Source organism: Ictalurus furcatus, chromosome 29 (genome assembly GCF_023375685.1).
Source record: "Ictalurus furcatus strain D&B chromosome 29, Billie_1.0, whole genome shotgun sequence".
Lineage (NCBI taxonomy): Eukaryota > Metazoa > Chordata > Actinopteri > Siluriformes > Ictaluridae > Ictalurus > Ictalurus furcatus.
In genome coordinates this window covers 9,508,391-9,580,090 of record NC_071283.1, presented here as the reverse complement: position 1 = coordinate 9,580,090, position 71,700 = coordinate 9,508,391, and the positions used below count along the sequence as shown (strand labels likewise).

At 38.2% G+C, this 71,700-nt stretch overlaps 4 protein-coding genes across 7 annotated transcripts; all 4 read left to right on the top strand.

Moving 5' to 3' along the window:
- The first annotated feature begins 3,396 nt into the window (after positions 1 to 3,396).
- Positions 3,397 to 9,831, top strand: khnyn (KH and NYN domain containing). The gene is made up of 9 exons (XM_053619469.1): positions 3,397 to 3,681; positions 4,233 to 4,509; positions 4,656 to 4,790; positions 4,887 to 6,454; positions 7,009 to 7,139; positions 7,224 to 7,320; positions 7,857 to 7,964; positions 8,744 to 8,845; positions 8,998 to 9,831. The coding sequence occupies exons 2-9, from the start codon at positions 4,273 to 4,275 to the stop codon at positions 9,329 to 9,331; spliced, it is 2,712 nt and encodes a 903-aa protein (XP_053475444.1). The 5' UTR covers positions 3,397 to 3,681; positions 4,233 to 4,272; the 3' UTR covers positions 9,332 to 9,831.
- Positions 9,832 to 15,081: 5,250 nt separating this feature from the next.
- Positions 15,082 to 41,145, top strand: LOC128604191 (adenylate cyclase type 4). Of its 4 annotated transcripts, none has more exons than XM_053619094.1 (26): positions 15,082 to 15,166; positions 19,415 to 20,222; positions 22,102 to 22,299; positions 23,088 to 23,249; positions 23,651 to 23,800; positions 24,054 to 24,199; positions 24,315 to 24,426; positions 24,563 to 24,690; positions 25,997 to 26,155; positions 26,619 to 26,775; positions 26,877 to 27,050; positions 28,652 to 28,695; positions 28,805 to 28,864; positions 28,960 to 29,023; positions 29,121 to 29,218; positions 29,372 to 29,456; positions 30,188 to 30,325; positions 30,453 to 30,533; positions 30,766 to 30,941; positions 31,909 to 31,993; positions 32,096 to 32,254; positions 35,104 to 35,250; positions 35,875 to 36,012; positions 37,084 to 37,198; positions 39,151 to 39,275; positions 40,668 to 41,145. In XM_053619094.1, exons 2-26 carry the CDS (start codon positions 19,602 to 19,604, stop codon positions 40,800 to 40,802), a joined length of 3,657 nt encoding a protein of 1,218 aa, XP_053475069.1. In that variant the 5' UTR covers positions 15,082 to 15,166; positions 19,415 to 19,601; the 3' UTR covers positions 40,803 to 41,145. The 4 variants fall into 4 exon arrangements, with proteins under 4 accessions (XP_053475069.1, XP_053475071.1, XP_053475072.1 ...); XM_053619096.1 differs by having other exon boundaries at positions 15,092 to 15,137; XM_053619097.1 differs by lacking the exon at positions 15,082 to 15,166 and adding an exon at positions 15,510 to 16,668 and having other exon boundaries at positions 35,875 to 35,982.
- Positions 41,146 to 43,029: 1,884 nt separating this feature from the next.
- On the top strand, positions 43,030 to 60,287 carry si:cabz01101003.1 (ubiquitin carboxyl-terminal hydrolase CYLD). Its single transcript, XM_053619098.1, has 16 exons — positions 43,030 to 43,129; positions 43,495 to 43,689; positions 43,781 to 44,056; positions 44,213 to 44,596; positions 46,668 to 46,773; positions 46,891 to 47,384; positions 47,893 to 48,058; positions 50,251 to 50,392; positions 50,877 to 50,996; positions 52,330 to 52,421; positions 52,510 to 52,573; positions 52,693 to 52,912; positions 55,525 to 55,633; positions 55,943 to 56,061; positions 56,148 to 56,355; positions 59,453 to 60,287. The coding sequence occupies exons 2-16, from the start codon at positions 43,510 to 43,512 to the stop codon at positions 59,635 to 59,637; spliced, it is 2,865 nt and encodes a 954-aa protein (XP_053475073.1). The 5' UTR covers positions 43,030 to 43,129; positions 43,495 to 43,509; the 3' UTR covers positions 59,638 to 60,287.
- Positions 60,288 to 61,650: 1,363 nt separating this feature from the next.
- On the top strand, positions 61,651 to 69,650 carry emc4 (ER membrane protein complex subunit 4). Its single transcript, XM_053619535.1, has 6 exons — positions 61,651 to 61,814; positions 64,988 to 65,096; positions 65,423 to 65,537; positions 67,164 to 67,317; positions 69,123 to 69,283; positions 69,432 to 69,650. The coding sequence occupies exons 2-6, from the start codon at positions 64,999 to 65,001 to the stop codon at positions 69,465 to 69,467; spliced, it is 564 nt and encodes a 187-aa protein (XP_053475510.1). The 5' UTR covers positions 61,651 to 61,814; positions 64,988 to 64,998; the 3' UTR covers positions 69,468 to 69,650.
- The last annotated feature ends 2,050 nt before the right edge of the window (positions 69,651 to 71,700 follow it).

Genomic DNA, 71,700 nt, shown 5'->3' with positions numbered 1-71,700 from the left:
ACATATGCTTTCTCACTGAAGACGTTATCGTCCTTGTAATCGTCGTGTAGTTACATCTTGGGCCAACTGTAAGAGTCTCAAAATATCAACGGTAGCTTCATGAAGACATCACTCGGGTTACTTCATGTTACTGATAGGAAGTTCGGGTCTTTTTAGTGAGCCAGTTCATGTGGCTCAGTTCAGCAATAAGAGTCGGTTCTTTCGGCTCCCAAACGACTCTTCATTTAGTACAACTTCTGGCTTTTATAATTCAGCCAAATGTATCAATATTTTTGACCTATGATTAGTAGTGATTGGAAGTTCGGATCATTTTACTGACACGGATCTTTGAATCTTGTTCAGCAAAATGAACGAATCGTTTTTCGAGTCATTTCGTTCATTTCATCAGAATATAATTAAAATGTTACATGTTACATTCCCCAACACATCTAGTACTTAATAAACTATGTATTAAAAATAATAATAATAATAATAATAATAATAATAATAATAATAATAATAAACTATAGACTAATGCAGCCAAGGTTGAATTATGAGAAACAGAAATGATTAATTCATATTTTAGCATTAGGTCTTCAGGCTATGCAGTGTGTTAGTTCAGGGGTTCCCAAACTTTTCCAGGGCAAGGCCCCCCAAATGGCATTAACATTTGACCAAGGCCCCCCTTTGCAAGATATCTTTAACAAACACATTAAAAATACAGACTTCTGAATATATCCCCCTTTTTTAATTAATAATTACCTCTTTCATCTTAACATTACATTACATTTGGAAATGATTGTGTGTGTGTGTGTGTTTGTGGTTGTCTGAGAGTGAGAATCATGTATTTATTTATTTTTCACACCAAATTGTTGAGGTCCCCGGGCGCCCCCTGGCGGCCCCCACTTTGAAAACCACTGTATTAGTTCACCTCACCTCCCGATCCGAGTCGTTCTTTTTTTCTTTTTTTGGCACGTCACATTTGTCACATTTGTCACATTTGCCAGAAGAATGAGGGATCATCAGGGGATGCTGATCACAGACTACTACCACACGATCCTGCAATAGGTCTATCTGAGTTCCCAACAGATCGCTCTAACTGCAATAGCTAATCAACTCTGGAAATGCCATAGGGATGTTTAAAAACAGATAAGAAAATTCCTAAAAAGCACAAGGTGTTAAAACAACAAGGGTTTGAAATGCTTGCTTATTTTAAACCCGTATCTTTAAAACACAGTTATTTAAATGTCACTGAGGCCTAATGAAAGGATATTGTGGGTTAGCCTAACATCTTGTGCTCATTGACTTACAGGGTTTGAAATGCTCTCGAAGGTATATTGTATGCTATTTTGAAAAATGAACTTGTAACCTCTGATTCATATACTGAATTGATGTGATGACAGTTCACACCAAATGTATTTTTATTTACTATTTATAAAAATCGTGGTCCAATGTGCCTGCTGAAATGTATATAATATGTCTGAATATGTTCGTTCTTCACCAAGATTTCTGTGGTGATGATCTACACCAATGGATATTGTTAACTACTGTATTGTTAACTGTTATCCTGCTGGAAACTACTCTATAATAAAACAAATCCACTTAGGTGGAGATTTGTAAACTCTAGAAATGACTAGTGAGTCCTCTTTTTCTATGATAGGCTAAGAACAGAGTTTCTTATTTTCTTCATCTGGTGAGCAATGAGTAATCCTGAGGCATAAGGCCGCTCCTGCCCCAGAAGCTCGGACCTCAACCTGAGTAAGTAACAAAGCTTCTCATTGTGATGTAGACCCTAACAATATAGCAGGGCCTGGTATGTCATTTTCAACTATCCCTAAGGAATGTATTGTATATTAGCCCAGACTACATCACGGGGCACAATCACATTCATGCACCCATTCATACACTATAGACACTTTTTTGGACATGCCAATCAGCCTACCATGCATGTCTTTGGACTGGGGGAGGAAACCCAGAGGAACACGCACAGCTCGGGGAGAACATGTAAACTCAGACCACACAGGCCAGCGGCAGGAATCGAAACCCCAACCCTTGAGGTGTGAGGCTAACCACTAACCACGTGCGCCACATGTTTAGTAAAAACATCAAACACTATTACACACATGTATTGAAAGTTTTATTTATATTGAACTATCCAAAACACAAACCATTCCAAACAAATCACACTCACTGCACTGTACAATTCTAGTAGGGTCAGTAGACCCTGCTCCATATGATATTTTTACTAGAGATGCACCAATGTATTGGCCAATAATCGGTATCGGCTGGTAAAGGCTATTTTTCACGCTACTGGCCATCGGCCGATAGTTTAAAAACGTCTGATGATCAGGGCCGGTTATATCATGTCAATCTTAAGAGGGCAGGAAAACACATCGATGTTGTGCTGTGTGTAAAGAAGATGTCTCTTGTGTGGAATTATGACAAAACTGCAGTTTGTAATCTCTGTAATCTCTGCACTGCTAAAATTTTACGCCTGACGCTGCTGCAGTAAAACGGGAGTTTCGGCGTGCTCGAGCTGAATTAAAGCGCCAGTACACCGTTGAATGATTTAAATGAAGATGAGTTGACAAAAAAGTATATATTGCACAGAAAAATATATTTGTAGAGTAGTATATTTCATATCCAGTTAATGTTAATATGAGTTAATATTATCAAAAAAAAAAAATTTAAGGCCTATATATTACCAGTTTGATGTTCAATGATGAAGTAGAAATGCTTGTGTTTGTGGTGAGTGAATGTGATACTATCAGGAGGTTTTGTAGAATTCAATCAGTGTTAATATGAATTAATAACATTCAATAAGTTAAGAAATCTTACTTTAATCTTCAGAATTTAGTTCATGTGTTAATGTTTTTGAGACCAGTTACTGTGAAACAACTTGTTGAAATGGAGAGAATAAAGTTTTCATTTGCATTTTTTCAGAATTGTGGAATTAATTATTATTAATTTAAAAGAAGGCATAAAAGGCAGAACTATCAGTACCGGCTGATATCACTCTGAATAATCGGTTATCGGTATCGGCTGAGAAATTTAGTATTGGTGCTTCTCTAATTTTTACCTCACAAATTCTACATTCTGTCTTTATGTTTTGTTTTATGTCGGTGTTATTATGCATGTATTAAATGTATCAAAATTTAGAATGTTATCACACGTGATTTGTCACACGCACATATACGTCAATGCGTGTGGCCGAGCAGTGTGGCGAAAAGATCATCCTATTATTCTGTTTTGTATTCATTTACCAAAAAATAAAACTAAATCGGCTCTCTCAGACACGAATCGGCTCACATAGTTCACTTAAAGGAGCCGGCTCATAGAGCCGACTCTTTCGCGAACGACATATCATTACATCACATACATGTATTACGGTAGTTACTCTATTGCACGCCTACTCCGTGTTTCCCCAAGTTTCACTTTATCAACAACAAGAAGCTTTGCTCACAGTGAGGACGAGGGGTTTTTTTAACGCAAGCAATCAGATAATTGTCCAAAAAACCTTCAGTATCAACAATGTTTATGACTGATCACAAACACGACAGCTTCGGTGCGAATTAGACGCTGAACTTTGGACCCATATCGCCTTTTAAATAATTCCGGAAGACAAATATTGCATATATGTTGCAATCGAAACTTGGAAACCAAAAGGTGAAGGGTGCGGTTTAAAGTCATGAAGTGGCCATGGTAAAAAATTCTTAACTCACATTGAATACTAAAAATTGTTTTACTAGTATACTTTCCTGTAACGTTATTGGTTAGATTGTGTACCTGTACATTTGTAACATTTCCTTTTGGCAGTGTCACATTAAAAATAATAATAATAAACTGTAAGTAAAAATCATATTATTATATACATATGTATAATGTATGTCTAAACAGAAATCAGCATATATGTTTATATTTTTCATAATGTGTTGTCCACATGCCATTTCAACAGACATCATATGCCTGAGAAAATTCTTTATGTATTTTTCTAATCAACTGATCAGATATTCTTGTACAAAGACCATCAATACAATGGTAATTAACATGTTACAACTGCATAGCAGAAGGCTATCCATAGTTAGTGTAATTAGTGTAGTTTGTGTAGTTAGTGTTGGGATTCAGGCCACAAATTATTAATTATCTCTGCTATTGTTATTGTTATAAAGTTATTCTGCAACTGTACTTTTTTGGCATATGGTTGTGATATCTGTCTGTTTCTCTCTCCCCTATACTGACAAACACACATACAGATAAGTAAATCTTGATTATTACGTACACTTCAACCTTATCATGGCTGTCTCAGCCATCCCAGAATGGAGGGATAAGATGGCAGGAGAGCAGCAAGTGGAGGATGAGTTTACCTGCCCAGGTGTGTTGCAGGGCTCTCTGCTATCCCTGAAACCCACAGTGGAGCGAGTGTTTGGTGTGACTTTGAGAATTGGTGGGGAAGACAGCGCATATGCCTCTCAGGATGGACAAATTTGGCTCCAATTGAAGGGAAGAAAACGAGAAGTTGAGGCAGCAAAGGTGGGGTTTTTTTTATTTTATGACACAGACCAGTGTGGTTTTCATTCTTAAAATGTTCCTTCACCAAGCAGCTTTGCAATTGTCCACGGCTTAATGTAGATAAATCTGTCTCATTCGATGTCTTGTTGGATTTCTCTTCTTGTCAGCTTTTTATAAAAGGTGTTGTGAACCAGGAGGCTCAGAAGGAAGTTCAATATCCACATGTCCTTCAGTGTGTGTTTTGTGGTGCCAAGGGGTTATTTATCGACTGCCTGGTTAGAAATACCTCAGCGCATATAGTGGTAAGTAGGGTTAGAATGGTGACGGTCTACTTTGTCTTCTTACTATTAGTATTTACTATTATTGTATGCATTTACCTTTGGGTTAACTTTCCCCAGGTGGGCTCAGTAGGTTGTCTCCTCATCTCCGGGTTGGCCGAGCCTGTTGTGAAGGCCTACTCCCTTGTTATAGACCTGGTAGACAAGTACAATTCTAGCCAAGCACAACACTCTGAAGCAAGAAGTGAGTCCATGGATTCTCGTCGGGTCTTCAAATCTCTGGTGGAGAGACTGGAGGACAGTCACTCTCTAGAACTGCTGGTCTTGCCAGTGATGGTTAAAGAAGTTCTTCTGGACTTAGTTAAGCAGTCAGGACTAGATCCAAACACTTTGGACAGTGGTGTAGTTTCAGCCGGAGCCACAAAACCTCTAAAACTTCAGGAGCGCATGGATAGACTGATGCTAAGAGAATCTAATGAGGACCAGAACCTTGATATTTTAAAGAGTGCCACCATTTCTCCCAGAGCAAATGGAACACCTTTTTCTAATTTAGCAGATTATACAGGAAGTCGCCTCTTCCGCTCTTTGGTAGCAGGCACAGATCCAAGGCCTGGTGCTACAAGTGCAGATATAAATAAACAAGACAGAGAAGTGCAGAAGTGGTCTGAAGGTGTATCCTGTGATATAGAGGAGGAAAGAGAGTCAAATCAGGAGGATCAACATGGAGAATGCCTGTTGTCTACAGCGAGCAAACAAGAAAATGAGCACCTACTTAAATTTTTCACTGCAATGGGCTTCAATGATGAAGTAGTATGCAGGGTTTTAGCCCGTACTGGACCCAGAGAACCCTCCCAGGTTCTTGACCTGATCCAGCAAGAGCAAGATAAAACAGTGATTCAGATCATAAAGCAGGAGGTGAATGGGGCTCCAGGGGCCAAAGATGAGGATTTTGTCCTTGGTGTGATGAAGAAAGCAGCAGCCAGCTGTGGGTACACAGAGGACAAGGTGGCTGAGATTTACAGCAACCTCCCTGAATTGAAACCACATGAGCTGATCCTGGAACTACAGAGAAAGGGCATGAGAGAACCCATTGGCAGGAATGACAGCAAGAGAAAGACAGCAGAAGAAATAGAGGAGCAGAGGAGAAATGCACCCATTCTTCAAAGAGCTGAAGAAAGTCCTTTAAAGGAAGAGAAGAAAACTGAGAGAATTAATGGGAAGAGTGGAATGACAAATATAGAAAAGACTGAGAATGACAGAAGAGTAAGTTTAGAAGGAGTGACTAAAAAGAAGCAGGATGGGAGAGGGAGGTCAAGTGTAGGACCGAGGACGCCAGAACAATTAACTGAGCCAAACAAGATGGACTTGCCAGGCACTAAACCAGATATTTTTTCATCTTCTCAAAATCAGCCCCCATTCCATACTATTCCTCATTCTGTATGTGGCCCTCCTCAGCCAACTTACCCATCTCCACTGCACTCCATCTCAGAAGAAAAAATTGCCCCAGTAGAGCCCACTTTCCACAGGCCTAAGCACAAACCTCTACCAAGCAAAGCAGGTGCAGTCATCACCGGACAACAGCGCTTCTTGGAAGGCTTAGAGACACCATTTGTCCTCAAGCTGAAGGATGACCATGGTGACCCAGGGCTGCGGCAGATCATCATTGATGGGAGCAATGTTGCCATGACGTAAGAAAAGAATTAAACCAGATTAGCAAAAAAAGAGAGATTGATGACTTTGGTCAATTCACTGTCAGATAACCTTCAATTTGGATAAGAGTAGACTGCATATAACAGTAATACTGGTAAAAGTAATGTAAAATACCTGAATTTGAATATTACTAGATAGTTTAACCTGCTGACCAGCTTCAGAGTCCAAGAAGGGAATTAGCAAGCAAACGTTTATCTAAGCTTCACTTTGTAGCTGTATAAGTGTTCAGATATTATCCAACACAAAATTTTACCCAAGACATATACCAGTTTTTGGTTACTGTTTTTAATTACCTTGTACATCATAACATATGACATGCCAGTTCTTAGGGCAAATGTCTCCTATAGTTATTACATCCATATGCCACTAGCAACATTCTGTCACTACCCAGAAAATGGCATCAAGCCAGTCATTTGATATGGAGTCATTTGAGAGACATATAAAAGGAGAAGATATATTATGCAGATTATATTGTACTGCGTCATGTGTGGTATCATTATCAATATTGCTTCTCTATTGTACTTGTCCCAAGGCATGGTTTGGGAATATTTTTCTCTTGTCGAGGCATTGCTCTGGCTGTGGAGTACTTCTGGAACCAAGGTCATCGTAAAATCACAGCACTTGTTCCTCAGTGGAGACAGAAGAAAGACCCAAAGATAAAAGGTAATTACTATGTAACTTATGTGTTTTTCTGTTGAGAATTTAAACGTTAGTTTGTCTATATTCATAGCGTATTCTATTTTAAAGAGCAGCACTTTATGGCACAACTGCAGGATCTTGGTCTCCTCTCGTTTACCCCATCTAGAGAATTTAAAGGACAGAGGATAAATTCCTACGATGACAGGTACGTCCACACATCACATTTTTTCCGCCTCTTTCTAAATTATGTTCAGCTTGTCATCTTGCTGTTGTTAGTATATTGTTTTGTTATAAAATATTCGCTGTGCATTTTTAAAGCTTACCCAAAAGGTTCATAGGGCATCTGGTTGAGATTAGAAGTGCACATTGGGACTGTGATCCCACAACAAAAAAGCATGCCAGTGGGAGTTTTTAACTTTTAAGCGGTCAGATGTGAAACTTGGAACTATGTACAGTATGTTCGAAAACATTGCAGGCAGGTACAAGCAAAATTCTTGAGTAATTTTAAAAAATCTCTAGTTGAGACCAGTTGTAAGCTCAAGTCATGTACGGTAGCGGAGGCTGAGAAACTGTCAGAGCCAGAATTCACAGAACATGCTGACAGTTTTTTGCCAGTGTTCAAGAGCATTGTGTCATTAAATACAGATACCGATAGTGGCACTTTTCAACATTATCATACAAAGCACCACTTTAGCCATGTTGCTGATAACCCATTAATCTATCCATATAACATGCTTTTAGATTTATGCTGCAGCTTGCAAGGCAGACAGATGGAGTGATTGTAACGAATGACAACATGAGAGACCTTGTGGATGAGTCTGTTGGATGGAAAGAAATCATCAAGAGAAGGTGAACTAGAACTTTTAAGAGACAAAACATTGAAAGAGAGATTGGTACTAGGGGTAGGTATTATGAGGATATGGGGATATAGGATGATATATTTTACTGTTTTAAATGGTATTATATAATGTGCAGTCAGTAAGCTTTACTCAGAGAATCGTGGGTATTGCACTTCTGCAGTATTTTCCAGACTCAACATAAAAATGTGTGAATATCAGTTATTTGATTATTTTTCTTACTTGTTCATTTTTATTTTACTTTTGGACTTCTTTCATATTTTGGAGTTCTTATAGTGTGCAACTGCTGTAAGTTCCAACTCCATCTCATCAAATCAAAATATATGTAAATATTGTGATATGGATACACATTAAAATATGGATACACTATTACTTTTTATCGATTCAATATTTCAGCTTCTTACACTTATTTTTGTACTTATAAATTTATTTCATCTTTTATTTCATCCTGTGCAGTTTACTACATTATTTTTATCATTTAATTTGTAGTACTTGAATGTACGGCACTTTGAGCTACCACACATATGAAAAGTGCTCACTGAATAAAATGTGTTATTATTATTATTAGTAGTAGTAGTAGTATTACTGGGCAGGAATTTGTAATGTCATTTACATGCCAGAATGTATATACACCATGTTCACCAGCAAAAAAAAAAAAAAATGAAGGTAATAATGTTGTAATTTCTACTATAAAGGTTCAATAATGACTGTGTGAAATACAGACATTATTTGCATTATTTCTTACATAGATATTCAACAATGTCTCTGCAGGCTGCTGCAGTACGTGTTTGCAGGGGACCTCTTTATGGTGCCAGATGATCCTCTAGGCCGAAGTGGACCCCACATTAAGGACTTCTTACGGACACAGAACAGGTTCGTTCGTGGATCGATGCACATTTGCATGGGAACAAAAGTAGAAAAACACACATACTTATAACCATATACTAAATGATTACTGGAAGCCTGACACACACATACACTCTGTCTCTCTCTCTCTCTCCCTCTCTCTCTCTGTCTTTATCCAGCTCCCCTATTCCAAGCAGTCACACATTTGCTGGTATGGCCTCAAATTTCCCCCAACACTCCTCTCCACCCAGAGCTCAGACGGAAGTGCTGAAGTACCGTGAACGGACACCTGGGGGCATCAGCAGAACTCACGGGTCAGTCAGTGGTCATTCCCAGGGCGGAAAAGAGATGGAGAGGTCAGCAGAGGAGACCGTCAGGCTGAAACAGGATTTACTGCAGATTTTTCCAGAGCAGGAGAGTGTGGTTACAATGACCCTACAGTGCTACCCAACTCTTACAGACATCAACCAATTGTCTTATTTCATTCTGGATCAAGTAGATACCGAGGATTAGAAGACCATGAATGTAAGTTTGAAGTGAGAGAGACTGGCTCAATAATATAACAATCTGTGAACTGTTAGTTAATTGCAGTGCTAAATTAGCAAATAGAGTATTCAGTGGCTAGGATTTGAATGTCTCCTTAATGTCTACAATCCCAATTCCAAAAAAGTTGGGACGCTGTTTAAAATGTCAATAGAAACAGTACCATGATTTGCAAATCTCATGAACCCATATGTTATTCACAATAGAACATAGAAAACATATCAAATGTTTAAACTGAAGAAATGTACCATTTTAAGAAAAAAATAAGGTAATTTTGAATTTGATGGCTGCAACACATCTCAAAAAAGTTGGGACGGCGCCAACAAATGGCTTGAAAAGTAAGTATTACTAAAAAGATACAGCTGGAGGTTAATTGGGAACAGGTCAGTAACATGATTGGGTATGAAAAGAGCATCTTAGCGAGGCAGAATCTTTCAGAAGTAAAGATGGGGAGAGGTTCATCAATCTGCAAAAAACTGCGTCTACAATTTGTGGAACAATTTCAGAATAATGTTCCTCAACGTAAAATTGCGAAGACTATGAATATCTCATATTCATAATAATATGAATAATAATAATATGAATAATAATGCCTCTCTAAGACACTCTTTTTATATCCAATCATGTTACTGACCTGTTGCCAATTAACCTAATTAGTCACAAAATGTTCCTCCAGCTGTTTCTTTTTAGTAGCATTTACTTTTCCAGCCTTTTGTTGCCCCGTCCCAACTTTTTTGAGATGTGTTGCTGCCATCAACTTAAAAATTACCTTAGGTTTTCCTTAAAATGGTACATTTCCACAGTTTAAACATTTGATATGTTTTCTATGTTCTATTGCATTCGGTTTTTATTTACATTTTACACAGCATCCCAGTTTTTTTGGAATTGGGGTTGTACTTGGCAATAAAAAGTTTAGAAAATACACTGTGCGTATTTTAGATCAGCTTTGTGTAAACTTGTATTATTTTGTCTCTATTTGCATTTGTATTCCTATTTTGATTAATTAATATTTCATCATATATGTTGCATAAAATAAGTATTCTTTTGATTGTGTAATGCTGCATATTGTGGTGATTTTAATTCAATAAAGGTCATTCTTTTGAAATAATGTTTTGGAATATCTGTGTACCAAATGTGTAGTGACTATTAAATTGTCAGGTATCCAAAGCACCATGGACCAAGTAGTCATGATCTGTGCTCTCTTACAGTACATCTATTATAACGATAATGTTGTTAATGCTATAATGCAGAATGTAATTCAAGAAGAAAATTACAGTTACATGTGTAAAACACTGAAGTCATAATAGCCCAAAGCTGTATTTGCTATACACAGTCTTATAAGCAGTGTTAGAGCTTGTGCATTACATTTACAGCATTTGGCAGATGCCCTTATCCAGAGTGATTTCATCTCATTTATACCACTGGACAGTTGAGGATTAAGGGCCTTGCTCAAGGGCCCAGCAGTGGCAGCTTGGCAGTGCTGGGAATTGAATTCACAACCTTCTGAGCAGAAGTCCAACATCTTAACCACTGAGTCACCACTACTCCATTAATTAGCAGGATGGTGTAAGGTGGCAAGGTAGTGGAGAAGGTAGCGTTGCTGTCTCACAGCTTCAATCCTGAGCTCGGGTTTCTGTCTGTGTGGAGTGTCTCATGTTTCTCATGCCTCATGTTTCCCCGTGTCCATGTGGGTTTCCACTGGGTTCTCTCGTTTCCTCCCATGCTAGTAGCTGGATTGTCTGTGCTAAATTGCCTCTAGGTGTGAATGTGTATGATCCTGCGATGGACTGGCATCCCATCCAAGAAGCATTCTCACCTAAAATGATTGGCGTGATGAAACCACACCTCAATAGCAAAGCGAACACCAGACACTAGATGTGAGAGGTTTAAATAGCAGGTTCTAATCACTAGCACCCAATCTTGAACACCTGATTCTAATTTTATGGATTTGAAGGTGTGATAAATGTAGGGGTGTACTTACTTTTTCCATGTGACCATGTGTTTTTTGTTCATTTACATTGTGAAAATTACTACAAAATGTCAATTTGATGCGTCACTGATAGAGTGTATAGAGTATATGATTAAACATTTAGATACATTCCACTCACATGCTCATTGTGAGCCCATCCAAGTCACAAAAAATCATTATGCACACTCTCACTGTCAGGTCAAGTCTTGCGTCCATCGAGAACTCAGTTCCCCAGAACACACCGCGGGTCTACAAACATGGCCTCCCTGGACTACACTTCCCAAAATATAGGAACACTGACACACTCACCATTACCTGACTTTTAATCACTCACACCTGTGCACAATTACACCTGCACCTATATAAACAGACCATGAACATTGCTAGTTGTGGAGTAATGTTTAGTATGTGTTTATACCGGACTGTACCAAGTTGTTTATAGTGTGTCGGTTAGCTGTATTTTTCATCTTATTCTCTTCCTGGTTTTTGGATTTGCATTGTTTGAGTGTTTTGCACATCGCCTGATCTTTTCCTGTTTTTTGGATTATGACTTGTATTTGTTTGCCTGTGTTTTTAAAATAAACTCTCACTGCAACTGCATTCATTTCCACCTACCTCCATCTGTCTGAGGATGATGAAGTCAACTTAATCAAATGTTTGTACCTTTCAGATCAGAAGTCAAAATATGTTACACTTCTCACAGTATAGAATATAAAGTGTAATCAATGTGTGTAACTACAAAGTTTACTAATGTTTGGATATGTTAATAAAGTATAATCTAATATGTATAACCAACATTTAGAATTATTACTTAGAAGCATAATCTAAATCCATAGTGCACTTGTTGATCAAGTTATATTCTAAGTGTGTATTAAGTTAGATGAATTCTGTGTCTTACTGAACAGTAATTGTTTTTCTGTGTCAGCCCGTACCTTTCTGCACAGCAGGCATAATCTAAAACTATAAAACACTTTCTAACAAGTGACATTCTAAGTGTATAAAATAAGAACCTTGTGTTTTGTCTACAGCAGCATTACTCTATGGCAATAAATTAGCAGTTAGACATTCACCAGAAATGTGTTTCCAACCAAAGCCCTTTAAGCTTGAAAATCAGTGTCAAAATAACAGATAAGCCTTCCAGGAGGCAGGGTACCAGGCTGGGACTTGAGCCAGAAAATAATTATGGTATAAGGGTGAATTATGGGACAAAGTTAAAACCCTGTCCTGATAAAACATTTAATAAAATACAACTGACAACACGTGCGCCACATATATAAGGTATCATATGGATATGAATAATTAATTAAGGCAGTGGAGATTGGTTTGTTTCTAGAAATAAAAGGTGAATGCCCTGCCTAGGGATAATTTTACTGCTTCAGAAAAGTATATAAAGACATGTTTGTGTATTCAGACTTTCTGCAGACTGTCTCACTTTATTGTTTCAATAAAGTTTAATTACATTTTGACATCTACTAACCCTCTGTCTCTGAAGTTTTTTGTTAGTCTGGAAAGATTGTTCACCAGGACAACAGCGTATAATGAAAAGACAGTAAACAAAAACGTAATTTTTCAAGCTTGTAAACAAAACATGGGTAAACTTTGGTCTCCCAGCCAGTTTACCTGGACTTTCCTGCCAAAGATTAATACAATACTCACCAATATCTACCTTGTTAGAAACAGTTTGCTTTATATTTTATTGGTCTTACCACTAGATGGCGGACGAACAAAATATTAATTTTATTCACCTGACAGGATCAATGGGTCAACCTCCCAGTGAATGCAGAGTGTTTAACAAATGAACTGCAAATCACTTTTCCACAGAGGTTGGAACAACATGTATAGATTTAACCTGTGGGTAAAGTGTTGTAAAGAATATTTAACATTTCAATTGGCATTTTTCTTCTAGATGTGCTGGAAGACATTCCAGATATATTGTATTTCCTCATTTGTAAGTCGCTTTGGATAAAAGCGTCTGCTAAATGAATAGATGTAAATGTAATATATAAATATATATAAATATAAATATATAAGGGGCGCTCTAATAGAATGGCTGTTGTAGTTTACACGCTCCGCTACATATTCATTTCTCCCGTTTTCCATCCAAGACGCTATTCACCACAACAATGTAGTGTTAGCAAGCTGAGGTGTTTTGGAAAGACTGTAGAAACTGCATATTCTTAGTACAATGATGAAGACTTTCTCTGTAATGACTGAATGATGGCCCACTTACCACCATGGAATAATGGTGCTGAACGCAGCCACACCTCTACCTCATTGAGCTACATTTAAATGCCACTTAATTAAATGCTACTTAAGCCATTTGTGTCATTGGTATTCTAAATTCCAATTGCTGTTGAAAAAATGACATGTGGCTTTTTACTATTGGCCCCTTTTTGGCACATAATTCACTTATTTTTTGGCCTGGATTTCTCCTGTGTTTTTATGACACATAAGTTGTATAGTATAGAGGATAGTAATCAGGGAACCGCAATACCAATCAAGGGATCCCAATAATATGACAAATCAGGTGATTTGAAGTTCATTACCTGACTGAGAATCTTGGGAAATGGAGTTTATGTTAAAGACTGATAAAGGTTGTGATGTATTTTTGAGTTTGTTGAGCTGAGGCTAATGATTGGTAACTGTTTGGGTAATATAATAGTAATAAAATTCTTTATTTTTATCTGTTCCCTTGTCCTGGTATCCCTACTATTAGTGCTGACATCTGGAATAAAAAGCAAATCACAGAAGCCAAGTGAGATGAAAGAGGAGGCTAATGATGCAGTAGAAATGAATGAATAAAACAATAAAAAGGTAAACTTAATTTCACATCTACTTTCTGCCTCCCTTTTTCCAGTCACCACTGCTTTTCAATTATAATAGTATGATTTCAATAGTAGCTCTTGTTCCACCAGTTAAAAGAAATGTAAAAATTTTCTCATTTGACAGTCACTGGCTTCCTGGTGGTGGTTTCCATATATATATATATATATATATATATATATATATATATATATATATATATATATATATATATATATATATATATATATTGTGTGTGTGTGTGTGTGTGTGTGTGTGTGTGTGTGTGTGTGTGTGATTGACCTAGCTTATTAACACAGGAGTTTGCATTTTTATTAGATGGCTAATAAAAGCCATCTGGCTTTTCTAATCAAGCTAAATTGTGCAGTCAGTGAACTGAATTTACCTGTATAATATTAGTTGTGAGTATTAACTGTGTATATTTATAGTATCAATTCTAGAGTTGATGGCATACCTAAAAACTCATGGCCAAATATAAAGCAAAATATAACTATTAACGTGACTGAGACTGTAGTACACTTGAATGCTTCTACCTGCAAAATTGTATAATGCATGTAATGGTTATTCTTTGTATAAATAAGCAGAACAGTAACATGCGAGATCTTTTTAATAGATTAAAGTGACACTAGTGCTATAAATAGCTGTAATATAAATGTTAATGTTTCTTTGTATCGTATTACAATGCCGAATGCAATGCATGTACAGGGAACTGACTCTGTCTGTCTCTTTTAAGGTAACTCCCCTGTGTGGTTTACCTCTTACGAATGTCACCACAGAGTGAATAGACCTGCCAAGCCTACTTGTATTCTGAAAATTCACCAACTTCATTGTACTCTATTGAAGGCGTTGTTTAACTGGTTTGACGTGCTTGGGTGAGGAAAATCGTATGGCAAACTATCTCTGGAGCATTCCTTTACATCAGGGTAACAAAGAAACTACCGTAAATGAGAAAGTCAGAGAATCTGGAGCAAAGTCGACACTTGGGTATGTTTACAAGTACCATTTTTTAACAGGTAAGTGTGCCGGGGGGAGGAGGGGGGGGGGTTAGTCTTTGATGAGATCTGTCATAGATTTCAGTAGAACTGCTGAATTGCCACATTCTTGGAGCTGGGGGGCAAATTTCTTCAAAGAGGGACAAAGCTGTCAGGTTGTTTTTAATGAGATAAGATATAACTGCGGGATTATCTACAAACAGACTTTATTCAAAAGTCAGTGGCATTAAAATCATAAAAACATTCAACACATTACAACAATGTATTCTCTTTTGCGTCTATGTCTGTCTTGGATTTACTCTGTTTTACTCTCATTTCTGACACAACATATGTCCATTATACATATAATAATCACTACTGGTCAAAAGTTTGGAGACACTTGACTGAAATGGTTCTCATGAGCTTAAAAACCTTTTGATCTGAAGGTATAAGATTAAATGTTTGAAATGGGTATTGTAGACAAAAATATAATATTCATATTAGAAAACTAACATTTTATTTGCAAGAAAAAATGTTTTTAAACAGATGTCTTGGAGCGAAATATTCCGAAAAGCAGCCAATAAGTGTCCAGCGTAGGTGGGAACTCCTTTAATCCTGTTTAAAAAGCATCTCAGGGGGAATCCTCAAGAAACCGGTTGAGAAAATGGCAAGAATACATTTCTGGTAATTCTTGGTAAAAAGCGAGTCTACTTTGAAGATGCTAAAGTACTAAATTATTTTGATTTATTTTGGATTTTTTATCACAGCATAATTCCCATTGTTCCATTTGTGTTATTCCAGAGTTTTGATGACTTTATTATTATTATAAAATGTGTGTTGGGGGGAATAAATAAATAAAGAATGAGTGTGTCTAAACTTTTGACCGGTAGTGTAGCTATATACAGTCAGTGAAGGAATTGTTGTGGGAGCACAATATCTTAATGCTCTGTGAAGACAATGAGTTTCCAAATTTGAACTCGGTTAAAAACTCTGTGCTTCTGGAATTACCATTTTAACCGTGGGATGCCAATAATTTTGAAACCAGTATTTTGCAGAAGAAACTTTATATATTTGAAATAATTGTATGTTCAAATAGAACTATACAGAGCCCTCATCTGTTTAAGTTCTAAATATCACATATGTCCTGTACTTCACAGTTTATATTTTGCACATTTTCATAAGGGGTGCCAATACTTCCTCAATTAAATTTTTTCATGCTGTTTTTGGGTAGCTGGACTCCTTGTTCAAGATGTTTATGGTTATATATCATAATGGTAGTAATGGTTTGTGTGTATGTGTGTGCCATTGACGAGCCTGATGCAAAATCTAAAAGAGGAAGCACAAAGGAATATAGGAGGAGCTTGAGAAAGGAGGGATATGATGAACTGAGAAAAAGAGGGAACAGAATAGAGAGTGGGAGGAAGAAAAACAGAGATGCATGTGTGGTAGAGAACACAGAGATAGGGTAATGAGAAGAGCTTGACAGAGGGACATGTGAGATCAATAGAGAAAAATAAAGGTACATCAGGAAAGGAAAGTCAAAGGTAATATCTTGCAGTTCGTCACCTCTTGATTCAACTAATTTTCATCATATTCAGCCATTGACTATGTCTGTCTAAAATATATTCTATATCTATGTCTAAAATATTCACAAGAGCAGAAACTATTTTTATCAATCTTCTCTTAAATAAGGCTTCTAGACCTCTTGTCACATTTTTAAAGATTGGACATGTTTGCTTTTATCTTCTTCATCTAATTTTGTATTCTTCATTTCTTTTTGAATCATTAACATACAAACAGTTCTTAAGAATTGACTTAAGACTTACGTTTTATATTCAATGTCTATGTGTGAAATGCTGCCACTGGTTTAGTGGCAACTTTCTTCTTTGCCAGCGATCATGCAGTGAGTTTAATCCTTTATGTCCATGTTTTCAGTCATATTGTGTGTCTGGGTTCTTGTTACATCTGGGCCATTTTATTGTTATTTAAAGGGGAAACAAAGGTTCACTATTAGAATCATTGTTATCACTGGTACATTTGAAATACAGGAAATACCCATTACAACTTTGAAGCAGTGACTAGTAGCTACCATTGGTCACATAACTGTGTCTGTTCTTGGAAAAGATAAAAGAGAGGAAGCTTGACGCCACATCATTGGGAATTTTGGCCAATTTGACCCGTCATCCAACTTTATGCTATCAATTCTAAAAAACAATGAAAATCACTTGATCATTATTTAACAATACAATGTGTAAAATGGCTTAATTTGAGTGTGAAGCAGTATTATAGCTGAATATCTATTTCACACAATGTCATTTTTAAAATTGCATTTAAATTTAATTTAAATCGTAACATGTATGCTTGAAGGCTGTGTGGTTAAATGTCTCTTCGATTTCCAGTATTGGAAATACTGGAAAATTAATGTATTGGTATTTAAAATGGTCAAGCAACATGTATTGGACCATTTGAGATGGAATGACCCTACTGAGACATTTTGACCTTTTGGACATTTCCATTTTTTTGGAGAAATATATTGAACAAAAACATTATCAAGCTCTATTTCTATGTCCTGTAAGTAGCACAGGGCCCAGCAAGAGATCATTTCGTGTGTTGCACTCTATTATGCTGAATGTTTCTAGATCATCATAACCACTTTTTTGCTGAACAGCTCAAGAAATGTTTGGTATCATATGTCCAAGAGTACTTGTACTGATGAAGTACTGATGACATTGTTAAAGTCACTTTGATGGCACATCAAAGGTGTAGGGTGTTGTATTTTTTTTTTTTTTTTAAAAAAAAAAAAAGGTCTATTGAGATCAGCATGACCTAAGAGCAAAAGCCCAACCGCTTTGTTCTAACTCTTAACCATATTCAAAAGAATGATTAAATATTTACTGTAACAATAGAATATGGCAACATAATATGACATGAATCATCCTAAGAGGACAAATTGCTGAAGGGACTTTTACAGAATGTTATGTAAATAATACACCTGAGTTATATTAAGGTAAAAAAATTATAAGCACAGCATGAAGAGGTGTTTTTACATACCCAACTCCAAAAAAGTTGGTTCGCTGTGTAAAATGTAAATAAAAACAGAATGCAATGATTTGCAAATATCATAAACCCATATGTTAATCACAATCGAACATAGAAAACATACCAAATGTTTAAACTGAGTAAATGTACCATTTTAAGGGAAAAAAAATAAGGAAATTTAGAATTTGATGGCCGCAACACGTCTCAAAAAAGTTGGGACGGGGGCAACAAAAGGCATTTTGCAGCCAAAATGGGGAGCAAATCTATGGGGCAAATGAGAGAGCGCAAAGCACACAGGAAATAAATAATCTCATGTTCTTCTAGGCATTACTGTCTGGCCTAAATTTAATGTTGCTAATCTTCCCACAGGAAAATTACCTTGTTTGCATCTTTTCAATGCATAACGGAAAGTGTGTGTGTTTTTGCATATGTGTACAAATTAGTACCAAAATACACGCAAAGTCGTTTTACTGTTATTGCTAAGTAACCAAGCACACGTGTACATATGGTTGTGTATGAAGCAACATTAGCACCTCTGCCAATTCTTCTTTATTTGGTTTTCTTTGCTACTTCCTTCATACCACTCTGTTTACCTATAGATTTCATGAACACATTTGCTGGTTTGTTGTCAAATTGTTATCACTACAGTACTTTACAGCAGAAACACAGACAAACTTTGTAGGTCAGTCGTTCTCAACTCCAGTCCTGGAGATCTGGAATCCAGGAGAATAAGGTGTTTTCCCCAACTTTGGTATCAATTACAGGTAAAGGCTTATAGTTGAAACAGTACAGTTATCCCTGGTTAATGAGTTTGTGAAATCCAGTCACAGAGCAGTCATTTTTTAAGGACTTCTCACTCACTCATTTTCAGTAACAGCTTTATCCTGGTCAGAGTCACAGTGGATCTGGAGTCTATCCTAGAAACAGTAGGAATGAGGCAGGAAAGTGCCCTTGATGGGTTGACAATCCATTGCAGGGTACCATGCACACACAATCACACACTCTATAACACATAAGGAGGTGGGAGGAAACCCAGAGGAAACCCACATGGAAACAGGGAAAGCTTGCCCAGAAACTCCACACATACTGTAACTCTAACTCAGGATTGAATCAGAGATCCAGGAGCTGTGAAGCTGCAACACTACCCACTGTGCTATACTAAACACTGCACAAAAAGTTCATTTGACTGTCTTAGATTGTATAACTGGCTCTAAGATTTAAAATAACTATTGTTCTTTTTTTTAACTCTAGAAAAAGGCCTGAAGTGTCCAAGTCCAAGACTGGATTTACCATAAAAGACCAACATGTGGACAGTTTTTCATTTCATTTGGAAATTGATGGAGCAACCTGTTGCATCTTGATCATGGCCCAAAGCAAATGGATGAATTAACCATCCTGGCATATGTAGACATTTTTTATTTTTTTGTATTTGCATCTTATGAAAACTAGTATAAGAAAACAGAAAGAACACTGGGTCACTATGCAGGATGACTCACATGATTGCCTTGAAATGATCACCAAATATCCTGAGGACTTGTCACAACAAAAAGGGGATATAAACCAAATCGGAAAACAGAGTAAGCATGAAGGAATACAGAAAGCCAATAATTCTGCCCAGGATGGGGATAAACAACCCAGTGGTAGTGGAATCAGGCAGCACAACATTGAGCTAGGAATTGCTAAGAAGGAGAACACCCCAGAACCTCTTCAAGCATGCACATCTTTTAGGACATCCAATACAACCACAAATGGCCCTGCATACCCATCACTTCCTGAAGCCATTATGGAAGACAACACTAACAGTAGTCTAGGGAACTGCTTACAATCCTGTAGAACTGATCATGATTGTACAGAAGCAGAGCCAGATGTCATGGGAGTCCCTGAGCGTCAAAGTGTGAGAATTCGGCGCACTACTGCCACAGGTGCATGCCGTTGTTACCAAGCAGTGCGGCTAGGATTTCTGCAGTGCCTGGAGGACACCCCGTTTGTGGTACCAGGCCTGGTATTGACCATCTTGTTTTGTGTGACCATCATCGTCATCATCGCTGCTACTGGCAGAGTAAGCCAATGAGTGAAAGAATTAATTAATTGATTCAGTCATTCACTTAATATCTAAGCCATTTGTTTATTCATAATATTTATTTGTTTGCTTACCAAACTATTGATCTAGCCATCCATTTTCTGCAAATGTTTCGCAGGAACCCTTTACTTGAGGGTAGTGTTCACAGGGCCACATGACATATACATAAGCCTTTACTGACAACTGACATAAGCCTACATAAACATTTAAAGGCTTATTCCAATAAGCATCAGCTGTCATTGTCAATTCTAATTTCATAACACAACTCCACATAACACTCACAAGTCAGGTGACATAGAGTTTTATTAACATAAGACTGTGTTACTTTACATTTTACTTTGTAGGTCAGTGTAACTTCTGGCATGTTATATGATTGTGACTATGTGACCAAATTCATTCAATTTACAATCAGAAAATATACGCTGCCATTACAGTATTCGTAATCTTTAAACTAGCTATATTAAAGGCACTTTATATACAAAATATAGAAGATATCCATCACATGATCACACGATCATGGGACGGCTGTGGCTCAGGTGGTAGAGCAGGTTGTTCCCTAATCGCAGGGTTGGCGGTTCGATTACTCCACATGCTGAAGTATCATTGGGCGAGACACTGAACCCCAAATTGCCCTTGATGGCAGGCTAGCACCTTGCATGGCAGCTCTGCTGCCATTGGTGAGTGTGTGTGTGTGAATCGGAGAATGATAAACAGAGTAAAGCGCTTTGTTGAACCACTAAGGTTTAAAGGCACTAAATAAGTGCAGACAATTTACCATTTATATATCATATCATGAGTTTGATGCCAATGATGCCACAGCACAATTGAGGGAGCAAAATTGGCCATGCTCTGGAGGGATGGCATTGCTCTGTCCCCTGTCAATCAGAGGACAACTCGTAGGTGACTGTGAGCTCATGTATGTGGAAGAAGACAGAATGTGTATTCCTCTGAATGTGTTTATTAGCTGGTTATTGTTTATTGGCTGGCATCTCATGTTGAAGAGGTTTGTAGCTGTCATGTGATAGGGCAGAGCTGGCTTGTTGGTGGGAATTGGAAGTTTGGAAGAAAATGAGGTGAAACTAAACTAAACAAAAACTTTCATTATCTGGAGCATGTTCTAGAAAAGCTCGCCTTTTTAATTTTTCTACTTTAAGCTATTTCACAATTATATTCCAGATATTCCAAACTGAGCTACAAAGTCGATTCTTATCACGTCCTAATCTAATCCAACAACAATAACCTTACACAGTAAATATCACCAAATATTTACATCTCTTGGTATATTTATGACTTGGGAGTTATTTCAACTTGAAATCAAAATTGAACTGATGTTTATTGGAGTAAGCCTTTATAAATGTTTGTAAAACCCTGGTAGTCAGTGACAGGGAAAAAGGACACAGGAAGCAGGCTGTGAAGAAATTGGTGCTAAATTCTTATTTATTTTTCGTCTACTTAATTACTTCTTTATAAAAATAAAGAAAAGGCACACAACAATTCCGTTGTCATCGGTCTGTTCATTGTCGAGGTCATAGTGAGCACTGTATGGATCGACTCTCTCTCTCTCTCTCTCTCTCTCTCTCTCTCTCTCTCTCTCTCACACACACACACACAGCTCAAAGGACACTCACTGATACACAAACAGACCGTAAATACACTTCATTCTTAACCACCCACAGGTGTGACCACTCACACATTACCCACTCATACCCGCTCATATGATCAAGACTGATTCGTGTCACTTGTCATGAAGGGTAAATGTCATGTAACCCCATGAACACTATCCTTAAGTAAAGTGTTACCGAGCTTACAATTTTTGTTCTTTTTGTTTCCTTTTTCTTGAACCATCATCCTTATATAGCATATCACTGGTTATGTCGGAGCATTATCAGTGGTGTGTGTGGTGCTCTGTCTTTGTGTCCCACTGTTGGTGTGTTTGCCGTGCCTGCCCACCTTGCGCAGGTGTGAACAGATGCTTGCGCTCTCCATCTGGTTCATGCTATTCATCACTGCCATTGTCTTCATCTTCACCGACAAAGTCGTCACAGCATGGGAACAAGTCAGTCTCACTTCAGTCTTTAAATATCTCATCCACTAGCCAGCTAATAGAAAGCATTATCTACAGGTGTAGTAATATATTAAAAAGGTAGTAAAATGTTAGGCTGCCATGTTATGAAAATAATTTTGCAGCATCCTAAAAACCTGGTTTAGCCACAGCTTAAGTTGTATTAAGGTTACAAAGTTTATGGTTATGGATAGGGGCGTAGTTAGTTTTGTCATACATTTTACGATTTAATTTGTGTGAAATTAACAAAATCCATCTGCCCTCATTCATTTGTATATTTGAATTGTATAAAATATCTCAACAGATCATGTTGCCCAGTTAGATGAGAACTAATATCGTTTGAACATTTGTCTTAAAAATTGTAAGAGCATTTGGTTAAAAATGTTTTCAGAATATAATAGAAGAGAAAACAAATAGTTCACAGAGCCATGACATTCAGAAACTTAACTAAAACTATCTACTAAGCTAAAATTGTTAGTTTTGGTCATCAGGGAAAATAGGGAACTAGGAAATTTAAAACTATACAGCCTCAGGGTATTCTGACAAACTGTAAACATCTATTTGTGTGCAACAGCATCCTCCATTTACAGACGTTGGATATTATTTTGAACTTATTGCTAATAAAAAACAGTATTAATGTCTTCTGAGTTCCTTTATTCTGATTTGACTGCTGTTATTTAATCCAGGAAGAACATGCAAAGCTATATAACATTCAATGTTCTTATGAAACACTATGTAACCTGTGTCTATATCTGTGTCTCACTTTCTTTTGTCGCTCTTAGGTGGCATTTTTTCTCTTTCTCTCTCTATCAGTATACACAATCTTTCCTCTTAGTTTCTGGTGGGCTATGATCTTTGGTATCGGAGCCACTATGTGTCACATCATCATCATCAGCGTCATCGTGTCTGTTAGCCGCCCTAGGCCAAGAGACGTGGAAGTGCAGGTAAGACAAACACACACAGACATATACAGGAAAGTGTAAACCAGAATGGAAAAGTCAAATGCAAAATTATTCAAATGAGCAACAGCTAGATATTTCACCAGCTAACCACAAAACTGAAAACAGATACTGACACACCTAACAAAATGCTAGCAGCCATAGTTAGTTCTGTTATATCATTATTTGCATCTACATCCTGTCTTATCTGACATATTCAAAATTCTCACAAAAGCATATTCAAAAATGTATTAATTTTATCTTTGTCCTGTGTTAATGTTACTGTTAGGATCTAGGCTGTTCATTTGGTTTTATTAATCTATTGACTGTGCTTGTGCTCTATAAATATGATATTAACGTGAAATGTATTAGCAATTACATAACCGTTCTCAATGTCTCTCTCTTAGGTGGCAGCAAATGTAGTGCTGTTTGTGTGTATCAATTGCGTGGGTCTTTTTCACCTCTGGCTTACTGAGAATGCACGCAGAAAGTCCACCATGAGCCGAGAAACCTTTAGCTACAACCGTTCCAAACGAGCCACACAGAAACGTGATCAGGTACACACACACACACACACACACACACACACACACACACACACACCCCGACACATTTGCAAATATAATAGTGTTGTGCAAAGTTCAAAATCTATTTGAGATCGGGTCAGTGATCATTGTTAACTGTAAGCCATACACTTAGGCATGCAGTAACTGATTAAATGCAAAATTATACCAATACATGCTGTTGATAAATCCTTGACCGATTATTCATAAGTTGTCATTTTTTCCACTGCCTCACCTCTTCCCACAGGAACACCTTCTCCTGTCTGTGCTGCCACGGTACATTGCCATGGAGCTCAAAGGGGAGGTTGTCAAAGGTCTGTCGAGAACATTCACAGGACCCGACAATAAACCGAACTTCCATAACTTGTATGTCAAGCAACACAAAGACGTCAGGTGACAGCTCAAACAGTCACATGAAATTACACACACTGTGAATGTCCAGCATACGCCTAGGAATAACCTAAACACATTAAAATAGCTGAAATGAATATCTCGTTCTTTTCTGCAGCATTCTGTATGCAGACATTGTAGGTTTCACCAGCCTCGCTAGCACATGCACTCCTGAGGAACTTGTCATTGTCCTTAACAAACTCTTCGGCAAGTTTGATGACCTTGCCAAGGTGAAGACTTCTCTCGCACTGTTCATATATTCTGCTCAGATTCTGGCTATTGTATGGCACAGAATAATACATTTCAAAGAATTAGGTTCAGGAATTGTTTATAGTGTTTCTGTTCACTCACTTGCTCACTTTGCAGAAAAATGAATGTCTACGTATCAAGATTCTGGGTGACTGCTACTACTGCGTTTCAGGCCTTCCAGATCCGATCCCTCACCACGCACGAAACTGTGTACAGATGGGTCTGAATATGTGCACTTCCATAAAGTGAGTCAGTATGCTCTCAGTTACAGAAACAAAGCCATTCATAGCTGAAACAAAATCAAGTGACACACAGTGTGTGCATTCTTATGTCTTAGTTTTTCATGTCAATCAAGTCCAATTATATTCAATCAAGGGTTTTTGTTAGGTTACATATAGTCTTGTGAGCCAAATGTGTCATTGTAGCTCATCAGTTATCAGACCGAGAGTCATCAGACCGAGACCTGCCTACTTTCACAGGAATAAACCATTTGACTGATATTGCAAACAATATCTCAAATCAAACTTTTTAATAACTTTTGAAGGTGTGATGCTGTGAGGAATTGGTTTCCTGCATTGTGTGAAAGATAGTGTTAAAATAATGCGGTGAACAAAAAGGGACAGTAGGTGTGGAAATGGCATGAAGGAAGCAAAGTTAAAATGTGTGGGGATTTGGCTCTGAATATTGCTGTGAGAATGCATATAAATAATTGTCTGTCACTGTACATACTGTACCATCAGGGATGAATTAGTAAACCCTGGGTCCCTGGGCTGGAACCTATACTCCTCCCTCCCCACCCCACTATGTATGAACCCACCATGCAAACCAACACATGCAAAAAAAAAAAACACATACATTATTATATCTGGAGCAGTGGTGGCTTGGCGATTAAGGCTCTGGGTTACTTTATCAGAAGGTCAGGGGTTCAGGCCCCAGCACTGCCAAGCTGCCACTGTTGGGCCCTTGAGCAAGGCTCGTTAGAACCAAAGTTACTGCTCATTGGTTACTAATTCAGACCCACCAGTAACATATCTGGATTTATTTCAGATTCTGTGACTTTATATTCATTTGTTTGTGTTCTATGTATTGTGTTGGTTGTGACTTAGCAAATGCTCAATCAGTCTAAGCATTCACGTAAAATCTATGCTAGTCAAGGGTCCCCTAATAGCCAGGGCCCCTGAGTATGTGCCCAGTAGGCCTGGTCAGTAATCCATCCCTGAATAACAGTGTCGCGCTAAGAAAATTATTTTTCTTTTTTTTTACTACCACATTTTTAATCTTGATTTGTGCATTCCACTTCCTTCCTGAGAGAGGCCCGACAGAACAAAATTAAAATGCACAAAACACATAGATCATCAAAATACACACATTGAAAGATATTGTAACCATCGCTTAAAATAAATGTTATGGTATTAACATTTGAAAGGCAGATGACAATCAAATCTATCCACATCTCATAATTAAGCCCTTCTATTATTTTCACCCTGATGATGTGCCTATCCATTGTCCATACATTGTCCTAGAAATAACCTTTGATCATGTTTTTCACAGCAAGCTGAGGGAGGCAACAGGTGTGGACATCAGCATGAGGGTTGGTGTGCACTCAGGAAACGTGCTTTGCGGGGTAATTGGCTTGCTCAAGTGGCAGTATGACGTCTGGTCAAATGACGTAACTCTAGCCAATCGCATGGAGTCTGGAGGTGTTCCGGGGTGAGTCAGCTGAGGACTGACTAGATGGAATCTGGACAGATATGACTGAAATTTATCATAAGATAAGAATGAAAATTATCATGTATCTCAGACGATCCATTTAGACTTTAGATTAACAAGATCATGAAAGTTTATCTTTTAAAGACATTATCAGTAATTCACTCAACCTACAGAGATATGATCTGTTTTTGAAAAATATAATTCCATAGCCAGGAGGAATTTGAGTTGTTTCATGCATTCCACGCTTAGTGGTGTAGAGAAAAACCTAAGACTGTATCACCACACAATCTCTTGTGATTAAATACTTGTGATTAAAATACCTGTGCTGTGATATCCTCCACACTTATATCAGCAGACCAGCATTTTTGGAATCTGATACAATGATTTATACTAATATTGCCATTTGGTATGTTATTATATGTTCTTAAAAAGAATTTTACTTTTACTTTTTTTGCCACTATAGAAGGGTTCACATTACAGAAGAGACCCTTGGAAACTTAGGTGGGGCATACCAAGTTGAGGAGGGGAACGGAGCCAGTCGGGATTCTGCTTTGGAGGGCAGGAAGACGTATTTAGTGATTGACCCCAACACACAGAACAGGACTGATACAAAACCAAAGGTGGCTGTGAATTTTCAATGATTATTTGGAAGGTGATCAAAAACTGAATGTGATGTGAGAAATTACAGTTGGCTTCTTCTTGTATTCCTGTATGTGTGTAGACCAACTTCCTGGCGATGAATGGTAGACCAAAGCAGCGGGCTTCAGTGAGAATGTCTCAGTATCTACAGTCCTGGAAGAGCATCAACCCATTTTCAGAGCTCAATCGATCAGAAGACACGATCACTGTCCCACTCAGCCCATCGAATGACTTCAGTCAGTCACTGGGGGACACGGTGAGTGCCAATATTATTCTTATGAAATTTAATCGGGAATGTGCTGCTGTTCATTCTAGACCCAAATATCTCTGGGGTCCTATAGATTTATATTAGAAACTTAAATAGCCTGTGGTGTCATTCTATGGAAAGAACTGTAAAGACACCTGGCTGATTTTGCCATTTCTGCTACAATATCAGTGGCTGTGTACAAATGAAATGGCTGCAAAATGTCAATAAAACAAATGTGTGCTGTGTTCAAATATACAAAATTTAGCCCAATGTAAAAGACTTGATTATAGTCAATAGTATTATAGTATTACCCTATGTTTGTACTGTATTGCATAGTGTTACTTGAAGGATCAGTGGTGTTCTGCATTTGCTCATTTGGCTGAAACTTTTATCCAAAGCAGAGTAGAATTGAGACAAGATACAAGGGTCTTGCTCAAGAACCCAACAATTGCACATGAGTGGTGCCAATCAATCAGTAGTCCAATGCCTTAACTACTGAGCCACCACTTCCTCTGGTTACTCAGTATTGCACTCTCCTCTCAGCCCCTTGATACAAACTGAAGGCCTATGAATATGTGCCGCTAGCATGGTTGAGTGATCCTCCCTTCACTACTGAGCTTGCAAACTCCCCGAAGCGTAGTCTTCCTCAGTGTTTCAAAAGTTTCCATGAATAGCAGGCCTATGGCTAAGGGTGACCCCTCTGTGGCTAAGCACCATTAGAGTGATGAGACACTGCTCAGAGTTAGTCTAATCTTTTTCCCCTTCATGGCAGTTTTTTCCCCAGTTTCCACATCCCCCACCAATTCAAAAATAGCAGACCTGCATTCAAGCTTCTCTTGATCAGCTACCACATTTGCTGGTTTCCACTATACATCTCAACTCTGAGTTACTAACAAGCCATACTGTTTGTGCAGTCGGTGTCTGAATCCTTGGTGGGCAAGGATAAGCACCAACTTTGTGCCCACTGCCTCACCACTGACCATCTTAAGGAAGCAGTCTCCAGTTTGGACATCCCCTGCACTGTCTGGGCTTTGGACTTCCCAGCGAGATTTAGACCCTTATTCAGAGTCTAATTTAACCCATGTGCCACCAAAACTGCCTGCTAGTTGGACATCTGATAAGCAAAGTAGGTAAGGGTGAATGTGTTGTCGAGGCAGCCCAGGAGACGTGGTGTCCCAGATCTTGCACAGGTTTAGAAAGGCTTCTACTGCTGATTCTGATCCCATTGCACAGAATTCAGCAATTAGGCAACAGAGTCCTGCTTGCAGTCCCAAAAAAGCCAGCAAGGCCTTGGCTCTTTTATATGCACTATGAGCAATAATATAGTGAACTATCCAGGCAATATAATGTGTCCAATGAGAATTTGGACAAAAATACAAAATGGCTCCACTCTAAATTGTGGATATACTATACTATATGGTGAAAAGGAAACCAATTCAGACGCAATATTGTGATAACCCATTTAAATGCAGCATATGTATGTTGGCACAGCAGATACTGTGAGGCAAATCATGTTCTTTTACTTACTAGTTTTGGATGGTGTTAATATGAAAATACGCTGTGTGTTCAAAGTTCAAACTGACTTTTTATGGCACATTTATAATGTACAGGAATCAGTAAGACATCCGCCATATACTTCCAACCAAGAAAGCAGGTATGAAGTACAGATTTGCTCTGTTTTTATAGTAAATGGTGATGTTTTTTAATTGTGGATGTTGATTATCTGTCTAATTTTTTGTCTTTGTTTCTCTTTCTCCCTTCAGGCATTCATTTGTGTCGGAAAACGGATCAATGGCGTCACTGGACCCACTAGATGTTTCAGGGTGAGAGAAAGAAGATGAGAAATCAAATATGCCTTTTACAATCTCTTTTATAATCAATCTTGGTTATGATTTCTTTATCTCTATTATTCTATTAGATCAAAAATGAAGAAACTCAACTGGATGACACTGTTTTTCTGTGATATAAACATGGAGAAGCAGGTGGGATCCAGATTTCTGCTGTGTATGTGTATTAACAAAAAAAAACTGATTGATAAATTGATAATAAATTGTTAATAATCTTGAGTTTATTTTGCAGTATCGGCTGAGTGAGGTAAAGGATGTCCATCAGTCTGCGGCCTGTCTCGCTCTTGTCTTCACTGCCATATTCATTGTACAGATGCTTACCTCGCAAAAGTGAGAAAGAATTTGAATTAATGAAACAAGTAGTGGACATACTGAAATGATAAACAAGCACCAGAGATTTTTCAGAGACTTTAACATCAATCAATCAAATAATCTATCTATCTATCTATCTATCTATCTATCTATCTATCTGTTTAATTAAAGAAATACACCTCTGGCGATATCATATGGAGTTACCTTGCCTGTCCAGTTGCTGTTACTGGTGGTGATCAGCGTGGGATTTTTAAAGGTACAAACACTTGTACACATGCTCATTCATGCAATTATCCAATCTGCCAATCATATGGCAGCAGCACAAAGCATATACAAGTCAAGAACTTCAGTTAATGCTTGCAGCAAACATCAGAATAGAGGGGGGAAAATGTATTCTCAGCGACTTTGACTTTGGCAGGCTTGTTGGTGCCAAACAGGCTGGTCTGGGTATTTCAGAAACAGCTGACCTCTTTGGATTCTCGTGCAGTCTCTAGACTTTACACAGTATGGTGGTAAAAACAAAAAACATCCAGTGAGCGGCTGTTCTGTGAGCAGAAATGCCTTGTATAGAGATCAGAGGAAAATAGCCAGACCTTAGGATGCATAATATGGGCGGCTATGGCTCAGGTGGTAGAGCAGGTTATCCACTAATCATAGGGTTGCCATTTGATTCCTGGCCCACATGACTCCACGTGCCGAAGTGTCTTTGGGCAAGACACTGAACCCCAAGTTGCGATGGCAAGATCAAAAATCTTGAGGCAATATAATGTGCCTTGCATGGCAGCTCTGCTACCATTGGGGTGTGTGTGAATGAGATGCAGTGTAAAATGCTTTGTAGAACCACTAAGGTTAAAAAAAGCACTATATAAATGCAGACCCCTTACCATAATACTGTATTTTATTTTCATACATTTTTGCTCATGGTATTTTGTAGCTTATTTTAAAACATTTAAGTACATACCATCCCTGTATGCATGTGTGTTTTAGCAATGGAACTCTAAGATCCCTCCCAGCATTAAATGGATGTCATTACTACCATGTGGAGTGGTCACCAAGGCGGTGCTGAGACTACTCCTGGTCTTCACCTGTCTCCTTATCACACTACTTATGGCCATTCTGAACATAGTAAGGTTCATACAATGTACACACACACACACACACACACACACACACAAACATATTCCCATATACACAAATGTTTACTCTATCTGTTCTGGGCTTCCACCTATAAGTACATTTTTCCCTGTTTCAGGTGTTTATTCCAGGTGATAAATGCCTAGACTCCCCCAACAATGCCACCACTCTGGATAATTTAAATCTCTATTCTGTACCGGTAAGAATACTAAGATTATGTTGTGAGATGTTTATCCTGATTTCCTTGTTCCTTTTGAGAAATATATTAATAATACTACACAAACATAAACTATCTTACCAATTTCACACTATACACTCATCAAATACCATCCTATATTACATTATAAGATTATCTACACATTCTAACTACATGTAAATTAAGTTGCCACTGATTGACCTTTCCTGTCTGTCTCTTGTGTGTATTTCTGCAGTATTATCTGTATTGCTGTTTACTGGCGATGCTGGCAGTGGTGGTGTTCGTACGCCTGTCTTTTTCCGTTAAATTCTTTCTCCTCACACTTGCACTAGTTGTCTACCTCGCTCTCTTCCTGTATGTGTATGCACCACGTTCTGATTGCTACATGCTGCAACTCTACAACAATTCCAAGTAAGAACAAGCATTAATTAATATAGTACAGTCAAGTGCAAAATGTTGCATCCTTCATGGTTTCTATCTACATTTTTTTAAAATCCAAAAGTTACGTGCAATGTGGGTGTGTGCTGCAATAAAACAATCCAAAATATAAGTAAAATCTACAAAAAAAAAAGAGAAGAGTTTGAGTGAGAGTTTGGTAGTATGTCTGAAAATTTGACCGTATTTGTGAGAGTAAGACCATGTGTGTTAAATAGCTTATTAGTGTGTGAGAGTATAATATTGGATGTGAGAATAATTATGACAGCGTATGATCGTCTGTATGGAAGATGTATAATTTTCTGTATTCAAGTGATACTTACTGAATATAAAAGAATATGATGGGACAGTCCCGTCCAAAACTATTGGAACAGCAAGGCCATTTCATTTGTTTGTGCTATACACCAAAGACATTTGGGGTTGAAATCAAAAGACGGATATGAGACCCGGTATTTACATCTAGATTTGTTAAACAACATAAAACATAGAGTCTTTTTCTATCAGACCACCCAATTTGTAGCCGAGCAAAAGTATAGGAACAGTGGACAGGGAAAGAGTATGTTTGTATGAGAAAGTATATTTTGTGTGTGTGTGTGTGTAATACCGAGTGTAAAACATTATGATAGCATATATGTGAGTATAATGGAAAGTGTGGGCAAGAGTAAAACAGTGTGAGAGGGTATAACTGTGTACAAGAGTATTACAGTGTCTGTGAAATAGTATGAGTCTGTGACAGAGAAAGATAGTGTTTAAGAGCGTATAATAGTGGGTTTGAAAGAGCATGCACTGATGCATGAAAGAGTATCCTGAAAGATGTCCTGAAACCACCTACACACCCCCTAAACACGGAAGAAGCAAAAAAGCTTTTCCAGTTGAGTAACAAAGTAGAAATAATCATGCAATAATGTGATATTCTTAGCCTGTTTTTATTTCCTTGTGTTAGTCCGGGAGTTCTAAAGGAGCCCAAGATCATGTCAGGCATTTGGCTCTGCATTTTCTACTTCGCCTCTCTAATTCTTGCCCGACAGGTAGGGTTTGTGTACCAGCAAGCGTGACTCTCCTTTTATATGGCGTAATTATGTAAGTATTTCAGTACTGTACAATATAAGCTGTCTGTGTATGTGCGTTAGGACGAGCTGGCCTGTCGAGTCGAGTTCCTTCTACGGAAATGTTTTGAGAAAGAGCGTGAGGAGATGGAGACAACAGAAAATGTCAACAAGCTCCTCCTCGAAAATCTGCTGCCTTCTCATGTTACCAATTTCTTTATTGGCAAAACTGTACCCAACCAGGTAATACAATTATAACAGTTGATTAAACACACACAGATAAAAAAATATCTGATATATATAATATCTCACAAAAGTGAGTACACCCCTCACATTTTTGTAAATATTTGATTATATCTTTTCACGTGACAACACTGAAGAAATGACACTTTGCTATAATGTAAAGTGGTGAGTGTACAGCTTGTATAACAGTGTAAATTTGCTGTCCCCTCAAAATAACTCAATACACAGCCATTAATGTCTAAACCGCTGGCAACAAAAGTGAGTACACCCCTAAATGAAAACGTCCAAATTGGGCCCAATTAGTCATTTTCACTCCCTGGTGTCATGTGACTTGTTAGTGTTACAAGGTCTCAGGTGTGAATGGGGAGCAGGTGTGTTCAATTTGGTGTCATCGCTCTCACACTTCCTCATACTGGACATTGGAAGTTCAACATGGCACCTCATGGCAAAGAACTCTCGGAGGATCTGAAAAAAATAATTGTTGCTCTACATAAAGATGGCTTAGGCTATAAGAAGCTTGCCAAGACCCTGACACTGAGCTGCAGCACGGTGGCCAAGACCATACAGCAGTTTAACAGGACAGGTTCCACTCAGAACAGGCCTCGCCATGGTCAACCAAAGAAGTTGAGTGCACGTGCTCAGCGTCATATCCAGAGGTAATCTTTGGGAAATAGACGTATGAGTGCTGCCAGCATTGCTGCAGAGGTTGAAGGGGTGGGGGGTCAGCCTGTCAGTGCTCAGACCATACGCCGCACACTGCATCAAATTAGTCTGCATGGCTGTCCTAGTCCTAATCCTAGTCCCAGGAGGAAGCCTCTTCTAAAGAAGATGCACAAGAAAGGACATGGATTACTGGAACCATGTCCTGTGGTTTGATGAGACCAAGATAAACTTATTTGGTTCAGATGGTGTCAAGCGTGTGTGGCGGCAACCAGGTGAGGAGTACAAAGACAAGTGTGTCTTGCCTACAGTCAAGCATGGTGGTGGGAGTGTCATGGTCTGGGGCTGCATGAGTGCTGCCGGCACTGGGGAGCTACAGTTCATTGAGGGAACCATGAATGCCAACATGTACTGTGACATACTGAAGTAGAGCATGATCCCCTCCCCTCGGAGACTGGGCCACAGGGCAGTATTCCAGTATGATAATGACCCCAAACACACCTCCAAGATGACCACTGCCTTGCTAAAGAAGCTGAGGGTGAAGGTGATGGACTAAACCCTATTGAGCATCTGTGGGGCATCCTCAAACGGAAGGTGGAGGAGCAAAAGGTCTCTAACATCCACCAGCTCCGTGATGTCGTTATGGAGGAGTGGAAGAGGACTCCAGTGGCAACCTGTGAAGCTCTGGTGAACTCCATGCCCAAGAGGGTTAAGGCAGTGCTGGAAAATAATGGTGGCCACACAAAATATTGACAATTTGGGCCCAATTTGGACATTTTCACTTAGGGGTGTACTCACTTTTGTTGCCAGCGGTTTAGACATTAATGGCTGTGTGTTGAGTTGTTTTGAGGGGACAGCAAATTTACACTGTTACACAAGCTGTACACTCACTACTTTACATTGTAGCAAAGTGTCATTTCTTCAGTGTTGTCACATGAAAAGATATAATCAAATATTTACAAAAATGTGAGGGGTGTACTCACTTTTTTGAGATACTGTATATAATATCTGCTAAATAATTGCATTGCTGATGCAAGCTAGACACTTACAGAGGAATATACACTAACGGTAAACAATGTGTAACAGTGCATAACCTAATCTTATAGGACAATAATAGTGTAATTTGTTCAGTACTAAGTAGGGTCTACAAGACTATTTTTCACCAGTAATCAGAAACTAATTTTAATAATAATTCTAACAACACTTATTAAACATCTTTTGTTCATGAATGTCATTTTAGTGGGGACCTAGTGGTTAGCACGTTTCCCTCGCACCTCCAGGTTTAGGGGTTCGATTCCTGCCAGTCCAAAGACATGCACTGTAGGCTGATTGGCATTTCCAAATTGTCTGTATGTGTGTGATTGTGCCTTGCAATGGGTTGGCACCCCATCCAGGGTGTCCCCCGCCTTGTGCCCCAAGTTCCCTGGGTTAGGTTCCAGGTTCTCCATGACCCTGTGTAGGATAAGCGGTACAAAGGATGGATGGATGTCATTTTAGTTGGTCCTATTTATTAAAAGCAATAAGGCCCTGAAGTGCCTTATTCTTCTTATACCACAGCAAATTGCCAACCGTAATAATTTATTTAATTAAAGAATGGCATGCTGTACTTTTTATCCATTTATCATTACAGTTTAATGTTTTCAAACACCCTTGGAACAAGTTTATTCCTGATATCACTTAAGCTAAGACGTTCCTCAGTCAGAAAAATTAAAGGAATGGCCTTACCAAGTTCTGACAATAGAAACTCCTTCCAAAATAAACATCTACTCACAGTGCATTAATATAAACCTGTGATTTGCCTTCCAGCTGGCACTGTCAGAGCTGCTATTTTAGAAAATTAAACACCTTAAGCAACCCCTTCTGACCGATCAGATTTGATCATTAGACCACATTTGATAATTTAAAAATACATACTTGTATATTGATTGTCCAAATATTTAAAACTTAAATGGATACAGGCATAAAGATCATTATAAAATTATAGAGAAATGAATAGATAATGGGTTTGTTTGCAGGTTCCTTAGTGTTCTAGAGGGAGAAAAACACATCATAAAGATCAGCAGCCATCGTTGCAAAGCAAATACTGTTTGTGGCAGCAAAATTCCTCCCTCAGCATAATACAGGAAGTAGTTGTAACTTTAAATTGCCACCTGTGTGTGTGTGTGTGTGTGTGTGTGTGTGTTTTCCAGGACTTGTACAGTCAGTCTTGTGAAGCTGTGTGCGTGATGTTTGCCTCGGTGCCTGAGTTTAAGAATTTCTACACAGAGAGCAATGAAAATGGAGATGGCCTGGAGTGTCTGAGATTCCTCAATGAAATCATCACAGACTTTGACGAGGTAAAATTTTATAATCCCACTATCTGGTGTCACACAGATGAGAATGGGTCCCCCTTTGAGTCTGGTTCCTCTCAAAGTTTATTCAGTATGTCATCTGAGAGAGTTTTTGCTTGACAGTGTGATCTCTGGCTTGCTCATTATGTATCTAAATCTATATCGGGATTTCTGTAAAGCTGCCTTGTGACAATCTTTATTGTTAATAAGTACTACTGCTAATGAAACTGAATTGAAGTAAACTCCGATGATCAAAAAACAACATTTAACTCACTATTATGTAGTGAGTAATATTAAGGGGCCATGATAGATAAGGGCCAGTGGGGGAATTTCGTCAGGACACTTGGCGATATTCACCCATTGGCCCTTAACTATCATGGCCCTCTAATAATCTCCATCCGTGAATTGGCTACATCACTCTCCTCTACACCAATAGCTGGTGTGTGGTTGCTGTCGCATCATCCAGGTGGATGCTACACACTGGTGGTGGGTGAGGAGATTTCCCTCCCATACAATGTAAAGCGCTTTGACTGCATAGAAAAGCGCTATATGAATCTAAGGAATTATTATTCTTCATTTTGCCTTGCTGTCATTTAAGAGGATCTAACCTAATTTTCTTCTTCTCTCCAGCTCCTCATCAAGCCCAAATTCAATGTCGTTGAGAAAATTAAGACTATTGGCACCACATACATGGCTGCTGCTGGGCTGACCAATCCCACCACAGGAGAGGAGCGAAAAGTAAGACTGCAAAAGTCAATTAATGGAAAGGTGTGTCCTCTTATGACTAGAACCTCGATTTGAATGAAATGTCACATCACTCTAATTTGTTGTTTGCTTTTGATGGTTGGAATGTGGTACACAGACAAGCTATTTTTATGTCTAGCATAGGTGTGGTGTTAAAGTGGGTGTATCAAGTATATATTTAGCTGGCAGATTCAAAAGGACTTACTGTATGTAACTTATTATAGTGAGGCTATAAATAGAAAGAAGTTTTTTCATGCTCATTTCTATACAAGAACCTTGGTTATAAGTATTCTGGGTTATGAATATTCATTTACTGGTTGTTTACGTGTTTACTTAAACTAAAATTAGGTTCTCCTATGTTGTGAAATGTTGCCTGAAGCAATCACAACACAATTCCTACTTTTTGAGCAAAAATGAAACATGATATTGCTATAGCAAGCAGCTTGTAATGAACATGTCGTTTTCAAACTTCGGTGTATTTGCGCAGTATTGGAATAAAGATGGGGTTTAATATTAACCAGTATGTCTTATGGGGGAATTATATTGCAAACTAAAATAGAGTAATATAGTGAATTGAATAAAGAAATCTACAAATTAATGAAAACTAAAAACACAGACTGCGATGCTAACTGATATAAAAGGTATATGTGAATACATTTTCAGTCGTGTTTTTCCATACAACAGTGATAAACTAAGTTCATGTTTAGTGTGGAAAAAGGCCTCTGGCGTTACGACTCCACCCTCCAGTGATGTTAGATACTGTTCATTATGTATTTATGCATTCCTTTTTATAAAGAGCACACACAAAAACTGCTTCGCTGCTTTCAATCTGTCACTAACATTAACAAAATAAAACTTGAACTATTTTATATATATATATATATATATATATATATCGTTCATATAGTTCAAGGTTTTTTTTGCTAATGTTAGTTCTAGTGACAGATTGAGAGCAGTGAAGCATTTTTTATTTTTTTTTAATGTATATATATAAAACTAATTTTAAAAAAGACTTTAAGAAAATAAATTTAAAAAACACTAAAGCTGAGACTGGAGAGTGAAAGTATTTATGTTTGGCTCTGTCACTTTCTGCAGGACAGTGACGCATGCAAAAATAATGTGCGAAGTATGGTGGACTTTGCCATGGCTTTGATGGGAAGGTTGGAATACATCAACAGACACTCTTTCAACGACTTCAAACTCAGGATAGGTACTGTCAAATAGTACAAAAATCTATAATGGCCTGGGAGAACTGTTCACAGTGTGAAAATGTTATATTTTCTACTATATAGAGTTCTGAAAACTACAGGTGTTCCTGAACTGTTTCTCTTTTACACATATTATCTTATAACATATTATATCTTAATCACAAGTAAAGGTCTAGCATTTTAAATTTTGATTACTCCCAAAAGTGAATTCCATTTCATCATATGATTACAAACTCAACCGATTAGGTTTATGTCTGTTTTTCACGAAATTCACTGAGTGAAGACAGCACACTTAACTAGCAAGGTTTTAGACATCTGTAGACAGACTGATTGTTTTTACCACCACATTTGTTAAATGGGAGCTTTACCCAATATAATCTCTGCAGGACCTCTAAGAAAGTTTTTTTGTGTGTGTGAAATATATTTATGGTTTCTTAAAGGTGAGGTGTCAAAATGTGTCGCAGAAAAATCCAATTTTGGCCCAAACTTGGTTTTTTCGCTGTTTTTCATATTTCAACCACAGTGACATCCTCTTCTGGTTTCTGCAAACTACCACACATATATATTTACATTACATTTACTTAACAAATTCATAATTACATTTATATATATATATATATATATATATATATATATATATATATATATATATATATATATATATATATATATATATATATAAAGGCTATGGTGACTCAGTTAAAGATTGGAAAGCAATGTTTTTCCAATCGTCACCTGTCCAGTTTGGTGAGTCTGTGCCCACTATAGCCTGAGATTCCTGTTCTTGGCTGACAGGAGTTGAACCTGATGTGGTATTTTGCTGTGGTATTTGGCAATGGTAACTCAGTTAAAGATTGGAAAGCAATGTTTTTCCAATCGTCACCTGTCCAGTTTGGTGAGTCTGTGCCCACTATAGCCTCAGATTCCTGTTCTTGGCTGACAGGAGTTGAACCTAATGTGGTATTTTGCTGTTGTAGCCCATTCATCTAATGCTTTGGTGTGTTCTGAGATGGTTTTATGCTCAGCACAATTGTAATGAGTGGTTATTTGAGTTACCATAGCCTTTCTGCCAGTTAAAACCAGTCTGGCCATTCACCTCTGACATCTGACATCTCTCATCAACAAGGCATTTCCACCTGCCGAACTCTCGCTCACTAGATGCTTTTTTTTTTTACACCATTATGTGTGATCTCTAGAGACTGTAGTGTGTGAAATTGCAGAATATAGGCTCTAGATCCACTACAAGCCGGAATAGAATATAGTGGGTGCTGAAGATGAATGAATGTACAGTATATACAGAAGTTAAATATTCTGTATATCATTTATTCTGCTTCAGTAACCACTTTATCCTGATATATCATATGGTGCCCTCCACTAATATGACACCCTTGTTAAATATGAGCAATGAAGGCTGTGTTACCTCATATTTATACCCCTGTGAAACAGAAAATCATGGTTGAACAGTTTGCTGTTCCTAGTCACCTAGGTGTACTAAAAATCTATGTAAAATATCAATGGGAATATACTTCAAATATATTTTGTCATATGAATTAATAGGGGTGCCAATAAATGTTGCACATCTATATTTAACAAAGATATTTTTTGATAAAACAGTGTTGTGTTCGCAATTGTTTGATATCCATGAATATTTTTGTGAATTTTTTTAACAAAAGATCAAAAGGTTAAAAAATAAAGACAGTTTTTCACAGCCTTCTTTGCTCATATTTACCAAGGGTGCCAATCTTAGTGGATCGCACTGTATATACAAAAGTGTATTTAAGAATTTGTTAACCTGGTGCATGGTACACTGTATGTGTGGAGGTTTACATGACAGTTCATAACACATTCCTTTAAATATTGTTAAAAGATGAATAATCACACCACCATTATAATCACATTCTAATACATTATAATAAAGTTTAGCTAATCTTTTCATCTTTATTCTTCAATTCAGGAATAAACCACGGCCCTGTCATTGCTGGGGTAATTGGAGCCCATAAACCTCAATATGATATCTGGGGTAATGCTGTGAATGTAGCCAGCAGAATGGACAGCACTGGCGTACTGAATAAAATACAGGTGGGAAAGAGATGCGAATGTCAAACGTCAAATGATTAAAAACTGTTGTAACAGGTAGCATGTATTTTGTAACTACCTTACACTTTGGTGGAAAAAAAAGTAACCATTTTGAATTGTTAAATCAGTAATTATTTCACAGCATTGAGTTAACATTATCATTTAGCTGACTGTATCTGGTAGATACAGATTAGCTGACAATGATTTTATGGTTTGATCTTAATGATAGTTGTATATTACACCAGTAATGCTTAAAGGGATAGTTCACCCAAAAATGAAAATTCTGTCATCAATAGCTCAACCTCAACTCTCAAGAGAATCAAAACACATGTGTGTTGTATTGATGAGAGAACGGATGTTTTTTTGTTGAGAGCGGACGAAAAAATATACAACGGGATCCAGAAGCGCTGTACTGTTTACAGCAAAGGAATAGGAACACTGTACACAAACTGAGTCACAAAGAACAATCTTTGTGCAGATTTCGACATAGAAATGCATCGCGCATACATGGTGGTTCTCTCCTGAATGCACATTGGAGATCTATGCGGAAATTAGGATATTTTTTAATTAAGACTTAATTTAAGCTTTTTTGCACCCACAAAGCATTCGTATTGCTTCATAGAATTGGGATTAAACCCAGGTGTAGAAAACTATATCCCTCTTGTGCTCTACGGTTTGGGGATCCTTCTAGATGAGTATTGTTGAAGAACTATAAGGCACTCCGAAGGATAATCGATTTAAAAAGCCTTTAGTATCTCTTGGCTACTCAGTCATAATTACAGTTAAAACACATGCCTAAGTGTTTCAGCTATTACTTGGACTATAAATGGAGGGACAGAAATCTCCCAGGTTTCATTAAAATGTCTTCATCTGTGTTCCGAAGATGAACGAAAGTCATATGGGTTTTGAACGACATGACGATGAATAATTGATGAGAGAATCTTCACTTGTGGGAGAACTATCCCTTTAAGTTTTCTTAGTTGATCTAGTTTCAAATAAAGATACCAGTGTGATCTTATAAAAACTTACCAGCTCATATTACAATGCTGGGGTTTTGTGTTTTTTTTTTTTGTTTAGATTTTTTTTACCCTTGGCTCCTCTCGGTATACATATATATATATATATATAGAGAGAGAGAGAGAGAGAGAGAGAGAGAGAGAGAGAGAGAGAGAGAGAGATGCAATTTTGCATTTGTGCTGACTGACACAAAAAGGGCACACTGTTCAGGGCATGAACTTTATATGCGTTTAATGCATGAAATTTTGAGTACAACGGCAGTTTGGATTCAGACATGGACTAGAATTAGTTAGAGGGGGAAAAAAGGCATAGTGCATTATGTAGGTAGTTTGGTACTCTGGGAGTGACTCTGAAAATGTTGTTTGTTGCTTCCTTTAGGTGACTGAAGAAACTGCGCAGGTGGCTCAAAGCATTGGCTTCGTAGTAACTAAGAGAGGTGTAGTTCACGTGAAAGGCAAAGGACAGCTTACCACTTACTTCATCAACACTGAGCCCTCATCACAGCACTCATAACTGATAGCAAAAATACAGTACATACACTGTACTGTATGGATATGTCTGTCACCAGTCTTTGTCATTTTTTACTGTAGGAAATGAGCAATAACTGAGACATGAATTTCAGACAGAAATGGGCAAGATTTTGTAACAGTACTTCATTCTGTCTTAAATCTTAAAAGTTTCATTACAACAGTTAAGGTACAGTTAATGCTGCACTTAAATGTTTACAAGTTCTGTGGCTTTGCACGTTTGCCAGATGCACTTCTCTGATATTAGAATGTCATTTTGTTGGATGTTTTCATTAATGCCTTTGTTTAACATAATTATTTATTAAGACTGTTGTATGTACTTTCAAACACACAGTGACCAGTTTTTTATTAATAATTAAAATTCATAAATATGTCCGACGGTTGGTTGATTATCCATCTCAAATACTCTTAGTCATTGGAGGCTAATGATTCATATTGAGCAAGCAGTTCCCTGCAATGTGGATTACTTAAAGGACATTTTGTTCTTAAAATAAACAAATAAACAAATAAATAAATAAATAGTCTAATCACTCTGCCAAGTGAATGTATTAAGGTACATTTTCGAGTTATTTAATTGCTTATTCCTTTAGGTTTCTACCCACCCAAATCCAAACCAGTTACACTGTGTTAAAATGTAGATTGACACAACACTTTGACATCACTTATGCATGTTTTTAAGTTCCTGAGGTTTAATTTAGTAAAGGAAAATGTTTCCATGGCAAATGCAGAAGTAATGCAGGTGGACATGGAGGTACGGTAAGGTGGCAGACAGCAACCAGTAATGGTGTTGATGGGAACTGTGGGTGTAAAGACAGAACTGCACAATTTCAGGAATACCTATATAGAACAAAATGCTGCCTAAGGCAGCCTGTGTTATAAAAGCCAGGAACTGTTTCTGGTGTCATCTGCTGTCTTCTCTCCCTCACTATTTATTGGGTGGCTGTGGTTCAGATGGTAGAGCGGGTTGCCCACTAATCGTAGGGTTGGCGGTTTGATTCCCAGCCCCACGTGACTCCACATGCCGAAGTGTCCTTGGGCAAGACACTGAACCCCAAGTTGCTCCTGATGGCAAGCTAGCACCTTGCATGGCAGCTCTACTACCCTTGGTCTGTGTGTGTGTGTGTGTGTGTGTGTGTGTGTGAATGGGTGAATGAGAACAAGTGTAAAGTGCTTTATAGAACCGTTAAGGTTAAAAAGTGTTTCTGTGTGTGTGTGTATATATATATATATATATATATATATATATATATATATATATATATAAATAGTGCAATTTTATTTTTTTACATCTATGCTGATTGGAAATTTCTAACCTTTTGGTGGTTAAAAACAAAAATTACACAGACTTAGCAGGAAATCCCTAATTTTGGAACATGAGCAAATACAGCAACTGTATAATTGGTACAAAGGATAAAATATTATTTTCAAGCAGGCCATAATAATCAGGTTCTATCGAAATAATGTTAAAATTAGATTTATAATCTTTATCTTACTTATATAGCCTCCAGGGTTGGGGGTTCGATTCCTGCTGTTGCCCTATGTGTACGGAGTTTGCATGTTCTCCCCGTGCTGTGGGGTTTCCTCCGGGTACTCCGGTTTCCTCCCCCAGTCCAAAGACATGCGTTGTAGGCTGATTGGCATGTCCAAAAAGTGTCCGTAGTGTATGAATGGGTGTGTGAATGTGTGTGTCATTGTGCCCTGCGATGGATTGGCATTGTACCCGGCTTTGTGCCCCATTCCCCCTGGGATAGGCTTCAGGTTCCCTGTGACATGGAAGGATAAAGTGTAGAAGATGACTTATATTCCTAATTTTCTGAAATAATTCATTTATGCAAACTACAAAATGTTCAACAGAAATCAATTTTACTAAACACAAAGAAAATTGTATAAACATTGATTAAACATTGAGAAGCATGTAAACAGTGATTGGCATCATATTTAAACCCACTCAGTCTCCAGTTAACCATTGTAAATGTCCAAATAATGGTGATTTTCACCGCTATCACCTCATTACAAATTATAATCATTAATTAAAATAGCACAAAAAAATGGGTAAGTGTTTTTTAAAGCATGAACATCACCTTGTTCAGCGGATGTACTGATTTATACTTTCACAGTAACGCAATAGTGGAATTTCCCTCAAAATCACTAATCTCGTCCTTCCCCTTCTTTCTGATTGGCTGACAAAAACTTACCCTTTTCCTGATTGGTGTTCTTTGTTGTCCATCATTTCGTTTCCTGTTTTCGTTTTTTTCTCTCTCTCTCCCCCTGCTCTGAGGTACCAAAGTTTAATTCACGGTGATGTCGATATTGGTAAGTAACTTTGGAAAATGTTAAAGAACTGTTATTGCTCGTAGGTTTATTAGACCAGGTCACTCTGACACAGCCGCAACTTTCTGAACCTTTTCATCAAGCTTTTGCTATGTGTCCGAAAAATCTCAAAGTTAGCCTGGTTGCTAAATAAATAGCGTTAAGTCGCGAGACAGCATCAGGCTGGGCTCGTGCGGACAGAAAGTTTAACGACATTTCATTAATGGTCAGTAGGCAGACGTTACCTGTTATATAATTTAAATACTGGTCAGTTTCCATGAGTTTCAAACTGACAGCGTTGTTTATGTTGTAAGTCACAGCTTTTCGAACAACTCTGACTTTTCCATGTCGCGTATATATGTATACAGTGAGTTACTTTTACCATGTCGGCCGTCACGCCACAAAACAGGAGGCGACGCCCCTCTAAAATGTACATACTGACGTCCGACCACAAAGTACAAGACCACCTGGATGGTACCATTCGGCTGCAGAAGGGGAATCTGTGCCAGGAGCAAGAGGGAGGAGGGGAGCGCGTTGGAAGAGGGGACTTTTTATGGGTAAAGGTAAGATGCTAATTACTCCTCACTTATGAACTTTCACAGACCCAAAACCATGATTGAGCACACATGTTTTCACTATTTCCAATTTTTGCAGGTTGTAGACAATGGAACTATGGTGAAGCTTGATAAGCACTTATTAAATGAAATATCTACTGAGCAGGCTGGCTTGCTGGAGCCTATCACTGACCTTGAATTGCGCTTCAAACTGCTCTCCAAACCTCACCGGCTTACCAGATTGGCCAGTTTGCCCCTGGGGACGCCCGTGCTAGTGCGGTGTGGCCAGTCAGTAGACCTGGCTGATGCTGAGCTTCGTTATCGCGGGCCCTTGATGCGAGGAAGCGGAGCTGTGTATTTTGGGGTCCAACTAAAAGTAAACATCTTAACTTTTCCTGCAAATGGAGGATGAATTTTGACATTGTAGTATTTCCAAAGCAATTCCAAGTAGATTATGATTGAAGTTATCTTGTCTCTCTCTCTCCCCCTCCCTCTCTCCCCCTCCCTCTCTCCCCCTCTCTCTCCCCCCCAGGGATCGGCAGCAGGGAGGGGCAACGGTAATGGAAGCTACAAAGGACACCAGCTTTTCACATGCCCTGAACAGTGTGCCCTTTTTGTGTCAGTCAGCGATATCACAACACACCGACCTACCCGAAGCAGCAGTTCTGGTGATAATGATCCTCAACAAACTGAAATAAACAGACCCAGCCCGAACAGCCAGAGTTCTAGTAATGTCCCAAATCCAGTTAGTGTCTTAGCACGTTCGGCAGAATCTGTGCCAGCTAATACTCTGCTGCAGGTGGGGCAGAGGGCCTGCTTCGCCCAAGACAAGGTGTATCATTGGGGCACGGTGCAGTACTGTGGGCAGCTTCCTGGCCGTACATCATCAGGAGGAGTGTATGTGGGAGTTTTGCTGGTGTGTGAAAGCTGAGTATAATTATTGAATATTGGATAAATATATGCTTTATTATGATAATGTTCATATAAAAATGTTTTATTCTAATAATTCCTACAATCCTGGGGAAAAGAAAGTACATGCTCCAGTTTTATCATTTTACTTATCAGAGCCTAAATAACTTTGTGTGGTCCTCACCAACTTGTATAAACAGATAACCTCAGGTGACAACAAAACACACAACAGATTTCAACGTGTAATTTTTTTTCCAAAAAAGTAAACCAACATGCAGAAACCAGGTTGGGGAGAGAAAGAAGTACACCTTGACTACTTCCACAATCGATAAGAGAGTAATTAGCAGCCGGGTGTTACTAAAGAAATGCATAAGATTAGTTAATCATCAAGAAGTTGTGACTACCTCTATAAAAGCAGAACTTTTATATAGGCAGTTTGGTGTTCTCAAGAACTTAGGTGTGTCTCTACATCACGCCAAGAAGAAAGGACATTAGCCATGATCCGGCAAAGCAATTACTGCTGCTCATCTATCTGGGAAAAGTTATTTAAAAAAAGCCATCTCCAAACTATGTGAAATTCACCATTCTACAGTGAGAAGGATTGTTTACTAATGGAGCATTTTCAAGACTGTTGCTAGTCATCCCAGGAGTGGGGGTCCCAGCAAATTCACCACAAGCAAGCAAGGTGGTGGAGGGGTGATGATTTGAGCTTGTTTTGGGAAACTTACAGAAACTTACAGAAATTGAGACAATGATTCCATTTTATACCAGAATATTCTTGAGAGAAATATGAGGCCCTCCATCCATCATCCAACCAGCTTGGCCGAAATTGGGTCATGCAACCCTGGGTTTCACCTATGAAACTGCATTTGTTATTAAAAAGGATAAACCAACATGAAGACCAGAGAGCTGTCAATGGAAGAAAGGCAAGCCATTTTGAAGCTGAGAAAATTGATCAGAGCCATTGCACAAGCATTGAGTATAGCCAATACAACAATGTGGATAGTCCTGGAAAAAAAAAAAAGAAACCACTGGTGTACTAATAACCAGACAATATGTCAGTCAAGGAAAACTGCAGAAGTTGATGACCCAATAATTGTGAGAGCTGTGTGTGTGTGGATATGAATATATATAATATGTATGTGTGTGTGTGTGTATATATATATATATATATATATATATATATATATGTATATGTATGTATATATATATGTATATATGTATGTATGTATGTATGTCTGTTCATATACTTTTGGAGGGGACTGTAAATACATTTCTAACATAAAACATGAATTCTTCATTTGAAAATGTAGTCCAGATTTCAGTCAACAAGTTTTCTGTTCTTTTCAACAATAGAGGGGAAGTGTTGACTATTCTATAGTGTATACACTACAGATGTGGTTGATAAAGCTTGAAATGGTGTTTTAAAATCTTTTAAATGAATATCCACAATAATAATATGGTGTATGTTGAATAGGTAAGGAATAAAACACAACAGAGTGTGCTGTTATAGGAAAATAATCAACGGTAGAGTGATGTGATGTGGCCTGATACAAAGCCGTTCCTACCCTGAAGTTGAATATTTTCCTATAACAGAACATCCCAAAGTGTTTTGTTTCTCTTAAACCACAGGATACAAGCAAGTCATATTACAGAGAAACCAGAAAGTGCAAAGTCCTCGGTCATGAAGACTTTCCTGTGGTGGAAAATCTTACTGACTGTTAGAAAGCACTGAAATAGGAAATTCCTTCCAACAACGTCACCTTACCAAAAGCTTCACCAAATAAACAATTACACATTTCTCTTTCATAAATAGCACATTTTTAAATCAGTTTATTATTAGCCATTGATTACGTGGACTATACAAACGATATTCTATTAGAACGAGCGCATTAATATAAACTTGTCATTTGAATTACAGCCAGCACTACTGTCAGAGCTGTTGTCATAGAAAACTCAACACCTCCTGATCAGTCAGATTTGAGAATTCAACAGCGCTGTGGTGAAAATAGCATTATCAGTTCATACCAAGTATAGCTATTAGTGTTGTAAGTGTTGCTTTGTGTGTGTCTCTTTAGGACAACCCAGTAGGAAACTGGAATGGTTACTATAAGAGCTACAAGCTGTGCTCCATTCCGTCTCCTGAATACGGCCACCTTCTTCCCCTCTCCAAAGTGGTTGCAGGTAATACTGAGTTCAAACAGAATGATGCAAAGTGGTGAAATTCAGTGCATGGAGCCATTTGTAAAGCTTTAAAATTAAACACCAGTAATGTGTTTTCTTTCCTTCCACATTTTTTAGAAACGAGGTCAGAGCGCACAACTCCAGAAATCCCTCCACTTCCTTCCTCCAAAAACCCCCTTCAGCCGCCTTCACCCACACGTAGCAGGCACCTTCCACAGACGACAATACCCACCAATTCCAGCCACAACCCTAGACTGTTGATAGAGCCTTCCATGCTAGCCATGGCTAAATCCGCTCTACAACCTCCAGCTCCATCAAATGCTTCAAAAGTTCCTTTAAAACCTCCTCCTGCCCCGATTGTTAAATCTGCACTCAAACCACCTCCTGTTCCACCTATTAAGCCACAAGCCCTTTCACCCTCCGTTGACCAGCTGCATACTTCAAATGGATTTCATAATCCACCCTCTCCACTCATTCCAGAGAAAGCAGAGGCTAATATGTGGTTAGAGGTTGGGTCTATGGTCGAGGTGAATGACCCACCACTTTTCGGAGTCATTCGGTGGATTGGATACATCGATGGAATTTCAGAACCAGTAGCTGGCATTGAACTGGTACGACTTTGGAGTTTATATTTTAAACTTGGTACTATTGGTGGGCAAAACTAGCATATATGTCATGTACTGGTAGACATTTTATGGCACGTAATATAAAACAGTAATTAGGTTTGTTTATAGTGTGCCGTAGAACTGTGATTTCAATGGTACTTTTTTAAAAATATGGATAAATTTGTCCTCAATATTATAGCATCGGTGGCACATAATAAATTATTTGAAACAAAATTCTTTATAAAAACTGCGACAGTGTTTTTTTAAATGTCATTTTAAAGATGCGGGAACGATGCTTCTGTTTTATAGCTTATTTCATCGGACACACCATGGTATAAAATTTCTTGACATTATTGCATCTATACTGCTTTGCATAATGTTAATGCTGTAACAAATTCTTTATTACAGTAGTCCATGATATCACACCTCTAGTTGATTCACAGGCACAATGAATTGATAATTTATCAGGGAACCTGGTTTTTTTTTTGTTTGTTTGTTTTTTTTCCCCTCTTAGGACCAGGAGTTGACTGCTGCCACGGACGGCAGCTACCTTGGGGAGCGTCATTTCCGTTGCCCCCCTAACAAGGGGCTGTTCATCAAACTACGTAACTGTAGGCGAGACTCCAGATTTCCTGTCCCTGAGGCGCCGATCAATCAGGTGGAGCGCTGCAATTCGATTGGTGAGTGTGTGGTTTGAGGATGGCTTGCACAGAGTTCTTTTTGCACCGTGCAGACTGGAACGTGTTTTGTAGGATAGACTGACCGAACACTAAACCATCCAAAGTTTGTGGCCTGACCATACGTGCTTTTTGAAAATCCCCGTCCAGATTTAGTTCTCCTATGCTGTTATAATAACCGCCACTAGATTTTGGAGTGTTGCTGTGGGGATTTGCCCATTCATCCACAAGAATGAGGTCAGACACTGATGTCGGATGAGAAGCACAGACTGCTTTCCAGTTCATGCCAAAGGTGTTCAGTGGGGTTGAGGTCAGAGCTCTGCGCAGGCCACTCGAGTTCTTCCACGCCACCCTTGGCAAACCGTGTCTTCATGGAGCTCACTTTGTGCACAGGGGTATTGTCATGCTGGACCAGGTTTGGCCTCGTAGTTCTAGTGAAGGGAAATTGTCATACTACAGCATACAAAGACGTTCTAGACAATACTGTGTTTCCAACTTTGTGGCAGCAGTTTGAGGAAGGCTCACACGTGGGTGTGATGGTCAGATGTCCACAAACTTTTGGCTATATAGAGTAGATATCTATCCATTCAATGCTTTTCTTTTTATTTTAGTTTTATTGATTTTGCTAGACACATTTTTTATTATTAGACAGAAATTGCTGGCTAGATAGTTAAAAATTTTGGCCATTCAACTTCTCTAACCTTCAGAGGAAGCTCGACAAATATTAACTGACTTTGGGTTTCTGTATAGAAGTTTAATAGGTCTTCTGCACACAGGCTCGATTGTGCAGGAGATCTATTAAACAACAGGATATCTGTGTATTGAGTATGCTATATATATATATATATATATATATATATATATATATATATATATATATACACACACACACACATCTTTCCTAAAATTCTTCCACATTTTAGAATAATAATGAAGTCATCAAAATTCTGGAAGAACACAACTGGAACTATGGGAATTATGTTGTCATAGAAAATGCAAAATAAATCGAAATCATTTTAATATTTTGGCATCTTCAAAGTAGACACCCTTTTTTGCCTAGAATTTCCAGAAATGTATTCTTGGCATTTTCTCACCCGATTTCTTGAGGAATTCCCCTGAGATGCTTTTTCAAACAGTATTAAAGGAGTTCCCACCTACGCTGGACACTTATTGGCTGGTTTTCGTAATATTTCTCTCCAAGTCAGGCATTAAAAAAATATTTATTTGGTAAATATAATGCTAGTTTTCTAATGAAAGAAATTAATATGTTGGTACAACATTCAGTGTGTTTACATGGACAACAATAATCCACTATTACCCCGATTAAGACAATACTGTGATTAAGAAACTACCATGTTAACAGCAATTTTTAATTACCTTAATCTGATTAAGGTCATACTCGAAGTAAGCACTAATTGAATTAAGACATGTGGGGTACTCCTGTTTTAGTCACGTTATGGACGTGTATTACAGACATGTAAACACCTTAATCACATTGTTAATGTTGTGTGAGAGTTTTCACTGCATTTTGCGACAGGACACTATCACAGACGGCAGTGCTCAACATTTTACGGCGAACAAGAGAGCACGGCAGCGTCCCAAACCACATACTTGCCTACTATAGGTCTGTAGTAGGGAAAAATACATGTATCTCGGCTACTATATAGACGGTAAGTACGCGGTTTGGGACGCAGCCCACGGCTTCAAGCAGTTGTCTATTTGCACATACAGCATGACAAATAATAATTGCACTTAAAGCGTTCATAAAAAAATTTAAATAAAAACACCCAAAATTGTTTACGGTACCACAACGAAGACGAACTGTATGTTGATACGTGAAATTCTGGAGGGACGGTGTGGCGCGGTGACGTAATGATGTGTGCCGTTAATCTAATTATGTTCTATAACATGTAAAATGGGTACATGAGAGGAGTATTCTAAAAGCGACTCATATAAACACCTTAATCACATTATTATCTTACTCAGAGTAAGGTCAATAATTAGATTACTGCTGTCCATGTAAACGTAGTCATTGATTTCAAACATTTAATCATACACCTTCAGATCAAAAGATTTTTAAGATCATGAGAAACATTTCAGTCAATTGTCTCCAAACTTTTGATTGGAAGTGTATATATTAGTAATTGTTTTTGATTCAGTTCCAAAAGATGTTTGTGTTTATGTATGAATTTCAGCATTTGCAGAATGGGGCAGTAAGCGTGTGGAAGAGAACACACCACCCTTGTTGGGTCAGGAGGCTCGGCATTTGTACGAAGGCTTTAAGAAAGGCATCCAGGGCCATCTCAACTCCTGCTACCTGGATGCATCACTCTTCAGGTGAGAGTCACGTCTGTTGCCTTCCAACTAAACCAATGTCTTGGTTTCGGGTTTAAACTTTTTTTTTTTAACCAGTTCATTTCAGGATTGTGTTGTTATTGCAAAACAAATGTGACTTTGTTGAATTACAAAAAATGTGTGTTTCATTTAAGGAGATGTTATGAAGGTTAGGCTGAGAATAATTATTCAGATTTAACCAGGCTAGAGGTTAGTACAATGTCTTACCCACTGAGCTACCCCTGCCCCAAAGCAGGATTTGACCCAGTCATCTAACGATGGCACACAAACAGGGAACAGAATATATCCCCTGATCAAAGGGCACCAAGGAATTCTTTATATATTTATAGGAATATTTATACCTGTGCATATTTATACCTGAGCAGTAAATAGATATAACTTTTTTGTGATGGTGATGATTTCTGCTGTTTATTGAGTGATTTTTGTGATTGTAGGAGAATAATTTCACTCCCTCTGCTTCCTTCAGTCTGTTCTCGTGCTGCAGTTCAGTCGACTGGGTTTTGTTTTGGCCCTGCAACGAAGATGGCCACCGAAGCAAAGATGCTCAGGAACTACTGCGCTGTGAAATTGTCAATCCTTTACGCAGGTTCGCATGTTTGTGTAATAGAAAGAGATGCATTTTGGGCTAAGTTCACACTGCAGGGGAAAAGCAAGCGAAATTTCTCGTATGAAATTGACATAGAATCTGACATTTAGTTTTTCACATACGCTACTGAAATCCAAGGACATATCTGTACGCTGTGAAAAATTGTCTTAGGAATGTTAGTACGTGTACAGTCTCTGTGATGTGAGCAGAGAATAACATCAATTAAAATAACAATCTATGTCTCATCATACAACAGAGTTAATCTACGTACATTAAGTAAATTTAAAGTAAAGTAAAGTAATTTAAATTTAAATTTAAAGTAAAGTAAAAGCTTTTTTTTATAATCACATAATCACTCTTGCTAAAGAGACTAGTCTGGGCGGCTGTGGCTCAGGTGGTAGAGCGGGTTGTCCGCTAATCGTAGGGTTGGCGGTTCGACTCTTGGCCCACATGACTCCACATGCCGAAGTGTCCTTGGGCAAGACACTGAACCCCAAGTTGCTCCCGATGACAAGCTAGCGCCTTGCATGGCAGCTCTGCTACCATGAGTGTGTGAGTGTGTGAGTGTGTGTGTGTATGGGTGAATGAGACACCGTGAAAAGCGCTTTGGAAAAAAGCGCTATATAAGTGCAGACCATTTAGTCTAGTATTTCATGAAAACTTGTGATCAGATGGTAATGGGTTGAGGAATAGTTTATAGTAGGATGTGTGTGTGTGTGTGTGTGTGTGTGTGTGTGTGTGTGTTTTAGTCGATTTGGCGTCATTAGGGATTGTATTGTTGACTTTAATATTAAGGATGATGGCAGATGTGAATCATTCTGTAATGACCTTTCGTGAGAACAGCTGTCTATAAGTCATGCAAACTGTTCGAGAAACTTCCTGGAAATTATTTCCTAAAAAGGGTAGAAACCATGTTCGCTTCAGTCAGACTCTACAGTCAGCATTCACTGTAATATCACGTATGCATGCAGACACTTAATCAGTAGTTGTTGCTATTTAGCTCTTTAACCACAGCAGCATCGTTCTTATTTCATATAGCAATACTCAACACGCAGCTCAGATTTCACCATCTTAATTTCATAATGATTTTGAAGATTGCATCCGCTAACAGACATGCCAGGTGGAGCATTGCTGTTTTTATTTAATATTGCTTTTATTAAACATGGGTCAGTTCAGGGCTGTGACCTGTTGGGATTAGTGTTGAATATAGGACACATCCGATGAGTATGTGAACAGCCTCGCCTAAAAAATGACACTTGCAGTGTGAACGTGGCCTTGGATTATGTTCTCAAGATTTGAAGATTTTTAATAATAACACTGTATACACAATTAGGTTTGGATACGTGTGTGCCAGTAAGACTATGGCATTACGGAAGCTTCTGGAAGCTGAGACTACAGATGCAGGCTTTACTAATGAAGAGAAAGGTAGAGTTAAAGACAAATAAAAACAGAGCCAGTCTTTACTTCCCAGGACGAGTCTAACAGGATTCTTTGTGTATGGTATGTGTCTCAGATCCTGAAGAATTCCTCAACAAGCTTTTCCAGCTCCTCCGGGTGGAGCCACTTCTGAAGATTAGGTTAAAAACCCTTCCCAACTTTGATCCCTTCTCCATAATGTACATGTTTGTCTTTTACTCCTCCTCCTCCTCCTTTCATCATTAACTTTTTGCTTCTTTATGCTTCTTTTCTCATCTAGATCTTCGAGCCAGGAGCCACAGGAATGCCACATTTATCAACTTTTCCCTCCTACGCTGCCCTGTCCATCCTCACCTATTCGTTCTCCTCTCTCGCCCTCTCTCTCGCCCTGTCTCTCCCCAATCCCTCTGTCCTCACCCTCAGTTGGACTCATGAGGGTTGCCAGTGTGCAGACACTGCTGGAATCCTCCTTCATGCATTCTGGGCTTAAATTCACAGAGGTAAAGGCAACTGACTCGCTTTTATTTATTTTTTTTAATAAATGTGACTCGTGGATTTTAATCGTGTCTGATCTAGTATCAGTGCATTTACTTCTAGAGCATACTGTTTGTCACAAGAAGTGAAGCAGACCTTTTTTTTAAAAATGCGTATTAGTTAACATTTCAAAATCAATCTTAAAGCTGCTTTACTTTTTAACCCCTTCAGAACCTGTAGCCGTCACAATGGACTTCATGTTTTTACTGTAACACTCTTTGAGGCCTGTTCAACAATCTGTCAAACTCTATTATAGTAAAACGAGATATGGAAAAGAGAGGTTGTAGGCTTCAGACATGATTTTAACAGCGTACATGGTCTTGCTTTAATCAGTCTTCTCGGTATGCCAGTTATTTTGTCCGTGCATTGTCGCTACATAAAAGCACAGACTACAAATGAACAGGAGCCAAAGCAACATCGACCTTAACGGCTGGTTCCACAGTCGCTGATTACAGCTTTGACTTCAAAAAACTAACAGAAAGATTTGAGAGATGTCTCTCTTTATGGTCCAAAACTGTACATTATGACATCAGTTAGCCAGACAAAAAATGCTTTGATGTCTGCTGAATTTAACTACGGTGCGGCTTTGAAGAGAGGCTTACGTAAAGATTATGAAAGAGGATGGACTGGTAGCAAGGTCGGCAACAGCAGTTTTATCCCCCCCCCCCCCCTTCCTTTTTCTCCTAATGTGGTTATTTGCAAATTCCCACCTTCTAGCACACAACACCTACCAACAAAGGTGGATCAAGGGTCAAGGCTAACTCAGATTACAGCAGCTTTAACCCTCTTACCCCGTATGGCCGAAAAACCGGCTTGCCCGTCTTTGATCTATTCCCGTAAGGACGATATACCGGCTTGGTCGTCTATGCCAAATACCCGTAAGGCCGATATAGCGCCTTTACAATGTAAACGTTATCCCCGTAAGGCCGGTGTACCAGCATTACTCTGCTATGATTCCTTACTTATTTAATTATTATTTTTTAACCCGGAAAGTTCATGACGTCACGACGTGATTACGTTATTACGCCGGCATTACGATGAAGATCCAAGCGTGAATATTGGTGTAATAGAAGAAGTGAACTAAAAATGCCAAAGCGAAAAGCTAATCGTGTTCCAGCTAACGTTACACCTACAGTGAACACAGGTACATCTAAAACAGTGAAAAAAAAAAAAAAGAAAACATACACAGTTACACAGGCGAGAGCGAGGATTCTAGATAGTGACAGCAGTGAAAGTTCAGGCGATGTTGAAACCGAAACTGATAGAGACGCAAACTCTCCTGATTCAGACCCTGATTCGTCTTCATCTTCAGCATCAACCAGTGTGACTGACACTGCAGGGGTCTGGAGTCATAACGGGACCATTTCTGTGCATTCGTGAAAACACTACCTGCTGGTCTGATTATCACCAGAAACTTGACCTTTGGCGCTAAAATGCATTTATTTATTTATTTATTATTTACTTGAATTTATTCAAAGGCATTGACCACGCTGATGCTCATATGGTACTTCTAAATGAGTATAAGGATTTTAGCGAGCATTTTTCGTCATTTCTCTAGTTAAGAATTGTGCTCTAAGTGGAGTAAAAACACTGAACTGCTTCATTTTCAAGTAATATTACACAAATACATTATTATAAGTTGTTTCAAGGCCTAAAAATGTTAAAATTAAAATGTTGATTTTTTGGGGCCCATTTTGGCCTGGGAACTCAGGGTTGGCGTGCTATTTCTATGGGGAATATAGGGTTGTGGGACATAATACTGTGGGAACTAAGGGGTAAGAGGGTTAATGAAAGCTCTTTTATAACCCCTTAAACTCCAAGAACCTGTCAGTGGGTCCAATTGTTTAATGCCTTACGTTTGTTTTCATCTCCTCTCATTAGTACATGCATTTTTCCTATTGGATACTGATTACGAAGCTTTTTTTTTTAAAGATAAATAACTCTATAATAATAAATTGAGCGTAATACATATGGATTAATGTTTTTTAGTCATTTCATCATGTCCTTGGATTTATTTACTTTTTGTACTCCATTTTAAATCCCTTTTTGTACTGAGGGCTGACAGAATGACACTACGATATCAACGTCACAACATACATCCTGAGTATCGAGTGTAATGAGTATCGTCTGGACTTTGAAATTAATCCATTTCGTTATCAGAAGCGGCTGATTGGACGTTTAAAATTGTAGCAACTGCCAGTTTTTTTCTCCTGTTCATTGTTAAATGTACTTTTTGTAGACATTGTTTATATTCTTTATGTTTTGGTAATTTGTTCATAAATATCTCAGTGTAAATATTGTGATGCATAATGTGTAATGATGAAAATATCAATCTCCATATATACAGAGAACTTTTTTCTTTTCGCTCACTCCCAGTCGTACCTAGTTTTTATTTTTATTTTTAATTAATTTAGTTTTATTTTTTATTCTAATAATTTTTCACTTTTTTTATATACTGCATCTTGAATAAATGAAAGGTCCTATGTAAAATAAAAAAAAAATCATATTAAAAGTATTCTCTTCAGTTTGTTCTCAGAGCAGGTGCTGAATAATTCACTTTCTCTGTTTTGATAATCAGGCTCCATCCTGTCTTCCTCTGCTCATGCCACGCTTTGGTAAAGAGTTTAAGATGTTTGACGCCATTCTGCCGTCCCTCACACTCGACATCACTGACCTTCTGGATGAGAGTGAGAATGTTTTCTATGCGTTTTTTTTTTTCGTTATATTAAATCATACTAAAACTATTCATTTATTTACAGTAGTACATATTAAAACATTTAAGAAGATCACTGTTTTATAACACTATTTACTGTTATACTATTCCTTATTCTATTATACTGGATATAATAAATTACTCATACTGCTCAATTACATTAGTACTTAATGAGAACATTTTAAATTGTTCTGTCTTATATTGCTGAAGAAAAATCCTGTCGAAACACCAATATGGAACCGAAGCTAGACTATCAGACTGAATCCTCTACTCTTCCCTCTAGCGCTTCGACAGTGTAGTATATGTCAGTCGGTGGCAGAGTGGGAGTGTTCACAGTGTTATGAGGATCTGGACATCACACCTGGCCAGTTAAAACAGTTTTGCAACACCTGCAATGCACAAGTATGCATATGTCTTGAAAATCTATTTTTTTTTTCTACCTGTCCTATCACCCAGTTAACATGTTGATTTGCATTTCTCCATGTCAGGTTCACGCCCACAAGAAGCGCCAGATGCACAAACCCATCAAGGTCAGAATGCCCAAGGGCACATGGGAGGGACCGGTTCATGGAGCTCGCCAGCAATTAACTCTCTTCGCTGTGACGTGTATTGAGACCAGTCACTATGTGAGCTTTGTCAAGCACGGGCCCCTCCCTACCGACTGGCTCTTCTTCGACAGTATGGCTGATAGAGAGGGTAAGAAATTAGACCGGTGACAAAGTAAAGGAAAGAACGGCGTCTATATTATGCTCTGCAGGGCATTTTGCTGCCGTGGTTTGGGTTTACTTTGTACCCTTAGTGGGAGGAGTCACTGAAAATCAATACAGAGTTCTTCTGACTGATCACCTTCAACCAAATGAAGCATTTTAATAGTCTGTTTTTGATAGAGACTGACATTTCAATCTAACATGCTGAGGAAACAGAATGTATCGTTTTGTAGCTGCCTTGTTGGTCAGTGTATCCATACGTTTTCCCAAACACCTCAAATTTATTATTCTGATATTTACATAATGTACTGAGTACAATTGTGTATTAGTACTTCAAGTAAGTTCTTCCTTCACCAGCCTCGTTTTTTCTCTCTAGCTTGAAACTAATAATGAAAAAGAAAAATCTCCTGTGGCAGAAAACTGTACTGACTGTTACAAAGCGCAGTCACCAGAAACGTCATCATATTGACGATTAGACGATATTCTGTGTTCACAAACAACACGTTTTTAGTCAGTTACTGGGGCCTTTCAGTAAAGGTTGTAAATGTTTGCGTAAACCGAACCAAACGAAACATTTCCGCTGGATTTAACAAACTTTCAGAAATGCCGGTTTTCTTCGTACTTGCGTATGTATGCTGAAGAATGCCAATTGCCTGTAAATTATAAAGCATGTTCCTGACACACAGCTGATTTGCATTTTGTGAAATCCACAAAACTCCATTCCATAAAAGTTGAAGTGCGCAGACGGCTGTGAGCACGAATCTTTCGATCAGGGTAAAGCCTGAAAAACAGAAGTGGAAGTTTTTTGACTGGAAGTGAACGTTCAAGGTAAAGCCTGAAAAACAGAAGTGGAAATTCTTTTGACTCACTTATATAAATAATAAAATAAAAATATTTAACAATATATATTATTAATAATACTATTCAAGGCATATGTTTACAGCTTTAAGGCCATATGCATCCTCTGCTCATACTTTTGTCAAAATTGATTGATTAGCTTTATTCGTGTGGTTTTGTGGGTTTGTGTTGGCTTTATATTCTTTAATTAATTCCAGTCATTTGAATCAACTGGTTTACATGATGGTTTCACTGCTCCAGGGAACTAGTATTAGGATGTGTTTTTGATCGAGAGTCCAAAGCACTTCTGTAAGTCGCTAAAGGTGTCTGCTAAATTCTGTAAACGTAATAAAAATTAAGCAGTTTAAAGTTAACAGTATATTCCATATACAGTTGCAATCAAAATGATTCAACCCCCATTGTAAATCAGGTTTATTGTCAAAATTTACAGACTTTCAGCTGTTTGAAATGATCAAATCAAACAAAAGCCATTGAAATAGTTCAACACAACGAATGCTTCAAGTGGTTTCCCCAAATTCAACTGAAAATGCAACTTATAATGATTTCTCCAGTTTCAAAATTATTCAACCCCCTGAATAGAATCCCTCACAACAGCACAAATATGCAAAACAGTTGTTTTCAAGCACAACTGATGCAACTAATCAAGCGCTTCATTAGTTGCACCAGGTGTGCTTGAGCTGGAACACATGAAATACCTGAACCGGCTAGGGGTAGAAAATTCATGAGATAGCTGAACTGTTTAGGGGCAGAACATACATGAAATACCTGCATGGGGCAGAAAAAGGACGCTATCAGTGGCTGCAAGGAGATTTCTGAGAAGGCAGGTTGTGAAAAACCCTCGAGTGAATGCAAAAGACCTGCAGCAAGACTTGGTGGCAACAGGCACTGAGGTTTCAGTGAGCACAGTGTGGCGCGTACTAAACGCAGAAGGTTTCCATGCCAGAACTCCAAAACGTACACCACTACTGACCCAAAAGCACAAGGAAAGTCGGCTCAAACTCATTTAAATAAACCACAGAAGTTTTGGAATTCTGTTCTGTGGAGCGATGAAACAAAACTGGAACTTCTCAGCACGGTGGATCAGCAGTATGTCTGGAGGAAGAAGAATGAAGAACGAACACCCTGTCCACAGTCAAGCATGGTGGTGGCTCGGTGATGCTCTGGGGCTGCTTTGCATCCTTTGGCACTGGAAACCTACAGTGTGTGGAAGGCAAGATGGATTCATTGAAGTATCAGGAAATCCTAGGAGAAAACCTCATGTCGTCTGTGAAGAAGCTGAAGCTTTTGCGTCATTGGACCTTCCAACACGACAGTGATCCTAAGCGTACCTCAAATTCCACCAAGGCTTGGTTGCAGAAGAAGTCCTGGAAGATTCTACAGGGCCATCAGTCACCTGACTTGAACCCCATAGAAAACCTCTGGTGGGATTTGAAGAAGGCAGGTGCAGCACGCAAACCCAAGAATATTACTGAACTGGAGGCTATTGATCATGAGGAATGGGCTAAGATTCCTCAGGAACGCTGCCAGAAGCTATGCATCTCGTGTACAGCAGGTCATAACAGCAAAATGGTGCTCTACTAAGTACTAAAGATGCTTACCATGAAGGGGTTTAATAATTTTGAAATTGGAGAAATCATTATAAGCTGCATTTTCAGTTGAATTTGGGGAAACCACTTGAAGCATTCGTTGTGTTGAACTATTTCAATTGCTTTTGTTTGATTTGATCATTGCAAACAGCTGAAAGCCTGTAAACTTTGACAATAAACCTTATTTACAATGGGGGTTGAATAATTTTGATTGCAACTGTATGAAAGTACAGTAATCCATGCAGATTATATGATTTGAAGTAGATCAAGTCAAGGTTTACATTAGTTAGTCGTCTTATGCATAAATTGACACACTCAGGAGCATGAGTGAATACGAACTTTCTCAGAATTTACAGGATTTTCATAAATCACATTTCTTGTGCAAACATTTATGGATAAATGCCTTCGTATCCAGTTTGATAAACGAGGCCCCTTATTATCCTTTGTTTACATGGATTAGTTGTTACATCACCAATAAAGTCAGACCTGCTGTTATAAAAACCTAATCAACACCTTCTGACCAAACAGAACTGGAAATTCAGCAGGTATAATAAATTACAACAGTTTTTGACTATTATTTAAAATCCCTTTAAACAGTAAAGTTCTGATTCGCTTGTTTTGGTTTCCTGATGCCTTTGACAGGAGGGGAGAACGGCTTCAACGTGCCACAGGTGAGGGCGTGTCCGGAGGTGGGACGCTACCTGAGCCTGTCACAGGTGGAGCTCAGCCGCTTAGACTCCGCCTTCCTAAAAGAGCCAGTCCGAAGATTGCTCTGCGATGCCTACATGTGTCTTTATCACTGTCCTGAACTGAGCCTGTATAAGTGAAGTAAAGAGCTAGCAGTGATGCTTGTCCTGACACACCACCAAGCTTTCAGTGTTTCAGATACACGGGAATCTTCTTTTAGTGCATCACATGCCGATACTGCAAAACATAAACCAACACTCAAAGGATTTTGAACCTTATATAGACTTGTTGGTTAAATGTCAAGGCTCATCTTAAATACAAACTCGAAAGAGTATGTTTAAATTAATTGAGGAGTAAGAAACCGTCTTGATTTCATTGAAAAGGCCTGAGAATACGTATTTGTGTGACATTTTTGTTTTTTGGCCATTATCCATTATTCCATAAGAAACTTAAGGTTTCAAATCCTTTTTACTGGCAGTGTATTTAAATTCATCTTAAACAGTAACTGTCATACACGACTGCATCTGTAGTCATACTTCTGTCAGCACTATATCATACTTCTGTCAGCATTATATTTAATCCTTCAGATTTTCTCCAATGCTACAGTTTCACATTTTTAACAGTCACGTTGAAATTGTACCAGATCTGTGGCAAGTGCAGCTGACACCCAAACATGCCTGTCTTCACTGAAAGTATTGTCTTTATGTATTCTACTTGAAGAGAGTATACTGGTGTGTATATAACTGATAGCTGATTTAATGCTTTGAGTATAAAATCTACTTTTCAAACATGACTGTTGTTTTCTTTTGGACATATATGTAAGAAAGTAGCATTATTCACTACTTCTACAATGAACATTAGATAAAGTCTGTAATTTTACACCTACACTGTAGGTTTGCCTGATACATTAATTTATGAGCATAACACAGGTTCTCAACCTTGGGGTCATTTGAAAGGCGGATGGGGACGCAGGGGATTTTCACCCATCATGATGGACAGCTTCCTGATTCAGCCATGAGAATGAGTTCAATACGTTCTTTTGTCGAGGCATTCTTAAAGTTCTGATATATATATATATATATATATATATATATATATATATATATATATATATATATAACTACGCATAAAACATTTTGGAAGACATTTTGCTAAAAAGTGTTGATTTCCCCTATGTATGGAGATTTTTGGGACACCCAAAGATAACATATACCTTTATTCATTCCCCATTGGGGAAAGTCAAGAAAAGTGTTTTTGCATATCCCAGCTTGTTAGGAAGCTGGGGTCAGAGATGATTTTGGCATCCCTGGAGCACAGAGGGTTAAGGACTTTGTTTGGAGGCCTGGCAGTGCTGAAGCTTGAAGCCCCAACTTTCTTTCTGATCAGTGACCCACAGCTTTAACTGTTAAACCACCACTGCCCTATTAGATCACCCTGTACATCTCCTGACTTTGATATTTACAGTAATCTGTAAATAATAGGCCTGTAATTTCTACTAATTGCTACTATAAAATGAGGTCACCAGCCAAACACGTTTGAGAACTTTGTCTTTTGTGTATCTAATGTTTCCGTCTCATCTTTAGCTCATTCTTAGGGCGTGTTAAACAGGGTCAGCTAGTATAATCTGGATCTCAGGCGACATGATTGTGTGTGGTAAGAGTAGTTGATATGCTTGTTACTGAAATTTTTCTCACGCTAATCTTGTTATGAAGTAGTACTGCTGTTTGTCTCCAGTGCAGTAGGGGGCGATAACTACCTACAAATAATAACCTACCCAACAATAGCGTCATTGGATCCTGACGAGTTGCCAGATTCGTGTTTTACCTTCCGTTTACCACTTTATTCTTTCTGTCTTGTTCCCAGATTGTATTAGAGAGTTATTCATAAACTGTATTAAGTATATATGCACTTTGTACTAAATATTCACACAATATTTTAAAATGCAATAGCGTTCGCACGTTTTTTCCTGTACACGCACCGGTTACTATACACCCCACTCTTAATATTAGTTATTATTTTTAATGAATTCGTGTATTGTGTTTAAAAAACGCAGTATTACAAGTTAAATAGGCGCTGGTAATTATAATTCTTTAAGAAAAATTATGTTTAATACTGCTTCGTTCGAATATAAATTAAGGTTCCGGTGAACACGGTTAGGATCTGGCAACCCTCCAGACAGGATTGTTAAGAGCAGAGCACAGAAGCTGCTGTTGTAGTTCAAATATAAATATAAATATAAACAAATAAGACCCTTACATTTTATTTCCACAGAGACTAATTATTAACCTGTACAAGCAGATATTAGAGCTGTTTTAAGGTATGGCTGTTCATATCTCCTTATCTTCGCAAACATTGACGCTAACATTAGTTAGCTGCTAAGCACAGTCAGAAACGATGAAAAGAAAGAAATGAGTAGTATTGTCTGCGTGTTATTCTTTGCATATTAAATGTCCTCGGTTAAACCATTGAGAATTAAACCCGAGCTAATATTATTATACAGAAAGGCCTATCTGGAAAGATGAGACGTAGCACTGCTAGCTAAATGTGTTCTTACCGAAGGGTTAGCTAGTAGCTAATGAGACTCTCTGCTCATTTTTACTGTCTCTATAGATTTAAAGTAAAATTTCACCATGAAACACATTTAAAATGTTTATATTAAAATATTTCTGCTGTTTTTAGACATCCTGGTGCTGATTTGTTGGATGCTGCGGTATTTTTGTTATTTCTTTGAGAAGTTAGTGGTTGTGTGCTGCACTGACGTCACGCGGGGTCAGGATAATAGCTGCGTTGACGTCATGTCATAATTACGAGATTCCGACTTGTCCGACCTCGTAGAACTCATAATTACAATCAGTTTGTAAAGTAGGACTGCGTATGAATATCCCCACTACCCTAATATACATAATATACATATATAAAAGCAGTACGTTAAAGGAGTACCGAATTCTCAGTATTCATAAAACAGTGAAATATCTGGATGAGCTGCTGATGATTGTGCGGTATGGAAGCAGTGGTCACTGTGGATACTGTGCTATCCCATAATGCAACGGGACTGGCGCGGAAGAGCCATCGGAATCCGCGCTGTGTAGTACGTTTGGATTGTATTCAGGTTTGCTATTTATGCCGTGGTAACACTAGGCTTTAATCATGCGCATTTTTGTCAGACGCTGCTACGAATAGGGGCGGGAACAGGATATGACATCATCCGGCAAAACTTATGCTGCCTCACCCAAGTCGTTTTTTATGAACTTTCAAAGCTTTGTTGTAAAGTACAGGATAGCTCGCTACCAATAAAATTAGCGCTTCCATTTTTAATTTCTTTCTTCTTTTTTTTTTTTTAAACTAACCCTACAATTACGCAGGTCAGAGTTCACCAGATCTGAACTTTCATCATGCAGCGTAGTTATGAAAGTTCTACGCATGAGCTTGCGTTTCTGGTCTGCCGTTTTCGGATGCGTGTGAATGGAAGTTAATGGAGCGCTAAAGCTTAGTGTGACCGCGGATTTATACTGATCAGTACGTACTGAATTGAATGCAGTAGGTACTGTCACAACATGCGATTTCGGATCCTAGGAAGTTTCTGAGCGCTCCGACTTGACTGACCGCTGCAACGTTATGAGGAAACACTAAAAATCACAGCTTCAACAGTAAAACGTAGTTAAGTCGTTATCTCATAATATTACTGTACAGGATTTCAGAGTTTCTGAGGGTTTTTTTGTTATCATTGTGGCCAAAAATGCTTGATTTTGCTGTGTTTGACTTTTTTTTTTTTAAAATTGCGATGCAATTTGTGGAGGATTTGTGGGGGTTTTTTTATACTTGAATTGGCAAAATTGCGATTGCATGAAATTGTTTTGCAACGTCTTTCGCGGTGATGTTTGTTGGTAAATGAGACATGTTCGACGCACGTGAATCTAAATGAGCTTTGGCTGAATGCTCGTTGTGATGCAAGCTCCTCAGAATATTAATAATGTATTTGCATACTGACTGTTACTTGTTGTATTGTGGTTGTATTTTGCAATAGCATAAAAATGTTAGTTACATTTATATAGTGCTTTTCTAGACACTGAAAGCACTTTACATTATATGGGGGGGGTCTCCTCAACCACCATCAGTGTGTAGCATCCACCTGGATGATGTGACGGCAGCCATAGTGTGCCAGAACCCCCACCACACACCAGCTATTAGTGGAGAGGAGAGAGTGATGTAGCCAATTCAGAGATGGGGATTATTTTATTAATTATTTTAAAGAACACAGAGACTCAGGACCTCGATTTAACATCTCACCCCAAACAGCACCGTCTTTTTACAGTATGGTGTCCCCGTCACTATACTGGGGCATTAGATGACATGGTGAGCGCCCCCTGCTGGCCTCACTAATACCATTAATACCACTTCCAGCAGCAACCTTAATTTTCCCCAGGTCTCCCATCCAGGTACTGGCCAGGCTCAACCTTGTTTAGCTTCAGTGGGAAACCAGAAGAGAGCTGGAAAAATGTGACTTAATGTTGTAATAATGGATTTTGCAGTTGTCAACATCATCCTCATCTCACATGTTCATTTTGGTGTATAGAAATACATAATTACAATAAATCCGGCATGGCGTGAACACAACGAATGGATGGTGTCCACTTGCTGATAGCTGCACGTATGCGAACTCTGCAGTCATTTGGAGCGTCGCTTCTTGCGCGTCCTCAGAAATCAATGCGACACGTCTGTGTGGCTCAATACTAAGCCTACATCCACACAAATCCGGTTAAATTTGAAAACGCATCTTTTTCCTCTGTGTTTCGGCCTTCTGTCCACACCAAGACGGCGTTTTTGTCCAACAAGAAATGGAGCTTTTCGAAAGCGCTCCCACTTTATAAAGTGGATACATATGAAAGCGCCATTTTCACATCGTAGTGTGGACCGAGAAAACAACCGTATTCAAAAACAATGACGTATTTTTAGTCATGTGACCCATTTAACTCGAAACATAGAAGATGGTGGACGATGTTGTACTAAAGATGTCAATTTTTAAAAACTGTGCTTTTCCTTGACATTGCCAGATCAATTCAAAGAGACCAAAATTAAAAAAACGCCTGGCCAGAGCTTCTTACGTTTTTATGAGCAATTTTTTGAAAACGCCAGAGTAGACGGAGAGCGTGTTTAAAATGAAAATGTTTTAAATGTTCTATGCGGCAGTGTTCAATGTCATATTAATGAGAAACCCAGTGTAGAAGTAGTGGAGACATTAACGCAAAGATTATATAATTATATTATTATATAATTTGATTGGTTATATAATCAATTAAGATTGAAGATTATAAATATTGATATGCAAGACATTTCTTAAAGCCTGATTCCCACCTGTGCTATGGGAACCTTAATGTTATGGGTGCAATCTTAGCAAGCACTCAGACATCAAGGGTGAACCTTGGTAGCTAACTGGCTCTCCTAGGTAATTAGTGAAAATAATTCATGTTTATTTGTTTTGTTGTTTATTAGTAATAGGAGCCATGTCATCACCGGGGGGACAGGGAGGAGCCTTGTCCACTAAAGCAACAGGACAAAAGAGGATGAAATGGGCTCTGGAGCTGAGTCTGGCCAACACCAGGTAAGAAATCCTAAACTTTATTAATCACAAGTGTGTGTGGATTCACAAGAAAAGTGGAACTGACTACACTTAGGACTCCTCTGTTAGGGCCAGCGATCAAGGAGCCCAGAAATTGGAGGACGCCCTACATGTTCATACATCCATGCAGTTTTACTTGATTTGCAGTTTTGCAAATATGCTTCTAGGTAACCAGGAAAAAGCAGTTACTGAAAGTACCGGACAGATTATGGAATTAAATTTGTGGCAAAAGTCATTTGTGAAATGAGTCTACTATAAAACAAGGATTGTCGCATAGAAATACATCTCTCGTCTCTTGCTCTGTGCAGGACCCGAGGAGACAGGCAGCTTAAGGATGGAGAAGTTATGTATCCTGTGGGCTACTCGGATAAACCAGTCCCTGACACCAGCGTGCAGGAAGCAGACCGCAACCTGGTGGAGAAGGTAAAACGGCATGACATGTAGACTAAAATAAGGAATTTTAGCGATGCCGTATATGCGTGAGAGAAATATCTACATTAGAGGTCCATTGATGGATTTTATATAACCGATTAATCAAACGAAAGTTTTTAAAACTGATACCGAATGAAAACAGAACACTCAGAGTAAATTATTGCTGAACTTTATTGCAAAAAATATACTGCATACATGACTGTACAATGAAAATGTACTGTGCTTTTTTCAATGAAATAACTATAGAAATATTAAAGTAAATAAAAGATATACATCCAAACAGAACCAAAAAAAAACACTTCAAATAACACAACAAAATTCGTCAGTGATAGTTTTTATTTCTCCTCTAGAAGCCACTCTCGTACTGTATAACGACACCGGACCGTTCTCAGCCGCTCCTGCAACGGACGCAACCGGGAAAAAGGATCAGTGTGGATTTTTGCCGATAACTGAGAGTTCCAGCGATCAGTTATCAGTGACGATTAATTTGCAAAATCAACCGACCAATCAGTCGACCTCTAATCTACATTTCAAATGCACATATAAAGTGTACTTAACTGTGCTGTATGGTACATGTACACTAAAACAATGTTTAAAACTAGAGATGCACAGATGTATCGGCCGATAAAGCCAAATTTTTACAGGGCCGATTGTATCCTGTCAATCAAAAGAGGGCAGGAAAACATATCGATTTCATGCTGTGTTTAAAGATCATGTCTCTTCTGTGGAATGACAACAAAACTGCAGTTTGTAATCTCTGTAATCTCTGCACTGATAAAATTTTACACCAGACGCTGCAGCAGTGAAGCGAATTAAAGCGCCAGTACACCGTTGAAAGAGTTAAATGAAAGAGTTGACAAAAAAGTATATATATTGCACAGAAAAATATATTTGTAGAGTAGTATATTTCATATCCTTTATTTATATATATATATATATATATATATATATATATATATATATATATATATATATATATATATATATAAAATAAATAAAGTTGATATTATATATTACCAGTTTGATGTTAGTGATGAAGTAGAAATGCTTTTGTTAGTGGTGAGTGAATGGAGACTAACAGGAGGTTTTTTTAGAATTCAGTCAATGTTAATATGAATTAATAACATTCAATAAGTGAAGAAATCTTACTTTAATCTTCAGAATTTAGTTCATGTTAATTAGAGTAATGTGTTTTGTGTTTATGAGACCAGTTACTGTGAAATAACTTGTAGAAATGGAGAGAATAACGTTTTTATTTGCATTTTTTTCAGAATTGTGGAATTTAATTATTATTCATTTAAAAGAAGGCATAAAATGCAGAACCACCAAACTATCGGTATCGGCTGAGAAATTTAGCATCGGTGCATCTCTATTTAAAACCCAACCTGTTAAATTGTTTAGTCGCTGATTGTACTTCCAGAGCACTTTGTGACGCATGTTATAGCTAAAAAATACGGCTTAGAACTGACAATTCATATAGCATTTGAAAAGTGAACATTCTTTTTATAACAGATGTGCTTTTCGGATACATTTTTTCAGTGTGTATTGTTTTTACATTTTATTTTTTGCTTTAAATCATGTACTTTTGTGTGTGTGTGTGTGTGTGTGTGTGTGTAGAGATGCTGGGATGTAGCCCTTGGCCCTCTGAAGCAAATTCCCATGAATCTGTTCATCATGTACATGTCTGGAAACACAATTTCTATCTTCCCCATCATGATGGTGTGTATGATGGCTTGGAGGCCCATTCAGGCGCTCATGTCCATGTCTGCCAGTGAGTAAAGCTTCAGTTTGCTTTTTTTCATTGCACTTAATGCTACTCCTGAACATGCTAGTGAGTTATATTAGCATCAAAGAAGCCAACATGTATTTTCTGCTATGAAGATAATTACTATTCATTTGTATACATCGTTTTTCAGGCAATAAAATAATTTTGCTCGAGATACGTTCTGTTTATAAATTCTGCTGCCCTCTAGCCATTTACTCTTAAAACTACAAGCGGGAAGCAGATCAGGACAGATCACCTCATAGCATTATTTTGTTCGAAATGTAGCTTGAAATAAACAGAATTGCTGTAAGCTTTTCAATAAAGTGTATTTTCATGCATCACAACGCAAGTATCATAATATTAACTTCATACTACACTTTTCCCGAGTATTGCAAATATCATCAGGTTTCAGTACTGTTTCTATATAATTATTACTCACAGTACCAAGTGGGCTTTTCATCGCCCTGTCTTTTCCTCATTAAACATGTTCATTTTTGTACATTTTAAATGAAGACAGCTCTCAGCTTATAACTCGTCATAACACTGTTTCCTTTGTTATCGAAAGTAAATATTGAAACCTTGAAATTATGAGGTTCTAGCAGTAACAGTTCTATTTATTTTAAGATATCGAGGCATGAAGTTTGAACCCTTAATGCAGTCCGACCAAGATATGATCCGACTTAAATTTTTAGGCCTACACCACTAGGTGTTTGAAGGATTAATTAGTCGCTAAACGAGGAGCTACATCAGTAGTGTGGAAGCATTTTGGATACAGAAGGTCAGACTCCAAACAAATGACAGTAATTTGCAAACCATGCAAAACAAAAAAAAACACGCTGTGACCACACAGAGTGTTAGAAACATTTTTCAGCACCTAAAACAAAGGCACCCAAGCGAGTATGAGGAGTGCCGGACGTTGTATTAACTCACTGCGTTGTTGTTTAATTTGAAGACCAATATATTTATGTAATTTTGTTTTAAACAGATTTGACAGTTTTAGATTTTTTTTTACTGTTTACTGTCACCCTGAAAAAGTGAAGGATATAATTTAGTGTACATTTAATAGAATTTGTACTTTGATTGATTGAAGGATTGGCTGAAAAACACCATCAAGTATTTTAAAATGAACTTAACTAATTTGAGAGCTATATACAGTGGTGCTTGAAAATGTTCTATATTTCTGAATAAATATGAACTAAAACAGTGCAGGACTGATGTTTAGTTGCAGTTATAGCTACACAAGGGTGTCACAACAGATTTTTCAATAAGTAAGTGACCAAGTACAGTATTTTTCTCTCGTTTGTTGAATTGGGATCTCTTTATCTACTTTTACGACTTGTGTGTAAATCTGATGATGTTTTAGGTCACGTTGTTGCAGAACTATAGAACATTTTAAAGGGTTCACAAACTTTCAAGCACCATTGTATAGTTAGTTAGTGTATATAGCTCTAGCAAAAATATCCCCAAATATTGTTATATTATTTGAAGGCCATATCTTGCTACAATTATCTTGTACTTCCTTCTGATAATATCACAGACACTTGGGTTGTTTTCAAACTTGAAGTTAAAAATAAATCACTGAAGGTCTTTTACAAAGATAAATTCATTCAGAACTACAGATGAATTATTTATTAATACATCATTCAGCTGTGAATACCGTTTTTGAGAGAATTGGAGAGAAACAGCTACATGCTAATACTGTTCGTCGTGTTCGTTTCAGTGCTACACCGATCTGAACAAGATGCAGAGCGGCAAACATGCAAATGGACACGTATTATAAATATTCATTTGATTGTCCTTCCGTGTTTCAGCCTTTAAACTACTGGAGAGTTCAAGTCAGCAGTGGCTCCAGGGTTTGGTCTACCTAATCGGCAACTTGCTCGGCTCAGCGCTAGCTATCTACAAGTGTCAGTCAATGGGTCTCCTCCCAACGCATTCGTCTGATTGGCTCGCCTTTATTGAACCTCCACAGGTATGAAGCAAACTGTACAAGGTGCCGTTTGAGTTTTAAAAAAAATATGGACGTATAATGTATAAAATACAGTGGACCTCTAGTTATATGTTTTGTGTAATTACCCCTGAAGGAAAAAAAAAGCTGTTTTCTGTTTTTCCTTCCACAGAGGTTGGAGATCATGGGTGGAGGATTGGTCCTGTGAGCCTTCAAAACCTCTATGCATTTACACACACAAACCCTTTGCCTGTTTAACACAATTTCATTAATTTATGTACGTTTTGAATGAGATCTCCTTTGTCTTTGTTTCATATGCTTCTGCTACATATAACAATGTCCTTACAAAAAGAGATTTAATAAACGTATTTCAGTACTTTTGACTTAAACACATTAGACTATTGTCTCTGCGTTGGGTATTTCTCGTCAGATAAAAAAAAAAGCTGTTCGAGGCGGAATACCATATTTCATAGCTTTCGAAGCACTATTTGCAGCCATAGACTACAGCTATAGACAGCCATCACTTTTCGGATACATTTAGAATTGAGTTTTCATCAAGAGTGTCTAGAGGAACTATTTGTCTTGTCTTTCTTTAAAAAAAAATTGTTCATCTAGGTATGTGTAAATTCGTGAATGACACATTGCTGTTATAAAGCGCGTTTGAAGAGCACGATGTCTTCAAGTATGGTGATATGATATTTTTTCCATCTTGACATGCCACTACTGTGAGTGTACTTTGGTTTTAACACTGAGGTGTGCAAGGGACTGCTTTTTTTTTCCACTCACTCAGACAGTTTGACCAATCTCACCTACCTATGCAGTTATTATTTTTTTGTTCCACTAGTCTAAATATAAACAAATTAGTAATTTACATCCCCCTTATTGGTGTGGCTTAGTGGTTAGCACTGTTGCCTCGCACCTCCGGGGTTGGGGGCTTGAATCCCGCTTCCGCCCTGTGTGTGTGTGGAGCGTGCATGTTCTCCCCCTACTTCGGGGGTTTCCTCAGGGTGGAGGGCTGCATTGAGATTGGGATCCTGTGGGCGTGTAACAAGAACGGAGTCAACAAATGAAGTTGAGAAGAACATTAAAGGGGCTATTTACTTCACAAAAACAAAGCAAGGCAAGTCCGACATTTGGAAACAATTTTCAATTGTTGCTGAAAAAAATGGAAAAGAATTGAACGTAAGTTGTGCAAAAGTATTCGTTTACAGTGGGCACAAATCTGGCATGTCTGCTCCGTTCTCCAGAGTCAAAGTAAACTCTCATTCCACCATAAAGCAATTCTTCCTGCTTATATTAAGCAAGAAACTACAGATAAATGTGTTGCACTCTGCTGTAAAGATGTTCGGCCGTACGACTTTGTTTCCGGGAAAGGCTTTGTTGATGTAGTTCAACAGTTTGTTAACGTAGACACTAAATATGGCAGATTTGATGCAAGAGATGCTCTTCCACATCCATGGCAATGGAGATAAATAAAGCCCATCACTGAAACGTATGGATGTGCCATCACAACACGTATACGGACTGAGGATTACCATAAAACTTAATATCCAGCACCATTCACTACACAAACAATGCAGTTACTGGCTATTGCGAATGAAAGCAGTAAATGCATCGTGTCTGCTCCCATACCTGGGAAACCGTATCAGTCGTGACTGTTGTGTTGGATTTTGTTGGAGCACTGTAACAGCTATGTGTTCATTATTCAATTACTTGTTAGAATGAATTTGAATACCTCTTATCTCACTTATTAGTGAAGGGATATATCGCACATGACTGTGTTTAGTCATGCTTATTTTAAAGGTCAAATGTTCTGAAATGTCACAAGACCACATTCCCTGCATATGTTTCATGTCTGGGGTTAACTACAGCCATTTGCAAACAGAAACCAAACACACCCCCCACAGACTTGTTGACCTGTAATACCTGTTCCACATCATCACTGCACTGCCTGGCAATGGTTTTTACAACCTGGCCATTTAGGAAGGACCGTGTCAGAGTAGATCGGACGATTTCATCTGTCCATACAGCACTAGTATCTGTAAATATGACTAGATAATTTGCAGGAAAGGATGAGATATGGTTTCTTTGTTTAGATAGGTCAAGGTACAAAATGATGTCGTTTCAGCAACAATAAAAGAGTGTATTTCCAAAAAGGCAGGGTTAAAAAATTTTTTTTTTAAAGCTAAGCAGCATTCTTTTGGGTAAGCTATAATGCATGGACAAAATATAATAATGCAGTGGAGACCGGGGAGGACGCTCTTATGTTTAAATAAATCTCATTTTCTACTTGTGGATGAGCAAGCTGTGGAGGCTGATTTATTCAGTCAGGCCATTAGTGTTCTTTCTTTCTTGTGCGCTGGTAAAATGATATTTATCCAAATGTCACTGATGTGACTGGGATGCCAGATGCTGAAGGATAATTTTTTTAATAAATATTT

Excerpts from the sequence above, each read along its gene's own strand:
- si:cabz01101003.1 (XM_053619098.1), top strand. The coding sequence starts at position 43,510 with ATGTCGGCCGTCACGCCACAAAACAGGAGGCGACGCCCCTCTAAAATG. Across the intron at positions 48,059-50,250 it reads GGAGCGCTGCAATTCGATTG|CATTTGCAGAATGGGGCAGT; the intron begins GTGAGTGTGTGG and ends TATGAATTTCAG. Across the intron at positions 55,634-55,942 it reads CACTGACCTTCTGGATGAGA|CGCTTCGACAGTGTAGTATA; the intron begins GTGAGAATGTTT and ends TCTTCCCTCTAG.
- emc4 (XM_053619535.1), top strand. The coding sequence starts at position 64,999 with ATGTCATCACCGGGGGGACAGGGAGGAGCCTTGTCCACTAAAGCAACA. Across the intron at positions 65,097-65,422 it reads CTGAGTCTGGCCAACACCAG|GACCCGAGGAGACAGGCAGC; the intron begins GTAAGAAATCCT and ends TGCTCTGTGCAG. Across the intron at positions 65,538-67,163 it reads ACCGCAACCTGGTGGAGAAG|AGATGCTGGGATGTAGCCCT; the intron begins GTAAAACGGCAT and ends GTGTGTGTGTAG.
- LOC128604191 (XM_053619094.1), top strand. The coding sequence starts at position 19,602 with ATGAAAACTAGTATAAGAAAACAGAAAGAACACTGGGTCACTATGCAG. Across the intron at positions 31,994-32,095 it reads CTCTAATTCTTGCCCGACAG|GACGAGCTGGCCTGTCGAGT; the intron begins GTAGGGTTTGTG and ends TATGTGCGTTAG. Across the intron at positions 37,199-39,150 it reads CGACTTCAAACTCAGGATAG|GAATAAACCACGGCCCTGTC; the intron begins GTACTGTCAAAT and ends TCTTCAATTCAG.
- khnyn (XM_053619469.1), top strand. The coding sequence starts at position 4,273 with ATGGCTGTCTCAGCCATCCCAGAATGGAGGGATAAGATGGCAGGAGAG. Across the intron at positions 7,321-7,856 it reads ATAAATTCCTACGATGACAG|ATTTATGCTGCAGCTTGCAA; the intron begins GTACGTCCACAC and ends ACATGCTTTTAG. Across the intron at positions 8,846-8,997 it reads TTCTTACGGACACAGAACAG|CTCCCCTATTCCAAGCAGTC; the intron begins GTTCGTTCGTGG and ends GTCTTTATCCAG.